This window comes from Pimephales promelas, chromosome 19 (genome assembly GCF_988280905.1).
Source record: "Pimephales promelas chromosome 19, fPimPro1.hap1.1, whole genome shotgun sequence".
Classification (NCBI taxonomy): Eukaryota; Metazoa; Chordata; class Actinopteri; order Cypriniformes; family Leuciscidae; genus Pimephales; species Pimephales promelas.
Window position 1 is genome coordinate 15,185,991 of NC_142787.1, and position 55,734 is coordinate 15,241,724.

The following is a 55,734-nucleotide window of genomic DNA, read 5'->3' on the forward strand; positions in this document are numbered from 1 at the left end:
TTAGCCTACATTGCAGTTATACGTAATTTTTGTCAGTGTCATAAAATGTCTTAAAAGTAACAATATCTTTGCATATAAATAAATTATTGCATATTGTTAATAGTGTTTTTTTGCATACAATATTGCCAAAGTATAAATATGCACACAAAGCAACAGAAAAAAATATAATGTGCCCATAATATAAACAAATACACTTTTATTTACTTTATAGGCCTACTTCTATTTAACAGTTTTATCAAGCTATCTAGTATTATGATAGTTTGCTGTGTTTAGTAATTAATTACTACCATTTACATCTTCAACAGTGTAATTAGATTACGGTACTAATTCTTTCTAAAGGGTATTGCATAATTTATAACTTTATAAATCCCAATCGACCGGTTGAACAAATACAAGGACACGAAACTGCCATATTAATTCTTTCAAATGAACAACATAAATTATTCTTGAACTGACCAAAGTGTGTAAAGGGAGGTAACATTAAAAACAAAACATACATTTTAACATTAGGTTTTTATGTTAAATCATTTATTGTTTATATATAGAATTGTTGTAGTCTATACAGTATGCAATTACATCAGAAGTAACTAACTCAATTACAGCAAAATTAAGAGTAAATCCCTTACTTTATCTTTTCAAGGCAGAGAGTAATTAAATTACAGTTATGTTGGAAAGTTCATGTTAACTCGAGACAGAATCATTTCAAAGAGTCGGTTCAAATGAACGATTCACGAATCGAACACAGCTAGTGACACACACTCAATACGGCCAAAGGTTACACTCAGAGGCGCTCTCGGGTGGATAACCCACGCCTGGTTCATAAACCTCCGGTTCTGGTTGACATCCCCCTCGTTCGCGTGATATTACGTAAACGACTAGCAGGAGGATCGGTAAAGTTGCTCAAGTGTGCGACCTGGACGTGGTGTCTGATGTAGACTCGGTTCTGAGTTGGTCTCGTACGGTCTTCCCTCCGCTCCACACCGCTGGCCTTGTATCATTTCTCGACAGCCGGGAAAGAGGCGCTGGTCGCGGGTATGGACGCCGTGTGGATGCTGCCTGTGCTGCTGGTGTTCCCGCTTCTTTTATGGACCAGCAGCACGTTCGTTTACTATTTCAAGAAGTGCTTCTATGTGGCGTACATGATGCTGCTGGCCGTTGCCACCATACCGATGTGCATTCTGAAAAGCGGCGGCAGAGACATTGAGAATATGAGGTGAGTTGTGAACAACGCAAGTCACACAATGTTTCCATTCTACACTCGTGCATTGATTCAGGACACTGGGCTCAGGCTGCCATTATATGCGGTTATTGGAAATTACACCGAAAATCTGTCTATCATAATATAGATTCAATTGTATTTTAAGACTGGAACATATTGCTTTGCTATAACTGTTATTGTACACATGCAGTCACCTTTTTTTTTAATCGGTCAACTTGCTTGTTTATTTACCCACGTATGCTTTTTATGACTGAAATGTGAATGCAATGCATTTGTAAAGGAATGCATTGCATCAGTTTTCCCCGGACAGATGTTCGCATGGATCGCGGTAGTGAATGTTTAGCCAGCTCGCTAGGAACACATGTAACATTAGAGAACAGGCCTAAGTATCGTATATTTAACTCTAAATAAGAAAGAATTATGCTTGGTGTGTTTTATTTACACAAGATAATGTAAATGTGCGGTTAGCGAGCGTGCATATTCTACTTGTATGTGTTTAACGCTATCTGGTTTAGCGTCTCGTGCAAGCCAGAGATGGCGACTAAAACGTGTGTTTGTTTTCTGCTGATGAAGTGGAGAGGTGTGAAACGGTTGTGGGTTGCTTTACTAGTTAACATGCTCTAGTTCGTCAGATACACGACTTCCTAGTTGAATTAATGAGGCCATGATGGATTGGTTTCATGGCTCAGCTGGTGCAGAGTTCATCCTGGTCGATGGTGCTAGATTAAACCAACAGTCCCACGTTTCACACAGTGGACAGTTGATCGATGGAATTGCGGATTCCATGCCATCAGTTTAGAATCAATGTTCGCGCCGAAAATAATTTTTGAATGATTTCCGGAACGATCTAGATTAATGTCGCTGCCATGGTAACGCACGTTCTATCTAGAACATCGGATGTCTACACAGAATCTCCCTAGGTCATCCTGTCAAAGACAAGACTTAAACTGAGAAGCAGAAACTAAGACTGTCAGTACATTAAAGTGTTATTAGTTAACCCAAAAAGGAAATTTATCCCATAATTTACTCAACCCCTAAATGTATATGACTTTCTTCTTTCAGACAAACACCATCTGAGGTATATTAAAAATATCTTGGCTCTGTTAAGCTTTATAATGGGAGTGAATGGTACCTGAGATTTTGAAGAGAAATATCCATAATTATTAATGATATAACTTTATAAACTGTAATCACTGGTTTTCGGTATTGTTCCGGGCCGGTGTATGATGTGGGATTTAGGCTTATCGTAAACTTAGGTGTGAGTAGATGCCTGTCATGGTTCCATAAAGCTTGGAGAAGCTAGTGTATTTTTTTAATGTAACTGATTGGCTGAAAGAAGAAAGTCATACAGATACACCTGTGGCTTGAGGGTGAGTAATGGCGCTTTCCCACTGCGTGGTACGGCTCGGCACGGCTCGGTTCTCTTTAGCTTGGTTGTTTTTCCACTGACCAATCAGTAATCTGCAGTGTTTCACGTCACAATTTTAGTACCGGTACGGTATGCTTGGAACCTCAACAGACCAGGTACCATTTAAAGCGAGCCGCAACGTACCGTACCATGCAGTGGAAAAGCGCCAAAGCGTGCTGTACCGAACCAAACCGTACCATACCATGCAGTAGAAAAGCTCCATAAATATCGGATCAGTTTAATTTTTAAGGGGAACTAACCCTTTAAAATTAATTGTGATTGTGTGATTATGTGTGTGTAGTTTTTTTCAATGAAATAGAATAAAGCAAGTACCTAAAAAGGTTTTTTAGTTTAGTGGTTTTCTTAGGGATTAAGTGGCCACCGAAGTAATTTTGAGCTATTTTACTTGATTTAATTGTATTAATAATTATTTCACTATAGCATGTCCACCCTATTTGGGAGCCACTGTTCTAGAATGCAACTGTGGAATGTAAATAGGAATAATGTACTAGTAGTAACTCTCATTTACATCTCATTGAATATTTTGGTTAGTTATTTTTGGCCTCCCATAGACATTATTCACTGCTGCGTCATCTTAGGTTTTTTAACGGGTATGAAAAGCGAAGCTGTTAGGGATAGTCATTACATCTCTTCAGTGGGTTGTACTATTATTTAATGTGCTTTCAGATTGTTCTGCTGACGAAACACTGCAAGAATATATTTCCAAGAGATTTCAGTAGACAAAAAAAATATCAGACAACATGAGCTGTGCAAAATTATAAGTGATCTGAGAGCTTTATACTGCTTTTCAACTTTCCAGAATGCCTTGTCCTGTAGACTTCCATTGTAAGTTACAAACTGGGGTGTGAGTCAAAATGATTTTCTTAACCCAGAACTGAAACTGGAACATTCATTTAAATAGGACATTTTGTCCTTTATTAAAGAATGTTTACAAGTTGGGGGCCTTGACAGAAGTAAGTTTGTAGACTTTTTTTCTGCCCTTACAAATATAGCTAAATTATTGTGTATAATAAATATCAAGATGCTAAATTACAATTGATATGAATGTTTTCAGGAAATTGCATATAAACCTCCATGAGTGTGATCTTTTTAAAAGTAAAAATATTAAATGTCTCTATTAGGAGGCCATAAAATCTGCATGGATGCCAATGATTAAAAATAATAGCAAAAAGCTGTTTTAAATGGAGTATGTCTTGTCACACATGAAGTTTATGTCAACTGCACACATAGTTACGTCACCTTTATTTATATAGTAATATACTTTCAGTAAATACTGAAATACAGTATTCAGTAAATATAAATACATGTGTTTTATTTATACAATAGCAGATTGTTCCAAAGCAGTTTTACAGTGATAAACAGGAAAATCAATATGCAAACAGAATTCAACTCTGCTGTAAAGCAGCTCTATAAAGACAAGAGTGTTGTTGTTCAGCTGAGGTCAATTCAGTCAGTGTTAATTCTCTTCAATAACTGTGTAAAGACTAAAGAGCATCATAAAAAAGACAAATTATTTAAATTCAGCTAAAAAGCAGCTCTGTAGAAAACAGTGATGTCATCATCATGCTCAGTTCAGTTCTCATCCGATAGTGTCGGTGCAGTCAAATCTGTAAAATCGCTGAATATTAAGTGTCCCCAACTAAGCAAGCCAAACTGGCACAGACAGGATCTCTTGTGTGATATGAAAAGCATCCTTGTGTTTGTGGCCTTCACTAATAGTGTGCATGGGATATGAAAATAAGAGACCTGATGTCCGACTGCACATGCACAAAAGTTCCCGTCAGCGCCGTTCCCGATGTTCTGCAGATTTACAATATGTTTGAAAGAGACTATTTCACATGTTTACTAAAAACTATTTCTGCTCTTCTTCATAACAGTCGGTTCATTCACACGCAGGGTACAATGACCCTGACACTGGGTGCCATAGAAAAACAGACATCCGTTTATTGCGGTCATGCAATCATCTTTCCCAAGTGGAAGTTCACTGATATTTTATTCTGCTTTTTTAGTGATTCAAGTGCCATGTGTAGGGTTTGTAGTTCCCAGGTGAAACGGTTCATATGAGCAGGTCTATTCAGGACACTGTTTGAATGTGGGGATGTGACGTTACCCGGTAATTACGCCAGGAGAGGGTGAGCTGTTGTGTCAAGGCTGGTGTTGACTTACCGTACCTAAACTATTGAGTGTTGCCGTGTTGTCATGCGTGCAAACCACTGTACTTACTAGAATCTGATATGTGGAAACTAATTTATGCAAGTTTAAAGGGATAGTTCACTTTGAAATTCAGTTTTGGTTTATTTATGTTTTAGCTTACCTCAAGGGCATCCAAGATGTAGGTGTCTTTGTTTCCACAGTAGTTTAAATTTTGATATTTTTAGTGAAGTGATTTGGTCATGGCAATTACAGGTTTAACTGGATGACTTAACACCCTTTCTCTCTCTCACTCTTTATCAGTGTGATTGGAAAGAGTGATTGAGCCACATGTGGAGATGATGCAAGGATTCTGAACTTATTGGGTGAAAGGGGAGAGCTGATGAGGCTAATAAAGAGAGAGAGTCAGTAGAGCAGTTTCCCAACCACTGTGATAGGTGTTCAGGTGTGCCGTGGAGAAGTGTTCAGGTGTGTCCGGAAAAATATAAATTAAAATAAATGCTACAAATAAGAATATATTGTCGCTGTGAGGCAGAAACTTTGTATCTCATATTCCGCCATTTTTTATTTATTTTTAGAATTAGGGCTGTGAAACGATTAATCGCTTCCAAAATAAAAGTTTGTGTTTACATAATATATATATATATATATATATATATTTATACAAAATTAATATTATACATAAATATAAATATTTTATATATTAACACATTTTTCTTAAATATATACATGCATATGTGTGTATTTATATATACAAAATAATTATACACTCTACACACACATATATTATGTAAACACAAACTTTTATTTTGGATGCGATTAATCGTTTCACAGCTCTATTTAGAATCAATGCTACTGGTCATCCTTTTCCTCTGTATGTGGGTTTTACAACCAATGAAAAGTATTAAAATGAGCTTGTGAATAAACGAAGTAGGCTAACTCCATTGGATCCTCAAACTGTCAGTCAAACCACATAACTCCACCCACATCTGTCATGATTGAAGTGCTGCACGCAGGTTGGAGATAGAACGCTTCTTGTTTGCAATGCAAAGGGAAACAGAACTGATGTTTGAAAATGAAACAGTGTTTTATTTACTTAAGAAACTGTTTTTTTTGTTTTGTTTTGTTTTTTTAAGAATGGAGAAGTCTGGTATTTGCTTGCATAGCGGTTCAACTTTTATATCATGATATTTTGTCCAAAGTATTCCACAAGAAAAACTGACTGCCCACATATCAACAATAAACATTATAACCTGTCCTGTAGTTGATGAAAACCTAATGTGATGCATACTGCCTCAAATAATGATGGACGAAACCCATATATCCGTCATTCGCTGGTCAAAAACCTCATAACTCTGTTTGTTCTTGATTTAATATTATAATAACAAGTGCAAGTGTCTGGCCATATATAAAGCGACAAAACCAACTTTGTCAACACAGTGTTTAAATATTAAATAATACAAGGTTTTCCGCCCCCTTCAACGACAATACAAAAATATGTTGTTTGTTATATCAACACCAGGAACACCATCTAGAGACAATCAGTTTATTCTTTACATGTGCTTACAGTAAATGAGGATTGGAGATTAAAAACTTCAAAATGGACACACAAAAATGATGTTCCAAGTTTTATCAAGTCATTAGGAACAATTTTTATTTTAATGCACTTATTATTTCCCCCTATAGTGAGTGGTTAAACACTGCGACCAGATCGTTTTATTACTTTTTATTGAATTTATTTTAGTAATTTTGTCGTGTTTTTATCACTTTAATTAGTTTTAGTTATTTTAGTAGAGTAGTTAAACTAAATGAAAATGATAAATGTTGCAGCTATTTGATATGTTTAAAGGGTTTTTATATTTTAGCTAACATATATTTTATTTCAAACAAGATGATTTTTATGGTTTTAGTTAACTGTAATAACCCTGGCCAGTGTGTTATTCAGAATGTCCCCTTTAATGTTTTACAATAGAAATGAAGTAATACAGGTTTGAAATAACATGAGGGTAAATGAAGACAAAATAAGCCTCTCAAAAAGACTAGTAACCTACTATCGGAGTTGTGTGTTCTTGATAAGCTATAATGAAGTTTAACATCTATGATAACAGCAGCTTGGCAGGCAGGGTTTAAAATCGTGTTCCTTTGTGCTTGTGTACTAGGGTAACATGTCAGAGCACAGGTTGACATTTATGATAACAGAGTGCATTTAAGATGTGTGTAGTAACAAATAAAATATGTGTGCCATAATAGAGTGTGGGGTTGATCATGTGAGTGCAGGGATGATGTATTTTTGTAGACCAAAACCTAGAAACAAGTAAGCATTTTAGCACTTCCTGTTCTATCGTCTTAAAGTCAGTGTGTTTTGTTCAAATACACCCTGTAATCGGTGATACAGCTTCCAGTGATCTGCCCCAAAAATCCTGATCGTAGCACTCCTAGTTTTTGGAATGGGTTTTTGGTTAAATGCTTGAAATAAAGTCTGTGGCGTAAGTTCGAACGCTATTGGGAAAAAATAACATTGCGATATTTAGTTTTTCTGTGATATATATTGTGGTAGTGGTATGGAAACAGTTTCAGCACTTTTCAATTTGAATAGTGCTAGCTTCCCTGTCTTTGTTTTGAAACCTTCACTTTTATATCCATTTTCATCTTTCTTTACGATGGTCACAAATAACTGTCACAAGCCCCTAGCGGTTAGAGATACTTCACCTATGGAAAGATGAATGTGAATGTAAAATGGGTCATTTATGTAGAAGAAATGTGAATTTGGAGCTTTCTAGACTGAGAAAAGCCAGAAAAGGTTTTTTGGCTTATGTGGATGAAAGACAACAACTCCCAGAATGCACTTGCTTCGCTGCCCTAAGAGGCCACGCCTACTGGTAACAGAGCACAGTAGTTAAACAACAAGTCTAGGCTACTAGTAACTCTCTGTGATGAGTCTGCCCGAAAATGTGTTTCGAGAATGCCCAAAATGTCCGGGTTTCAGCTTTTGAGTTTTACAGTCGCCATTCATTACGTTTACTGTGGCAAGAAGGACGAGGCTCGGGCTGCGGGAGAACGGACATGTCTGGGAAAAAGAGGACGGTCGGTAACCCCTAAAGTTACTACTCCGTTAAATCCACAGAACAAGAGCCTGCTAGCTTAGCTTCCAAAAAAAGATGTGTAAATTCTGTGATTAAGATCTCACCCTCTATGGGCGGGTTGAATACATGGGGGACAGCCCCTACTACTGACTGTCGTCTTTAGCCTATGGCCAAAAAAATCCAAAACAGGATTTTTTCCATGCAAAAAATACGTAAATCTCTCGTCTCAGGGGGATATGACTATGAGGGTGGAAAGCATGGTAATTTGAAAATAATACAGGTTTTCTACTAATACAAAGCTTAATGCTAAATCCTGAAGTATCCTTTTAATATCCCACTGTGACACAAAAATAAAGTGTAGTAAGTAGTTCTCCAAGTGCAACCATTTGACGTCATCGACGCAGCATGCACTGCGCACCTAAAATGGTGCCCCACATTGTCCAAAATATGTATAAAACGAATGTTAAAATAACGTTAATCTTTCATGGGTTTTCTACTAAATAAGTAGAAACATCATTACGTTAAGTAAGAGACAGCATTTACGTTATATTAAGCCATACAAGTCTTAATACCCGGTATTTCCTTTAATTGCATTCGTTTTTTCTTTCTTCGTTTAGGGGTAAAACAAAATCCGAAATGCGTGACCAGGGATACACTTGTTACTGAACATCTGACACCAACCACACTGCTTGAGAGCGAAGTTTAGATGAATATGTAAATATGTGCCAATACCATATCTATATGGCATGATGTTACTAGCATGATAGTACCATAGTACAGTACTTTCCTTTTTGTTAGAGTACATTCTTGTTGTTTGTGTAAGAATGCATAATGCACAGTGGTGGTACGGTGAAAGTATTAGATGCAAATGCATTTTGATAAAAAAATTATTGTAATGATGATTGATTATCATATTCAAATACTATGCTATTTACATGGTACGCTACTATTCAAAACTGATTGGCATCAGTAAGATCTTTTAAGAAATGAATACGTTTATTCAGCAAGGATGGATTAAATTGATAAAAAGTGAATGTTTATAATGTTTATTACAAAAAAAAATCGATTTCAAGCTAATACTGTTAGGGTGGAAATTCAGCTTTGTCTTCATATGAATAAATAACATTTTAACATGTATATTAAAATAGATATTAAATATTTCACAATTATCCTGTTTTTTTATCAAATAAATGCAACCTGAGTGAGCAGAACAGACTCAAAAACTTTTAAAATATGTTTAAATTGAAGAAATGTAATTCTTTTTTCTTCTTGTTCTTTATACAGTCACATTTATACAGTTCCTATGACAGAAATTTTCAATATATATATATATATTTTAAATTCTGTGTAATGATGAGGTAGATTGTTTAGCTAAATGAATTAAAATCAACTTACGGTAAAAATAGCCGTCCAGATTCATTGCAGAACAGGTTCGGATTCTACAAACGCACATGCAGTGACTGCTAAGAGCGAGATCTGTGTGCAGGGAGCTGTTGTTTACAATTCACAACATGTCAAATCTCAAACCCTCGGGGTAATTCTCAACATTACTATTGAGGAAACGTGTAATGGGCACAAAGATTCATGTCAAAGCATTGCTGAAACTAATGCTTGTGTAAACTCAGGAAATTGCATTATTGAACCAGAGCTAAATAAAATCAAATGTACAGTAAAGGTTTATGATCATGCATCGCTTTACTATTGCTCATACATGGTACTTATTACTTGGTGGAGTGTTGTGTTAATGTGTTTGAACACGATTCATTGTATCTTCTTTCAGGATCCTGAAATGTTTGAATGAATGAGTTTTGTTGACTCTCTTCAGCTGCGGTGTTGCATAACCACAGATGTCTTTTGCCCACATTTGCTCCACTTATTCACATTACAGATATGAAGCTCGTATGTGTTCAAAGGTCTCACAGATACTGTATCTGTGATCTCTCAACAGCACTATATACGTCTAATAACTACCCAGTAAATAATACTATTTAGAATTTAGAAATTACATCGATATTTATTTTATTTTTTTATTTTTTCTTGATTTCTTTAAAGGGATAGTTCACCCAAAAATGAAAATTCTGTCAGTATTTACTCACCCTCATGTTGTTCCAACCCCGTAAGACCTTCGTTCATCTTTGGAACACAAATTAAGATATTTTTGATTAAATCTGAGAGCTGGATCACGCATGCATACTAGTCCATAGGCTTCTTGAGGAATTGAAACTTGCCGGCCTCAAAGTTATTAAAGACATCGTTAAAATAGTCCAAGTGACTACAGTGGCTCAATCTTCAACTTAAGCGACGAGAATACTTTTTGTGCGAGAAAACAAACAAAAATAACGACTTTATTTCAACTATTCATTTATTTCCCTCTCTGGCTCGAGTCAGGTTACTAGTTTAATAGCGTAAGCTTCTGTTATTGTACGTCACACGCATCACACACATGACCAGCGTCGGCCAATAGTGAGCCTACGTGTGACGTAGCTTTACGCAATCACACTACGTTAACTGACTAGAGGCTCATAGAGAAGGAAGTGAATAATTGGAATAAAGTCGTTATTTTTGTTTGTTTTTGCGCACAAATAGTGTTCTCGTCGTTTGATAAAGTTAAGATTGAGCCACTGAAGTCACTCGGACTTTTTTAACGATGTCTTTAATAACTTTTCGAGGCCGGCAAGTTTCAATTCCTCAAAAAGCCTATGGACTAGTATGGAGGAGTGATCCAGCTCTCAGAATTCATCAAAAATATCTTAATTTGTGTTCCGAAGATGAACGAAGGTCTTACGGGGTTTGAACAACATGAGGGTGAGTAAATACTGACAGAATTTAGATTTTTGGGTGAACTAACCCTTTAATTTTTGATGGGCTTTTCTCTTTTATTTGTATTTTTTTTTAAATATTACTATTTAGGTTTAATTTACTGTTTTACTTTACATTTGTATTGATGTGCAGTTAGTCATTTTAGTTCTTCAATGTCAACTCAACATAATTTCAGTTAGTTGCCAAGGTGACACTTAATTTTCATTTAAAGTTTTTCATCTTATATTTTATTTAAATGAACAAAACAGTTTTAGTTGAAGTTAACTATAAGAACCTTGTCTTTTACATACATACAAGTGCATTGTTACATGTTAGCTTGGATAATTATTGCACTGATAAACAAAATCTTTTTCACTTTTGTTTGTCTACAGATATTATGACAGATATGATTAGTGTTGCAGTTTTCTTGATGCTTGTATTTGATGCTAGTGGTTCAAAAAACGTACGGACATGATTAATATGTCAAAATGTGCGTTTTTGATGGGCTGTTACGATTAAAATCGGGAAAACAATATTTCTTTACACACCCCTACTAAAACGTTTGTTTTGTGTGTGGTGAATGATAAAACGGTGGGGAAATTCCTTGCATTGAAAGAGATATAGAAGCCATATTTGTAAAAAAATGTATTGATTGACTGCTATCAGTTGTGCTCTGGATTGTAATGTCTGTTTACTTCCTGCAGGGTAATCCGGTTCATGGTTCGTCATGTGAAGTATTTCCTGGGTCTGCGCTATCAGGTCAGCGGTTGGGAGCATCTACAGACAGAAGGACCCTACGTCATCATCTCCAACCACCAATCATCACTCGACGTGCTAGGTGAATTAGCTTCTTTCTACATGCACACCCAGAGGTCACATGATCGTGCTTGTGTAACCAGTCTTTCTGTTCTGGTTCTCTCCTCATCTCCGCAGGCATGATGGAGATACTGCCGGACCGCTGCACGATGGTAGCTAAGAAGGAGCTGGTGTGGGCCGGGACGGTGGGCATGATTTGCTGGCTGGGTGGAATCGTCTTCATCAACCGGCAAAAGACCAGAGACGCCAAGAACGTCATGAGTGAAGCTGCTAAAACCATGATAGCCGACCAGGTCTGTCTATACTAAGTCTCCCTGACAATTCAGTCAACTCAAAGCATGTTTATTGATGATATTTGCATTTACATGTTGTCATTATCATTTGACCTACCAGAATCAGTTGCGTCGCTTAATATCCATATTGAATAAAAATAAAAATCCATATTGAGAAAATGAATAGGAAAAATACTTCTGTTGATTTCTGAATGCCGAACATTCTAACATCAGCAATGACGTCACTGTAATAGTTTGCATACTAAATTGTGGTTTAGTACTTTGTTGCATATATTTATCCATCTATATTGCTAGTCATTTTCAGTGGGTGCTGCAAAGAATCTAATTTTGTGTTTCAAACTTTCTGTAGATCCGATTGTGGGTGTTTCCAGAAGGCACACGGAATCAGAACGGTGGGCTTCTTCCGTTTAAAAAGGGAGCGTTTCATCTGGCCATTCAAGCACAGGTGAGAGTTACTCAAAATCAAGTTTTTAATGTTGTTTATATGTCTGTTTGGTGTTTTAAAATATACTTTTAAGACAAACCATGTGTAAATTCTCCAGTCAACAACACCATTGCTGAGTATTTTCTCCTTAAACACTGCAGTGAACCAAAAGACAGTCTCATAAACTCGGTTTGAAAGGTCCCTGTTTCCTGCAGTTACAAACATGTAACCAATCCCGTCAATGTGAGGGGTGGGGCTTTTCTCCACCGATCGATGATGTTCAAAGTGTTTCTAAGGATGCTGATTTTTAGAAGGGATCGGTCTAACTCTGAGATGGTGAACAGGAGCATGCTTTGTGCAACACACTATTAGACGTTTGATAACATGGGCAAGGCAAAGGCTAATCAAATGAATTTTTGTTATGTGTTAGTCTGGGTTTCCCCATGCTGCCTTTGCGCATCGCTATTTTATTCATGCTGAAAGGCGGTATGGATACCATGGTCCAGATTTTCGCCTCATTTAGGGAACCAATCACTGAACGGGAAGGGAGCAGCAAGACGATGACGACATCTATGATGCACCGAAGCAGTTTGTTTATTTTAATGGGAGATTTTAATGAGCTGTTACATCAATTATTTGAGTGCATGCTATTTAAGAAGCTGAAACGGTTGAATAGACAATTAAACGTATGATACCTGGGTTGTGGTTTTCCTGGTGGAGCTGTCACGTGGACTCGGTGGGTTTGGGCAGGTCTTTTTCAAAGCCCTCTGGGTTTTTGATGGTTTAACTAGGCTCGTGTTGCCTTTTGGCTGTTGCTGTCTGTGATTCGGAACTCTTCTTCCCATTGCCTGAATGTAGGCAAGTCTTTTTCTAGCCTGGAAATTCGGTTTGAGCAACGCTGGCAGGATCTTTGCGATTTCCCCTGACTCCGGTGCGACTGTCACCCCTAATAATGCTAACCTCTCGGATAAACTTGGTGTTTTTTTTTTAATAAAAACATGTCCGTGGAGTACCTTCGACCCTCATGTTTATCTTGCACAAACGGCAATAGTCGCTGAACGTCATTGTTTACACAAAAATATCTGACCCATCATCTTCTTCCTTGGAATTCACTTCCTTGGAAGAGGAATTCACTTTTCCTCTTCTTCTGAATAAGTTTCTGGTTCAAACGTATATGGCTGAATTAAACCAGTATTTCCACTTGCCACTGTTTAACTTTTATCACAGTGGATCAGGTATTCTGAGCTGGCGTGAGTGTGTGGAGGCGGGGCTAATTGGCATATTCATTTTTCCAGGTATACTAAATGAGGCAATGGTGTAGAGTAGTTGTTTTCACTGGAAAATACTTTTTAAATATGTAATTTTACCTGACGTGTAGTTGCAAAGTACAAAGATTAAGTAATTCACCTGCCACAACCTGAACCCGCTTGAGCTCAAAGGGCCCTCATAAACACATGACACCTGTGTCACCGCATGGGTTAGAGGTCGTAAGGGAGACTGACTTTACCCTTGTAGTGTTGTGTGTTATCTTCACCAACAGAGGGAGCCGTTGTTTTTTACATTCGCTCCTGTTCTAGTGCAGCCATAATGCTGTTGATCTGCACAAACTCATTTCCAAAGCCACATGAAACATTCCTTCATTTCTTCCTTTGTTGAGGCTTGTGAAAAAAGTTGAAGCCTATTGGATTATATTTGTATTGGACGCATGGCGGTTTGGTCACTTTATGGCTTTATTTTGAATGGGGAATGTAGTGTGTGTGTCTGTGTGTGTTCTGTATATTAAGTAATAATTAAGATTTTTAATGTTTTTGGAAAATGTCTCTTACTTGCTAGTTAGCTATGTAGCGCTAAACAGAGGCATCTTATTTGTTAACAATGAATCTGTTATTTGTACAGGTTTTTTTTTTTTTTAATTCCCAGTGAGATACTACTTTATTGACCCCATGAAATGGTGGGCAAAAAATGAAAAGTTTTCTTCCCATTTGTTTTTTTTCTTTCGAAACAGGAAGTTAGGCTAGTCATTTTAACAAAACTTTTGACTTTTTTTGTTTGTAGCTCAACTACAATCTAGAGAGCCTTTGATTGAACCACATTTTTGTTACATGCCTCTAAACACAAGATATGTTCAATATTTTTGGTTATTTTCTCTGAAGCGAAAAACTACATGTTAAATGTACTGTATTTCTGCTAACATGCTATTTTGTCCATTTGTAGGAGTGAACTAGCATGTATATTAGGCTCAATGCTAACAAAGCCTTAAGGCTAATAATAAAACTACATTTGTATGGTTGGTCACAATTAAATATTTTGGATAATTGCTGTAATGTTGAGACAAACCTATCAATAGCGGAATATTTGAGACTGACTTTGAGCTGGAAAGGGTTTTTGTCCGCACTTTCCCCTCAGAGCTGTTGTTGGTGTGAAGAGGTTTTCGAGTGAGCAGGTGGAATGAATTAGAAACGTGAAATTATTCTAAACGCTACAAGTTCATGTGAGGTAACATTAGTTGTGCAAGTAAAAGAATATTTTAGAAAGTGTGTATGTCTATGTGGCTGTGAGTCTGTAGTTGTATTTAATAGTAATTTTACTTTAGTCACTACATGTGTGTGTACATTTGTGTGATGATGCATACTGATATCAAAATGGCAGGCTGACATAATCAAAACCAGATGAGTGTGTGAGTCAAGGCAGGCAGACATCACTTAATCTAGACCAGAGTAATGGAGCCCTGATGGTTCTCATTAGTTAAGGCAAAATATGTGAACAATCTATGCTTTTCTTCTCTTTATCTGTGTTTAGCATCTTGGCATTATGCAGCGACGCCAGGTGTGACCTGACGGAGTTGTATACCTGGTCTAGACATTGAGATGTTTAGTAGAAATGGTTTAATCTGGGGTTTCATCAAAATATTGACATAAATGTGAAATGCATGCAAAATATTAATAACCTTTTAAAAATGCTATTAAATGTTTCATTTATCATTTTATTGTTATTTGACAACATTTTTATACATGGAGTAAAACATTTATTTGCCAATGTGTCGTCTTTTATATTTATTTAGATTTTTTTTTATCAATTAGTTGTTTCATTTTATTTTATTATATGTATATATTTGTAAAATATAAAAATATATGCTAAATATTTTAACCTCTCAAAAATTTATTTATAATTTTTACATTTAGCTTATTGTAAGCATGTATCTTAACATTTCTATGCATTTTTCTTTCATATATATATATATATAATATTTAAGTAAAACATTTGAAAATAACATTTTAAATATTTATTTGTAATTTAATTTGTTTTTTAATATATTTTTTCAATATAATTTTGTAGTTCATTATTTTATCAGACACCCGTTTACACACACTGTCCAGCTGTGTTGTCATGAGAACTGACCACTCCCCTGAGTCTATTATCAGTCTGGGAGGATAGTTGAGTCTGTGTCTGATCATATTTTTGTGTGTGAGAGCATTTCTAATCCCTGCTGATTTACTGCCTACTGCACATCGACCAACCATCTCTCTCTCTCTCTCTCTCTCTCTCTCTCTCTCTCTCTCTCTCTCTCTCTCTCTCTCTCTCTCTCTCTCTCTCTCTCTCTCTCTCTCTCTCTCTCTCTCTCTCTCTCTCTCTCTCTCTCTCTCTCTCTCAGGCTCCCATCATACCCATCGTGTTCTCGTCCTACAGTAACTTCTACCTACGAAAACAAAAAGAGTTCAAATCAGGTAATCCACATAACAAATGTATGTTACAGAGAAACAGCGTTTCTGCATAGTATGGAAAAGTATGTGATCTAAGTCATTTCCAGTTCTGCATAAGTATTTAAAATGATTTGTGTTTCCAGACTATTGCCCCTATTCTGATTTATAAACTCTAAAAATGAAAATTTCTAAAAACAAATGTATTGTACAGGCAGAATGTTTTTCGTGGCATGAGCAGGCACACAAAAGTTTAGTGTTTTTTTTTTTTTTTTTTTTTTTAACATGACTGGATGAATTCAAGATGCATGGGTTCATTAAACATGTTTACTCTGGCATATCTTGCAATCATTTTGAATATAATATTTTCTGAATTAATGTAATCAGTGCTAATATTATTTTAAAACTTATGAGTAATTTAACGTGTTATTAAATGTTTTTATAAATGTTTTATTCAATGGTTTGCAGTCATTGAAAATGTAAATATTATATTATTATTTTTAAAATACTATTTTATAACTTGAATGAATTTACAATATTAAATTTGAAATAAATGAAGTGAATCATGTATTTTAGCATTGTGATATTCTGCCAGTTATCTGGAACAATATTCCACCAATTATTTGGCAATGTAATAGAATACATTTTCTGAATGTAACATATCCATTAGCAGTTGGATTTTAAAACCATTTATCAGATGATAAATATAGTCTAAAAATTTGAGTTAAAGTATGGAATTTTGAAATGAAAAAACCCTGGAAACAGTAAGCTCTTTTTGTAAATGAAAGAAATAGTTCACTAAAAAATAATTGACTCCTCTTCCTGTCGTTCTAAACATGTATGCTCATGACAAAGCATAAAAATAGTGGTCCATATGACTGGGTGCACTTTATTCCACTTCTTCTGAAAGATTATATATCAATTGTAGTTATTATTATTCAGTGAATTATTATTTTAAGAACTAGTCCTTGAAATGCGTTGTGGGACGTGTTTATGAGTGATGATGATGATGCCGATTATGGCTGACATTTAGAAATGACTTAATTTAGGGTTTCAGCAAATTATTTCTAAAATATTTATTTAAATATGTGAAATGTAGAAATATATACCAACTATTTGTAACCTTTCAAAATGCTTTTTTAGCCATTGCTTATATGGCCTTTATTTGGATTAGTAGTTGATTATTTCAAATTATTTTTTTTAATAAAAAAATAATTATTATTATATTATAAATAAAAATTATAATACACATACAAAGAAATATATGTGTGTGTGTATACATATGAAGAGTTCAGATGCAAAAGCCTCTAAATGCCATTTGAAATTTTCTTCTAAAATGATCATTTTTATCAAGCTTGTATATTTAAGTTCAGTAATTTCACTTAAATGGCAATGAAGATTACCTATTAATTGTCAATTAAGTGAAATTACTGAACTTAAATATACAAGCTTGATAAAAATGACCATTCTAGAAGAAAATTTCAAATGGCATTTAGAGGCTTTTGCATCTGAACTCTTCATATATTAAAGTGTAAACATTAAAGTATTAAAAGGTTACGATTACTTTGCATATATTTCACATATTTAAATATTTAGCTGAAACTCCAAATTAAGCAATTTCTACATTTTAAAACATAAATTAAAACATTTTGGCAATTAATGAACATTTCCACATTGTTTCTAACAGGAACCATCACTCTGAAAATCCTTCCAAAGATCGAGACAAAGGGACTGACGGCAGATGATGTCACGGCTCTCTCCGACCAATCATTCGGCGTCATGCATTCGGCCTTCCTGGAGATTTCCAGCCAAGCCCCCCAGTGCAACGGGCCGTCCAGCCACTGAGCGCTGCCATCGCGCCCTATCTTTCGCTCCGACAACAAGGATGGCTCAAGACTACGTCGTTGCCGTGGTGACGGTAACCGCGACAACCAGGCGTATCCTCTCCGACGGCCCCGTGAAGCAGGAACACATGTCCATTCAAACTAAAACACACAAGCATTCACGTTGACTACATACAGATGTCATTTTAGCCAAGTTTCGATATCCCGTTGGACTCCAGGGGGCGCTAAGCAGCGGAACAGTGTTTTTTTTTTTTTTTTCACCTGGCCTGGTGCGACGCTTTGTCCCATGTCCCTTTCGACGTTGGACTGCTTTTGTCTGCGACGTGTTGAGTTTCGGAGTGATGCTCTGAGAACGTCGTGGATGTGCGTTCGACATGCATGCCTTTTTGACTTTCAATGTTCTCTTCCTTTCACTGATCTACAAGGACTCGATTCATTGGTTCGTGTAGGTCGCTTTTTCTCAAGGTACTCTGTTTGCATTATGGGAAATCTGTGACAAATATCTGTTCGTTGTTTTTTTTTTGTTGTTTTTTTTTCGTATTCATTATTAGTTGCCAGAGTATTTTTGAAGGGTGAGCGCTCAAAGATGCCCTTTATTGTTTTAGATAATTGCTGACCAAAAAGTGAATTGGGAAATGTCCAATACACTCCAGAGTAAAGCTTTTTGTGTCGTCACAACCAAGGATTTGGAAAAATGCCAAGAGATAGATCCCCGCTTTCAAGGTTAGTTCATAACGAAGCTTTATCAAGTGCGGCTTCTTCCTGTGCCATGTGTCCAAAGTGTCTCAGCCGGTGGCTGCGTAAAGCTAGAATATTGTGAGAAACACTATTGATTATTGATCTGTGATCAGGATGTTTGATTAGCGTTTAGGGATAGAAATATGTTCCGGTTGACTTTGCTCGTTTCTTTTGTTTTTGTTTATTTTCAGGCTACAAAATATCAGATTTCATTCATACAGATGTATTTAACATTGTTCAGTCCTATTGTTTAATGTAGAAACCATTTACAAGTGAACTGTTATAATAACTGATCGAATAAGTATTATCTAACACATTATATAGACTGGCACAAAGGAGCCAACTTAACTAAAATGTGTTTAAGAGTCATTATTATTCAGACTTTTGATGGATCCGAATTTATTTGACATATGTTAGCAGATGGTAGCATCAAAACCTGGATTGTTCTTCCAACACCTCTTATAATATAATCCCAAGAAATGATTATAATGTAAATCACAGAGGTTTGTAACATTTTAAGTGGATATTGACGTATAGAAAAATGATACCGCTAAATTGCACTCATTCTTAGATCAGATATTAAATTTTAACTTAAACTTTAAGTTTTTACCAAGGAAAAGTCCATATGAAAATATATTTGGAAAAAAGTTCACAATTTAATCTCAAAATGACCAATTATTTAACATCTATTTATTAAACCAGACTGTATCACCAGCTTATGGCAGGATTATAATATAAATATTTGTAATTATTTCAAAGACATTTCTAATCGCGCTGCATTTTTGAATCTTATATTTAATGCTTGATGTTGCGGTTCTTATTGTTTAAGAATGTATAACATCGTTGATATAATATGTACTATGTTATTTAAAAGGACTGAACTGTACGCATTACATTATAATGGCTCACTGAGCTCAAAGATATTTTCAGAACTTGATTTGAACGGATGTTTGAGTTTGTTATTGCAAAATGTCCAAATAAAACCCAGTGATTATTATAATTATTACTACTAGTTGTACGAATCTAAATACTGATGCAATTATTGAACCCTTTTATGTTGTGTATTAGGTCACAGATTTTATAAGGCCTTTTCCTTTTGTTTTCGGTGTAATTTTCGCCCTGATGACTGAAAACCGCGCTGCGTACACAAATCAATGTACGAAAGTGTGTACAAGGTGTTGTGTGATTTTCACCAAAGCTATTAAGGATGTATAACAGGGGAAGCTTGTAAAAGCTCTGATTCTAAGATCCGTTAGACGAACCTGTCAGACATTTCACGGGCAGCCTTGTGTATGTGTGTGTATGTATGAATGTGTGGTCCATTGTGTGTGCTGAATGTGTTTGAATGGTGAGCAGACACACAAATGAGCTATAGCCCATTGTAAAATCTGTAAAGTCATATAAGACGATGATTATATATAAAAATTGTTGATTGTGGTAGAATCTGGATGCGAACTGTGTTAAGAACATCTAGGACAAAGAGTTAATAAAATCTGTTTTTCCAATATAAATTAGGGTTTGTTCTTGATGTCATCTGTCTGTGCATCTTTTTATTTGTTTTCTTTATCGTTCACACACACAGGTTTCAATGTTTTATGGGGACTTTACATAGACATGGTTTTTATATTGTACAATATATATTTTATATATAGAAAATCCTTTTCCAACTGAGGATGTTCCAAAATGCACGTAAAGTATGAAGCTAAAATGGTCTCAAAATTACTGCTTATGCGAAATGTGATTCAAAAAAGTGTAAACTAATTCACGTAAACATGTAAATTGTATTGTGCATGTGAAAACAACAGTTAATGTACTTAGAAAATATGATTTACAAATGCTAAATTCATATTTAAAAAAAAATTATATTTTTTTTCGTATATATATATATATACACACGCATGCGCACATATATTGTGGCGAGCAGGACGAGGCCAAGAGCCGTGAGAGAACGGCGCGAGGGAGGTGGTGTGATTGATAATGAGCGACATGTGCGTTAGTAGCAGTCTCGTCTCTCACAGAGGAGAGGAAGCATAAAGGATAAGCGACGACAGTGAAGAATGAGAGAGGACCAGGCCTGCATTTATGTTTTATTTTATTATGTAACAGCAGTCGTCCTCGGGGGCTGCTGTCTTTTACTTTCATTTTGTATGTGTTCGTTTTATTATTAAACTCTGAATTTTCGCCCGGTTCCCGCCTCCTTCTTCCCACAATGACCTGAACTTTGAACTTTGAATGAACTTTGCTACATATATAACCTAATTGTGTTTTTGAAATACTGTTTGCATATTTTGTACAATTTTGTCATTCATTTTGAGACTATTGTAGCTCCATAGTAAAAAGCAAAAATAAAAAATCCAAATTATATAATTATATAAAAACAAATTGTAAACTTTGTGAACAACAAACTAGAAACATTCAATCTTTAAGCAATTTTATTTTTAAAAAATGCAAACATAAAAATGATATATATATAAAAGAAAATGTAGTTTTTTCCCAATAGAAATACTCCGGAGAAGAACATGGAATTATAAATATATAAATTTACATACCTCCTGACCCAAACCTACACATCTGCACTTACACCAAGATTAAATGAGAGAAATACGTGGAAAAACATTATGAAGCAATCAAAGCACCCGGTCATCCACCATAAAACACGGAGAATTTTTTTGTTTGCCATTGCGCTTCCCTTCATGCTCTTTAAGTGGATACATGTTCACATGGTTCTGACTCTTAAGTTCAGTGCTGCAGTTGTTCATTTAGACATCAGATATTGGTTTCACTTGGATCCAGCCCATCTCTGAGTGATCATCTAGTTTTCCTGGCAGGCACCTGATAAAGACATGCATAAGATGTTTTTGTTATTGTATCTATTGAAACAGTTTGTACAGATAAGTTTCATGCACACATATATGCTTACAGGCTCCGATACGCTCCTCCAGGAACCCGACCTGCTCGCTGAGAGAGTCGATACGGTCTAGTTGCTGCAGAGAATGCGACAGGAAGTTGGTCCTCTCAGACAGGAAGCTGTTACCGTCTCCCACACCATCCAACGGGAAGAGCGTGGTGAAGGGAGCCAGAACCATCTCTAGTTTCTACAGAGAGAGAGAGGAAGGTATTCTTACATTTAAAGACACTGAAGTTGTTGTTTTTTTTTTTAAGTGAGTTCTGAATGCATAGTTCAGTCATGAAACTCTTCCGAGCAGCTGACGACTGCTTTTAAAGCCAATCGATCTGTTTGTTCTATCTACATATTTCCGTCTTCGGCTTCGGCTCAGCTCAGTGCATTGCACTATGGGGATTTCCCTAGCCCTCCTCCTTCCCCAGCTCCACCTGCCTAAATCTGTGAGAGGTTCTCCCTACTTTCCTTGCAGCATCGCGTTCCCTTTTCATTATTCACCCTTCATATTCACAGTATGCATGTTCATGTCTACACTCATTCGTACTGTAGCAGAACTAGCTTTTATTTTATTAAAATATATTATTATAAAATATAATATATAGAAAACTGCTTGTCACCGAATGATGAATATGAAATTTAATATGCAGTTTACTGTACTGTTTTATCCTTACATAATGCATACCCTTCACCACTTATTACATTTAAAGTGAGATTAATGAGTACTAACTTATTTATTAACAGGTTCAATAACTTTAAATTATACATAAACCTTTTGGAAGTGCTGAAAAACAGTTTTTTTGGCAACTAATGTTAATAATGTGACTATGTAATACCTCCTGTCCCTGTGGTATTGACTGAAAAACAAACTATTATCTATTAGAAATATCTGCCAAACACGCTCTTTTCCTGATGAACAAAAAAACCTGTGTCTGTGTTTTATGTTTCTGAACCTGTGATGTGTGAGGTTGACTACTGCTTTTAATTAAACCATTAGCAAGGCTTTGAACCAATAACCTCTCTTGGCAAACGGGCTAGTTTCCTGTCGTTTGAAGTAGGATGTGTCCTGAGGGTGTGTGTGTGTGTGTGTGTGTGTGTGATTCTGACCTGCTCAAGGAGCTCCACTCTGTTTTTAAGCATCTGAACTTCTTCGGTAACGTTCTGCACCAATACAAAACCTCCATCTTTAAGAACAAAAGAAATACAGACATAAATTAGAGACAGACCACACACACACACACACACTGACATTCAGCCTTCATTAAAACCCAAAACGCAGCGCACAACTTTGAACAAAGCTTTGAACATAAATAATGCTTTTATTCAGGCAACATGCAAACACACAAACTGACTTTTGTAAAACTTCCATAAGCATCGTTTTACATTATATTCGTGCATGTTCTCTGATTGCATGAATTAATATCCTAAGTGCTCCCAGAGCAGACCAAAGATCACAGAAGAATAGAAAGACAGACAGAAATAGAAACAGAAAGAGAGAGAATGAGTGTAGGGGGTGACAAAAGGAGGAAAGTTTGAGGTTTGGCAAGAATATGAAGCAAATACTTTGAAATGCACTCGGGTCCAAAAGTCTGAGACATCTAGAGAAAATTAATTTTAATTTAATACTATATATATATATATATATGTGTGTGTGTGTGTGCGTGTGTGTGTGTGTTTCTTCAAATTATATTATATATTATACAGTTTAAGTAAAAGTTTTAAACTAAAAATGTATATGAATTTAAGCATTTTTAAAAATAATTCTTGATTTAATAAATAGATAAACAAATAAATTATGTATTTTATTAATTTGCCATATATTTATTTATTAATTTATTTTATTTACTTATTTCAATTTTTTTTTGCTGTTTGCTGTAAATAATGTATTTTATGTATTATATTATTCATATATACATAAAATATATATATATACATAAAATAATGTATAATATGATCAAATAAATAATATAATAAAATAATGAATATATACATAAAATAATGTATTTTATTTATTATATTATTAATATAAATATAATATATTATTAAATTATTATTTTATTTATTATATTATATATATTATAAATTGTGTTTAATTTATTTGCTGTTTATTTGTTTTTAATAATACAATTATTTCTTTTTATTTATTGAATTATTTTGCTATTTGTGTGTCCCCGTTTGCTTTAATGACAGCAGCACTCAGAGTCAGATCTGATGATCATAATCATAATCTTTCAGTATGATTGTGTCCAAAAGAGCATGAAATCAGGAACATCTGACAGCTTTTGCAAATGGTGTATTCTGACCTAGAAAGAGCTAGAAAGAAAACATTTTTTCATGTTACATTAGATCTCTTTGCTTAAAATTATTTTTTTTAAACTACAACGGTTCAAGTCCAGGTTAAAATTGATGAAATCCCAGTGTTTTGAGACTTTTGCGCTCCACACACGACATGAAATCAGGTCATATTTAATCACAAGCTTCAGTAAGAGATAACTGTGACTGTGATTGGTTGTTTTGTAAATGGACGTGATTGAGACCCAATCATATCAGAGCTCAACCCAGTAAGCCCCGCCCGTTGCCTGTTGTTCTGAATGTTTTAGGTTATGAGCTCTGTCAGTCTTAAAACTAGTCAATGGGTCGCGCACACACATTCTTTTCTCAGCGTTTGATTTGGCTGCTTCCACAGGCGCACACTGAAGTTCAGTCAATCTGTCCCAGATGTGTGTGTTATGAAGACACGTGGGAGAGAGAGCGAGCGAGAGAAGATTTGTGTGTGAGGGAAAACAGTGACCCCCAGCAGTCTGAGTTTGATAGATATGGAATGCGAGCAACGAATTGAGCCAAAACGAAAACGGGAATAGCAGCTACAAATCGTGACCGGCAGTGGCCTCATTAAAAGCAAAATCACCATCATCGTACAGCTAAACATTCAGCTTCCTGTTCTTCTATCTGATGACACTAATGGAGTTTCAGGGACTTTGGTCCCCATAAACTCAACAAAGTATTTGTACAATAGTTGAGGTCTAAATGACATTTAAGAGATTAGGCCTCTCTCGCTCCCCATGTCTGTCTGAAAAAAAAAAAATGCTTACACTTTGAAAGACATCTAAATTGTTATAGTTTAAATAATTAATATTTATCCTTATAATTAATAGCAGTTTAAACCATAAATTATTGGTTTTAAATTATAATAATTAGTTTATATATATATATATATATATATATTTTTTTTTTTTTTTTACAGTAGCAAGGGAGATATTTGGTGTGAACTGTGTTTACTACGGTACCTGTCTGTAAGGGAACTACTCTTGCTGGTCAATGAGGCTGATGACAGGTTTAGAGTAAACTGAGCTTCTGCACCTCGAGTCTCAGGAGACGTCCCATCAGACAGATGTGGCACAGGGTCAAACTCAACAACACTGAGGTCTGACTAGTGTGGGAACAGAGAAACTAGTGTGTGAGGTCACTTAAAGGTTTACTTTGAAATGTGTTTCCTTTGATATCTAAAAATGAATAAGAAACTAAGCATGTTCTAGAAACAAGCTTATCAACATTTAGATTGCCTTGCTATAGCTTTCACCTGCCTGGATTCACATTACTGCTGAGATATTAAAATGTTCTGCTTTCTTGTACTTTCTAGTAAGCAAACTCCAGAAATGCGTGTTTGAGCTCCAGCCAACAGTCAGAACGTGGTGATTATTTTAGCCTGTCGCTAGGAAACAGCGAACATGACTATTTAGGGCCAGAGGAGATTCTGTCCATGCTGTTATTTTTAAATAGTAGACAGATTTGAAATAGTTCAGGGAAAGAAAACAGAGGAGAGGAGTGAGAGGAGCGCTGCCAACAGGCTTAAAGGCACAACATAGTTTTGGCATAATATAGAGACAGAGAAGGGGAGAGTATAATGTTCAGTAGCTTCTCAGGGACTTCAAGAACTCAAACTTTAACAAAGACATTAGATATGCAGTACAAAGACGGTGCACTCTTTAATATGAATAAGAGGATGTGCAACTCGCAATATGGAGGAATAAATCCCGCCTTCAAAATTAAAGAGCCAATCGGCAATTTGTAAAGTTGCATCAGTGGCGCATTGACAGCTCCAGCCAGAAAGTAAAAAATTCTTCTTCTTTTTTTGTCATGATTTGAGCATTTAGAAACCAAATTTATTAGACAATTGTGGTCAGACTTAATTTGTGATTTCAAATATGAAATTTAATCATAAGTTTGAAGAATAGCTTTGGTAATTTTGGCTGTGAGTGAAATGACTTTGACTTTAATTCTCTTATTGCTGGTACAAAAACAGTGTTACATTATAGCATTAAAACTATAAAAAAAATACAAATAAAAAAAATTGTTAGCTGAAAAAGCTAAAGTAAAATAAAATGTAAATATTACATGAAAAACGCGTTTTGTGAAAAAGGGCAACTACTGTAACTAAAAAAAATCAACTAAAAAAACTAAAAATAAGATGGGTAATATTTAAAAAGCCTCAAAATAAATAACAATGACAAAAGCACAATATCAAAATGACTCAACTTTAAACTTAAATGAAAAGTGAAATATATAAAATGAAAGCTAATCCATGAATATTAAAAAGAAAAACAATAATAGTAAATTAATCATACAAAAATAACACTACAAGAAAGTCACTAGGTTGGAAATTATAAGCAAATCAGCAATGTTTCGTTTATAAATAAACCAGTTTAGTAGTCATACAGTTACATTATATTTTTTGAATAATAATTATAATTTCATAATAAATCAAAAATTATTTTTTTATTTTATTAAAATATTTATAATTCATTAAAACTAAAAATATAAATGACAATTAAAATATATATATTATTTATAAAAAAAGATAGTTAAAATCAGAAAATTGTCAATATCTGTCAAAGAAACAAAAGACGACATATCTTTGGAGTGATATTACGCTCTTAACATAGAAAGTCAATGAGAGCTGCAGCCAGAGCCTGTATTGTGAAGAAGCTGGCTGTTCAGGTGTTCTGTTCCTGCTGTTTGGAGGCAGACGGATGTGCTCCAGGTGTGCTGTGGTCACCAGTCACAGTGCACTATTACTCACGGTACGAGTTGAGAGTGGCATAGCGCGTACCAAAAGTAATAATGAACCGTGAGGCTGGTCAGGGTTCCACCTGCAGGGGGCGCTAGAGAGGAAACACACCTATACACTGGCCCACACTTACCCATTATGACATATTTTCACACACTGTAATTGCATTACCACTTAAGCCCATTACTTGTTTTGTTTTCAAAATGCTACTATACTTCCTAAACAGTATGCGAGTTTAGAATAAATGTGTATTTCTCCAAGCATTGTGCCAAAAGCGCTGGGTTTTTCTAGTGGATTTGTGAAGTATGCATCTGTGCATGCTTTTTTGGTTAATATGCCCACAACCCCTTGTGCAATGGAAATGGGGAATCTGAGACCGTTCTCTTCCCACATTTTCAGTTGCAGAAAAGTGGACAGGAATGTGAGACCAAAACTGCCACAGCAGTTTATAAATGTATGAACTTATAATTAATAATGAATTTAGATGGATGTGAACAGGGATCTGTGGCATTGCAAAGCAATTTTAAGATATAGTAGTGCGTTCCAATGCTTCTATACTCAAAAGTGTGCGGTTTGGTCCTTGTATCTTGAGTGCTGATGATGAATATCTATCAGTAAGTCTGCGGCTGATTATAATGTATATATGTCTTACCAGCATCGCTACTGGATGAGCGATCGTCGGGTTTCGGAGGAGCGGTGGGCGGGGGGGAGGGGGGACGACTTCTTGAACACGTTATTTCATCTTCAGCCAGACTGAATCCCTCCTGACACACACACCGATAACTCCCCAGCGTATTCACACACTTCTGTGAGCAGCGATGACCTTCCTTACACTCATCCACATCTGAGAGAAAAAGATGTCTTTTAAAAGAACCACTTTTTTCCCCTAAAGCCCATTTATATTGTTAGTAAAGCTGCAGCGCACCAATAACATTCAAATTAAGTAAGATCACTTTCCACCCTTAAACAATTTTCCTTTAAAAATAAGTGTTCCACCCGTAATTATCAGGGCTGTCAAACGATTAATCGCATCCAAAATAAAAGTTTGTGTTTACATAATAAATGTGGGTGCACTGTGTATAATTATTTGATATATATATATAAATACACACACATGCTTGTATATATTTAAGAAATATTTTTATATGCTGTATATAGATTTATATATAATTTATATTATATATAAATATAAATATTTTATATATAAATTATTTTCTTAAATATATATATATATATACATGTATATATACACAAAATAATTATACACAGTGCACCCACATATATTATGTAAACTCAAACTTTTATTTTGGATGCGATTAATCGCGATTAATAGTTTGACAGCCCAAGTAATTATTTTTATATTTATAGAAAAACAGGAAAACAGGACTTTCCTTGCTCTCTATTAATATATATATATATATATATATATATATATATATATATATAAAACACACATACGGTACACACACACATGTATATGTATGCACACATACTGTATATAAACCCTTAGGAGTTATCTGTATATACGGCTCACAATTTGGGATGTACCGATTTAAAAATGTCGGCCGATACCGATAATTTGTTATATTTGAAAGCCAATAACCAATATATTGGCCGATAATCTAAATCCAAATTTTTATGTAATTTTTCAGAGCCTCATTACAAAATAAGAGTCTCGCCATTAAAAGCAAGCATGTCTCTAGCACACAATTATATTTTTCTCGATATAATTTTATGTAGCCTTTATGACAGAGTTGCACATGTTGCTCTTAACTGTATTTTCCTTTTTATGAAGTGATTCCAATTATAATTCCAGCATTTCAAAACCATCATGGCGAACAGTGCGCATCTAAAATGTCTCAGCTGAAGGAAATAATCCATTATTTATCAGTTTTAATACACTGACGAAATCAGTCCGATAACAATCGACATTAAAAACGACCGATACCGATATTGGTGGTGGACATATATATTGTGCATCCCTACTCACAAAGCATGCCATTCTTTGTGCATGCAACTCATTTTATAAAGCATGCACCATAAACATAACAGTAAATGAATGTTAGTGTGTGTTTGTGAGTACCTATTTGACAGTATCGTCCCGTCCATCCTCTCGGACATGAACAGTGATTAGGCCTTATACATGACCCTCCGTTTACACACGTCTTCTCACACACCGCTACGGAGAGAGACATGGAAATACACACACATATGCACATATGAATTCAAACGTGAAAACCTATTCAGAGCTAACGTTAACCAATAATGACTTTTTTGGACCTCCGGTTACCTTGGTTACAGTTGTGTGAATGTATGCGTCGCCACCCCGGACAGCATTCTGGGAAAATGTGTACATTTGGAGCCGCTCTGCTCACCTGTCTGTACGAAACCCTGTAGATTGTCCTGTGAAACACATAGTCTAGTGAAATGCTGATACTTTATGCAGTGTAATATACATTTCTTGTGTTGTGTGATCTTACTTGTATGTGCTACACATGCGCTGGTTTTGGCACATGGTGATGTAGGGTTTGTGTACAGGCTGAAGGAACGACTCTGTGCTGTAGGACACACGACGACTCCAAGGGTCTCCAACGCACACTCTCCTTCTGAAACACACACAGTTATAAACAAACACACTCCTACACACAAATATTGCTTTAATTTACTGTTCAAAAGTTTGGGCTCGGTAAGATTTTTGAACTCTTTTTAATAAGAAGTCTCTTCTGCTCACCAAGGCTACATTTATTTGATCAAAATAGAGAATAAAAAATATATATATAGTTTATATTACAATTTAAAATCCAGTCATCAGTGTTACATGATCCTTCAGAAATCATTCAAATATGCTGATTTGCTGAAACATTTATTATCAATATTATCAATGTTGAAAATAGTTGGTCTGCTTAATAGTTTTGTGGAAACTGATACATCTTTAGCAAAACAAATTTTAATAAATATACTGTCAAATATATGAGTACTTGCTGAATAGAAATATTAATATATTATATTAATATATTATATATTATATTAATAAAATAATATTATATTATATTATATTAATTTAGGCATTTAAAAGTGTGTGTTAAATATAATGCTTGGAAAGACATTACATTGTGTATCAAAAGCTTGCTGTCCATCAGTTCTAACAGGACCTGGCTGATTGATGTAATTAGCTGCTATTATATGCGTTGACCTTTAACCTTATAGTGACCCATGACCCCATGAGGCCCAAGAGCATGTGAATTGACACTTCCTGACACTACCGCTGCATGTGAGTTGGTATGTACAACATTTGTATTTGAATTTACTCCACGACCGTTAAAAAAGTATCTTAAAGTTCTATATAGTATGAATATGGCTAGTATGAATGGAATTCGCACGAACTAACTGTCATGTGACCTACCAGCGTCAGTTATGATACTTCACTGCCATTCATAAATCATGTCTCATGGCCTCATGGGATAGAAAACTGTCAGCGAATACACACTTCGGAATCTCGGCAGAAGAAGTAAGGTCATCCGAGCACTTTTCACCTACTCTTTTTTTAAGTACTACACTTTTTGCGTACTGTTTTTCGCATACTATATACAATTTCGGATGAAGCGTACAGGAACTACTGCGTGTGTATTTATGTGAGCCATTACCCGTGGTGACCATGAATCTGAGACGTGCAGGTCACATGCAGGAGAAACAGAGAAGAGGAGAGCAGGACCGCTGGGTACATCTCTCTCTCTCTCTCTCCTTCTCTCCGTCTATGTCACTCTCTCTCTCTCAGTTGTGTCTGACAGCAGGAAGAGAAACTTTCGGGAGTGTCTGTCCCCCTCAGGTACACCCAGGTCAATCAGCTACCTGAGAGAGAGAGAAAACAGAGTCTTATACATCTATAAACCAATCTATAATAATACATTTAAAATAATATACTGCATAATAATAGCAATAGTATATGATGATCTATACAGGGGTAACAGTATTTATCACAAAACTTTCTCTTGAAAACACATCCGATTCTTTTATATTGAAGGTATAAATGGCAAACCTTCTCACTTTTGCAATTGCTAATGTTTATTGGACTGAATTCTGGGTTGGTGGAAAACAATGTAGGCACGATAATTGGTGTTGACATTTTAAAAGAAGCTGTATATAATGTATATAATTAATGTGTTATTTATTTTTCCCGTGGCATTTCCGTGGTTGTTGTGTTTGGATGGGAATCTGGGTAGAAAAAAAGTCAAAAGGAATGCCTTTAGAAGTGTTTTTGCTATTGAATACCTTCTATGTACCTTGTTCTGATTATTTAAAAAAAAAAAATATTCCGTTAAGTTGAAAATGTCCACATCAGAGTAGTACTACCATCTCTCTCTCTCTCTGCCCTGAGCACTGAACTAGTCTTTATGAAATGTTATTTTTGCTATACTTCCTTACCGAACAGCTGGATCCCATCATACTGTACAGACAACACACAGAACAGACATTAAGAATAAAAAATAAAAAAAACATGCAATTTGTAACCATTTCCCAAAAGCACACAGATATGACCTGTTTCATGTTTAAACATGAGAGAGCTAGTGCACTTTTAAAGGCAGAAAACTAGTGAAAATTAATCATTATTAAGAAGTGCATTTGTTACAAACTACAGCTGATTGAATCAAACATGGGTCTAAGAAATGTGTATTTTCATAACACACACACACACACACACACACACATTCGCATGCTTTATAACAGTGCTGATGATTTAAAGTCAGATCATAACTCATAACGCAGCTAAAGTGGTTTCATTTTCATCTGGGTGTAATGAAGATACATTTCTGTTTTCATCTGTAACATAGAGATTTCAGGTTATACAGGTTTTAAATATAACTTTAATAAGAACATGTTATTAAAAACATGGCTTTGATTACTGAAACAGCATTTAGCATGTCGTCCCGCCACACACATGCATGAACAAACCTCTGCTTCATGAAAACGAGACTATGCAAAGTCAACTATATTAAAAGTCATTTTTCTTCTTGAAGTTCATTTTAACTTGTATGCACATGTACACACACACACACACACGTGTGTGTTCTCTCATCTTGAACAGCTTACAGTAATCATTAGGTTATGGCTGGTTTAATGAGTTCAGGTTTAAAGCACAGTGTAAAACAGGTCTCAGTGTTCCCTAGAGAGCATTTGACAACAGCTATTATACCACACCTGTGTGTGTGCGTGTGTGTGTATGGCTATAAATGAGTGAGCCAAATTTTCTCACTTACATAGTGAAACATTATGACAATCTCTGGACATTTTACTGGTCCTCACTAGTTAAAAAAGGCTTAGAAATCAGCCAAAACATGTTTTTATTGAAATCTAGGGGGGAGGGTTTTTAGGCCATAGGAAATATCATCATTAACCTGCTATTAAATCAGTGGATGTCTATGCTCATTAACAGTCCCCATCCTACAATGTGAAAAAATATTTTCATGATTTGTAATCACAACATTATTTCCTTTGTCAAATCAACTTAAATAATTTATGTAGTTCAGATAAGATAATATTTGAAGTTTCTGATTATTAAATCAATCACATTCATTGTATTAACTCAATTTTTCCATTTCAATGAACTTAAATTTTTAAGGCAGCAAGGTTACTTCATTTTTTAAGTTAAACCAAAGAATATTTTATGACATTCTTCTTTCAGACTTCCAAGCTTTATAATGGGAGTGAAGTGGAAGTCTATCAAAGCGCATCCATTCCTGATAAAAGTGCTCCACGCGGCTCTGGGGGTTAATAAAGGCCTTCTAAAGTGAAGCGATACGTTTGTGTAACAAAAATATTCATATTTAAAACTTTATCGACTAAAATAACTCGCTTCCAGCAAACGGCCGTACGCATCGACTTTTTTAATATATTTTTTCCTGGACATTTTTTAATATGACTCTGATAATATTCGTCTGAAACAAGAATGTCATACCTACACTCTCAGAAAAAAGGTACAAAAAACTGTCACTGGGGCTGTACCTTTTCAAAAGGTAAACTTTTGTCCATTTTAGGTGGTAATATGTACATTTTCGGTGCTAATAGCCTACATTTCAGGAAATAATATGTAGTAGCTACATTTTAGGTGCTAATATGTACATTTCAGGTGCTAATATGTACATTTCAGGTGTTAATATGTACATTTTAGGTGCTAATATGTACATTTCAAGTGCTAATATGTACATTTCAAGAGCTAATACGTACATTTCAAGTGCTAATATGTACATTTCAAGAGCTAATATGTACATTTCAGGTGCTAATATGTACATTTTAGGAGCTAATATGTACATTTTAGGTGCTAATATGTACATTTCAAGAGGTAATATGTACATTTCAAGTGCTAATCTGTACATTTCAGGAGCTAATATGTACATTTCAGGTGCTAATATATGTACATTTTAGGAGCTAATATGTACATTTCAGGTGCTAATATGTAGGCTACCACTAAGGTACCAATATGCAGCCTTTGGGTACAAAAGTGTACCTTTTGAAAAGGTACAGCTGCCCCAGTGACAGCTTTTATACCTTTTTTCTGAGTGTAGGATGGCTTGAGGGTGAGTAAATCACGGGCTAATTTTCATTTTTGGGTGAACTATCCTTTTAAGTCCTTCTTATATGCCAAAAAAACATTCTTAAGTTCAAACTAATTGCATTTAATCTCTTCCAAATGACAGTAGTTATGGTGTGAACACAGCATAAGCTGGTTGTTTTGGTTCAGGAGGAACTGTAAAAGAACTGCGTCTCCTGTTTCGGTTGCTCTGCTTTGTGACTGATGTCTGTTTAACTCTGCATAGCATGAAACGCGCTAGTGACGCGTGATGTCTACGCGAGACATGCGCTGACAGGCAGGTAGGACATCGGATTATTGCATTCGGACCGAATGCAATGATTGGGGGAACATTTAATGGTCCCACGCCTTCCACAGACGATATATATAAAATACATTTAGACCATAACTTGGTGATTGCTATCAGTATGTGGACACTTCCAACAAACAAATCATACCCTGCATTTAATGCTTGTTTGAGCATTTTAGTGTTAGCTTAGCAACATTCTCACAGAAATTCAGCTGAAATGATTGATGTTCCTGCCAGTACTGAGGTGAGCGCAGCTGGCTATCATGTGCGATTCCATGTGTGTTACTGTTACTGTTGTTACTTTGTTTGGTTGTTAAAATGGGATTTGTTAAGATAACAACACTTTCCACAGCGCTGAGCGCCTCTACAGCAGCTGGTGAGCTTTGAAATCTCCACATAAGGATTGTGGGTCAGATAGTGTTTTCACATGTCTGCAGTTTGAATCGGACGACCCACCGCAGAACGTCTGACACCACAATGAGGCAGTAAAGTGGTTTAAGACTTCTGGATGACTTTCACACTGATCTCCTGCCAAACACGTAATGGTTTCTACAGGTCCATACCTGCAGGCTGTATGAGTTACAGAAACTGTATATGTGTGTGTCTCTCACAATTCATCAGATTGCCGTCATATGTAAACACTTGCCACGTGTCTTACATAGGCCTAAACGCTGCCAGATCTCGGACTCACAGGTCTCTGAGCAGCCGTGTGCGTAACACATCATAAAATAAACTTTAGTTTACTTGCTAGTGATGTTGCATTAAGATAATTATCCATATGGTTAAGGATGAGGAAAAGAATAAGAGAAAGGATATTACTGTTGCAATCTTTCAGCACTTTCTGCCTAACTATAATCATTAAATCACAATTACATTTATACACAAATGCTGAACCACAAAAAAACCCCAACATGAATATAAAACTCTGTAGCTATATAAGCACACGGATATTTAGATCCACATCACCGCATATAATCACAAATAATGGCACTAATTAGAAACGGAAGCAGTTAAGACTAATGGAGGGCCAGCCTTTAGAGTGTGTGTGTGTGTGTTTGTGTTTATATTTGGAATGGAATGCTAGCTTACTGCTTAGTGTGCAGTATATACTGCATACGACTGCTTAAAAGTAGTATGTTAAACAATGTGCAATATATCATGCAATACACAATGCATTTATAAAAGTAGTTGGCTACATAGTCATTACTACAATGAAATTACAATGAAATTGATAATAAATTTGGCATATTTACTACTTACTTTAAAACTGTGGGGGGGGGGGGGGGGGGGGGGTTAAGGGTTGGCGCTTCAAAAAAACGTACTGAGCAGTATTCAGTAGCCTAACTAGTAGGCCTATTCCATTTCCTAAAAAAGCAATTACCTTCGCTTCATCACACTTATCAAGCATTTTAGATAAGTAGGTTATCCGAGTATTTTATGCACATTATGCACGTTATGCATGCTAAATAATTCAGATTTAGTATGCTATTCTGAGCATTAGTGTACTAAGTTTGCAGTCTGACAGCTTTAACGATAAACAACCAGCAGGCGGCGCTGTTTTCATACATTATTTGCGACCATTCACAGATCCCAGTGTTGATCCAGTTCAGTCTAATCTAATGATAATTTTAGTATTACACACACACACACACACACACACACACATAATGACCAGTACCACATTTTTGCATGTGCAAATAGATAATAATGAAATGCATGATGCATGCATGAAATTACAAAAAATACATTTAAAATATTTGTTTAATGACTCACTGTTGGATTACTCCTGTTCACGAGATTAACCGCTCGTGCGTGGATGCAAAAGAGGAAAGAAAGAGAGTGGTCCCCCAGCGGTTCCCGAAAACAAAACAAAAAAGTTTCCTACCAAACTCTGAGGACAAACGTGGAATAATTTTATAAATAGTCCAAAAACACACGTGCCCAAATTTTCACTGGCACGAAAATCCTGCGCGCGCTTCCCGTAGCTCTCCGTGTTTAGGAGACTTTTTTTTTTTTTTGCACACTCAGTTGAGTTCCCTCACAACTGTCAAAGCGTGCAGGGGGGTAACCACACCACTGCCCCTCCTTCACCGGGACGTCCCGAGAGAAACACTCACTCAAGCTCCGCGTGACGTCATCGATGCAGGAATTCACGCGCAGCAACTTTTACCGGGTCACACATAATGAAATAAAGGGAAAGATGTAAGAACGGGGGGAATAGAAATTCTATGAAGCTAAATCCTGTCTGTTTAACGCGCAGTAGTTATAGATCCAAATATTTGCTGTCAATAAATCATAGCCTACATACTCCCAGTAAAAAAGGCTGGAAACAAACACTTGATCATTTTTTCGTGAATGTAAACATTATTTAGGCTATATACAATTATATATTATAAAAATTTTCCCAGAAATACAGAACACACTGCACCTTAATTTTTCCCCTCATTTTTATTTATTTATTTTACATGGTCCATTATGTCAAGCATTTTTGAGTGAAAAACTCTGTAATGTTTAATGGCTTATTACTGAAGTATAACCAAAGAAAATCGCCATGCCAATGTAAGTAATGTCCTCACACTCACCAGTAAATAAAATCACGTGATCTCGCACTGAGCTCGAGGCCATTCGATCCACCTGTCGCGCGCTCTGACGCGCTTTTCCATCGCCAGCATTTCTTATAAACTCTTCTTCTCCCTGATAAAGAGCGGCGTGTGGTCAACGTCTCCATGCTCCCCGTGAACCGACTGATGAGGAATGAGATGCTTCTGGGCGTTTTTCTCCTGCTTTTTATTCTGCGCTTCCTGTGGAACTCAGGAATTGGACGGACAATCCCAAACCGGAAATCCTGCAAGTGTTTGAAGCTGATAAACCTCTTCTGGCCTGCACAAACACTCCCCTCTTGCCCCTCAAGTCCCAATACGGGTAATCACGTCTCTATCTAGGACCGCAAACACACTGGGATGAACTAGAAACAGAGAGTTTGGTCTTGTGATTTCAACTAGGCTAGCCTGCCCTACTGTAGGCCTAATATTAAAAATATATAGGCTTTGGGGTTATTTAACGAAAACTGGAAAGTGAAACGGAGCATATGTTCCCTTAAAGGGATAGTTCACCCAAAAATGATAATTCTGTCATCATTTAGCCTACTCACCCTCATGTCCTTCCAACTCCTGAGAGCTTTCTGTCCCTCCATTGACAGCTACGCAACTACCACTTTGACGCTTCAAAACGTTCATAAAGAGATCATACAGCTAATCCATATGAATTGAGTGGTTTAGTCCAAATTGTCTGGAGAGGCTCAATCGCTTTGGGTGATGATGAACAGACACAGCTTTCCAAAAATCTTCGCTTCTTACACAAAGTTATATTGTAAGGCTTCAGAGAATAAACTACAAGTCTTTTAGACTCTTTTATGATATGCTATTTTGTCTTCTTTTTTTCTTGACCACATTATGCCCCGCAAAGTCCCCATGATTCTGCTCAATTTGTTCTTTTGTGTTCCAAAGACGAAAGAAAGTCATACCGACCTGAAGGAGTGAGTAATCGATGACAGCATTTCCATTTTTAGGCGAGCTATTCTTTTCAGGCTGGTTTAATGGCTGTGGGTGGGGGTTATGAGTTATGGGTTGGTGATTTGAACCATCAGATTAAATCAGACCAGAAAAGAGGTCTAGTAGACATTGCATTCATGCTTCCATTGCAATGTTTGTGAAATGTGTGTTTTGATTCACACACAGAAAATACTAATTTATACAACATTAATAGTCTGTATTAAGGATTTCAGCTTTTATTTGATCCACATTGTGTGTGAGTAAGTGCGTGTTGGAGAACGAAAGACTGATTGTGAATACATTAGTCCAAATAAGTTGAGGAAATGGCTCTGCACAGCACTTCCTGTGAAGCAGGAAGCAGGAAGTGTGTGGAAGAGGAAGATTGTGCTTTGGGTCACAGGGAACAATGAGAGTAAGAACTTAAAGGAAAGAGTCATGCGTCAACGTGAGAGCGGGGCGGGAAAGTGGCGGACGGGGATTTAGAGAGTGAGAGCTCAAGAGAAAGATTTCGTATGCGTGATCAGATGCTGTTCATTTTACATGTTCTTTTACTGTAATTGATAATAGCTCGTTTTTTTTTTTGTTTTTTTTTGTCAGAATGCCTTTTTTGTTTTCAGTGATTTACTTGTATGCCACAATGACCAGTGATTTTCATTTGAGGTCTTCTCTTAGCAAGTTTAAATATATACTGTAATATTCAAATTAATTTTATTAAAATAATCAGAGTACTATTAATGAAATATAATTATTTCATCAAATACATTCTTTCAATCTACACTACCGTTGTTTTTAAAGTATTTAATACTTTTATTTAGCAAGGATGCAAAAATGTATCAAAAGTGACTGCAAAGAAATTAATAATGTTACAAAACATTTATATTTCACATAAATGATGTAAAAAATATTAAGAAGCACAAATGTTTTCGACATTGATTTTAGAGTGATTTCTGAAGGATCATGTGACAGTGAAGAGGAATGATGCGGTAAATTCAGCTTTGTTCACAGGAATAAATTACATTTTGAAATATATTCAAATCGACAACCGTTGTTTTAAATTGTATTAAAATTTCACAATATTACCGTTTTTTACTGTATTTCTGATCAAATAAAAACAGCCTGCATAAGAGACTTCAAAAATATTTTTATAAAACCTTACCGACCCCAATAGTTTATAAATGATGTTTATAGATCTTGGACTGCATTCAGATATAATTAAGATCTTGTTTAGTGAATCATTATTGTCTGACTGTTTAAACTCCTTACATATCCTCCAGGATTTTTAGTTTTACACAATCCCGTGAAAAAGAAAAAAAACAGGAACTTGCTGTTACGTGTCTCCCCTGGAAAAGGGAAATCTGTGTGTGTGTGTGTGTGTGTGTGTGTGATGGCACATATGGTTTTACATGTGTAAGTGTGTTTGTGGAAAGATGTCAAATTGGCTCATTCATTGTAGCAACACAAATTCCTCAGTGCTGAGGGAAGCGGTGGAACAGCAGCCACACACACACACACACACTTATAATACTTCACAGTCATCTGGGCTGATACCCCCAGATTATGACCTGAAAATCTGTCTCAGTTTTGATTTTCAGAGAGGAATAGAGAACTTTCCTCAACGTCATCTGAGTAATGATCCTCTAGGAGAGAACGGTAGAAAATGACAGATGGAGAAAAGAGATAGCGAGACGAGAGAGACAAACTATGTTAAATAAAGTAGAACATGCGCCAGCTATTCCTGAACTTATATTGACTCCTGGACTTTAGAGACATTGAATATTGTTTAGACACTGACCTTCAAAAACAAGGACAGACACACAATTTTTCCATCAGTGACGAGTGTTTTTGCATTGTTTCTGTATACGAGCATATTTACTGTACTTTATTCTACATTGTGGCTATATATGCTGCATACTATTTAAAACAGTAATTTACTACTTTGTATAGATGTTTTTTGAAAGTATGCTGAATTGTTGTCACATGATCTCACATGTTTAGTTCAGTTTTCGTCCCTTGGGTCTAGGAGTGGCCAAAAGGTATATCTGGAGTGGGGTATTTGTTTACATTTTCGATTAAACCATCAAAATATGAGGACATTTGATATGAGGACATTTTTTTTGTATATTTGAAAAAAATATAAAAGGCAAACTACAGATACAGGTTTATTTTACTATGCAAAATAAATGCATAGAAAAACAAAACGTGCACAGGAAAAGCATATGATATCAGTTATTAATATTTTGTTGGTTCTCTCTTTTTGCATCTATTCTGGGCAAAAAATATATCAGCACTATAATTATGTTTTATTGTGTTATCACAAAGAAAACAATTGACTTTAAGCACAACTCCACAATACATTACAAAATCAATTCGTATTTTTCGAGCAATGGGCTCACATAAAAAATATGAGATAAAGTCAATGCTTTTGCGTTTACTCGCAAATGTTTTCACTCCATAAGTAATATATACTTCACGTTGCTTTTAAAATTGCTTTTAAATACAATTGGTAATGTCATTCCAGACATATGTTTTGTGTTCAGCTGCTCAGTTTTCATTCATGCCTGTTACTGCAGCTCAGGTGCCGACACAGCCAATCAGAGGCCAGGCATTTCAGCTTAATAGCAACTCTGGCAGCAGGTTATTGGCTGACTGCGCTGTTTTGAGTTCTGTAATGAACCAATCATCAGTGTTCTTATGCAAATATCTGCTTGACTCGACTTGTAAGTTGTAATGGCATTCATTTTATTCAGTTAAACAACTGATATTAACATTTGTGTATTTGCGTTTGCAATGTATGCTATGTATTACCATAATTAACCCCAGGTGTGAGTGCACACGTGTTATTTTTGTTAATAGTTCTGCTGACAGAAAGTCACTCATGGTGACAGCTCTGACACGTTTTTAATGAACCTCGCACACTGGATGTGACTTCACGAGGTGCACAGTGTGTGAATGTGTTTTTCATGGTCATTTTATATTGGTTTCAGTTTGTGCTGCCTTTGAGTTTATTACATCAGTCCAACTGTATGAAGAAACAAAGCAAATAACATGTAGTATATGCAGTTTTAACAAGTTAGATCATGCTAGGGGAATGCATACTTATTTATCGTTCACCCTTCTGGTGTTTTTTTGTTTGTTTGTTTTGTGTGACAGAATTAATAAACCCTTTTTTTTAAACAAAGTTGCATTAAAAAATATTGTTGGTTTAACTTTTTTTAAATTAAGAAACCTGGTTGCCTTAAAATTTTAAGTTGATTGAACTGGAAAAAGTGAGTTAATACAATGAAGGAGATTGATTTAATCATCAGAAACTCAAAATAATAAGTTATCTCAACTAAATAAATTATTTAAGTTGATTTGAAAAAGAAAAAAAATTGTAATAACAAATCTTGAACATTTTTTTTACAGTGTATATCAGTTAGCAAACTAACAATGAAAAATATTAATTACAATATAGTAATACATACAAGATATATTATTAAAAATGTTAAAAGTTGTATTTGTTAATAGTATTTAATGGTTAACAAATACAACTACAACATGAACAAACTAATGTTAACAGAGAATAATAAGTATGGGACCTTATTGTTTTTTAATCATACATTGGTTGAACCCGAGCTGTAAACTCTCACATAAACCTGTTCATATCAGTACATTTAAAGCAGCATATTAGTTGACCAATTTCAGATTTTTTTTTTTTTTTTTTGCCTTTTGGTACTAAATTGACTTCTTTTTCTTGGCTTATTGCACATATACAGTCAAATGCACGCATAATAATGTAAAAAAAAAAATGCAGATCTTGTCTATGCTATCTCACGACCAATTCATACGAATTGTGATTCAAAAGTGGCAAATTCGTACAAATTCATACGATTTGTCTAAACCCACGTGACGGTTATGTTTAGGGGCGGGGTCAGGGGTTGGTCATTCGCATGAATTCATATGAATTGGCTAATTCGTAAAATATGTACGATTTAGCAAAATCTTACTAATTCGTACGAGTGAGGTAGTACGAATTGTTACGAATTAGCCACCTCGTAAAATTTGTACGAATTCCCATGAGATCGGGTTGGGTCTTGTTGAGTATTTATGCAAACACAGTCAGTTATGTTTTAAGTGAACATAAACAGTTGAGAAAGAATACACATGTAACAGTATAATGGATCTGTGTCAAGTCTTAAAGTGACAGCAGCCTAATATACCTGCTTCCAAATTATGAGATAATATTTAAAATGTCTAGTTAGCCATTTTTCACCATGGTATCAATGTCAAAATTGTGGCCAGTGAAAATGCTGAGGGGCTTGTAAATTTGTAAAACGGTTAAACACAGTGACTGGTGAGAAAAAAAGTTAATGTGAAGCCCTGTACATACACATAAAGATTTTCATACGGTAGTGTACAGACATATTCTGTTCCCTAATCCTAACCCTATCCCCATTACTCTCCGTCACAGAAAACTTTCTGCATTTTCATGCATATTGTCCTCTTGTGGGGACATTTTATCCTCCTAATGTAGGGTTTACCAGGAGCAAACACACACACACACACACACACACATACATACACACACAGTGATTTTGATGTTGGGTGGAAAATGTGCAGTAACCCACAAATCCCTTCACTGCTGACAGAAGTTTCCCCTACTGAGAAAGAACCAACAAACACACACACAGACACACACACATGCAGACAATTTCAAACATCATATTTCATTTACATGACAAATGTATGATTTGAATGAGGTAGACAAGAATGAAACAAGATGTTCATAGAGTTTAGACTCTGTTCTGGGTCTTCACATCCAGTCTCTGAGGAATTACATTCCAAAACCTGAAAATAATGTCAGGAACAAAGATGGGAAGTGATGTCAGCATTACTGCTCCCCTGCCTGGCCTACAACGCTGCACCCTCAAGCCACGCCCACACTGATCTGCGGCCAATCGCTTTCTAGTCCACTTTATCAGTTTAAGACAAGGAATTTGTTGTTTGACTAAAACTAAAAAAGCTTGACTGTGTCGATGAATACGGTTCTCCTACTGCTCAAAACATTTAATATTAGGAGTAAGAGATCAACTCTATGGAAAGGATCTCAAGCTGCCTGAATGTTACTAGGTCTACGCATTCATAAACACGCATGAATCAATGCCATGTAGAATTAAGGCAGTTCTGAAGGCGAAAGGGCATAAAACACAGTATTAGGATGTTGTTCCTAATAATCCTTTAGGTGAGTGTATGTTCAATAAAATACCTTACTCATCTCCGTGTCTCTTTTACAACTTTTCAAATCCCTCAGTTCTCGCCATCTGCGAAAAGCCAAGCCAATGGATTTTTTTCTTTATAGAATACAGATTGTTTCAAAGCTTTACAGGAATAAACAGGAAATTAATGATTCAATGATGTAAACAGAATTCAACTCTGCTGTTCTAAAAAGACAAGAGTGTCATTGTTCAGCTGAGGTCAGTTCAGTCAGTGTTGATTCTGTTCAATGACTGTATAAAAGAGCATCAAATATGAGTTCAGTTCAGCTGTAAAGCAGCTCTGTAGAAAACAGTGATGTCATATTCACAGTGTCTGTGCAGTCAAATCTGTCAAATCGCTGAATATGAAGTGTCCCCGACCACGCCAGACAGCAATGAGGCGTAGAGGAAGAAGCTGAAGGCAGTTTATTTGAAGAAGTAATATGGAGCCGGGTGAACGGGATAGAGTTTCAGCCGGGACGGCAAAACACAGCTAACGTTACACAAAAAGTAAACGACTGTACACACTGCGGTCAAACACACAGAAAGATGGTGATGTCATAGTAGAGAAAACGAATCAGATCTAAAAATGTGCTTCATATTGTACTGTGTGTGTGTGAATTAAATTGCTCAAATGCAGCTGCTCTCTTTATAACTTAATTTGTCTTCATCATTTGAGCTTAAAGTCTTTGAATCGGCTGGTGTTTTGGTGATTCATGTTGTATGATGTCATCTTTCCTCAGATTCACACAGGTGAACGGCATTTCAATTTTTTAATACCTTTAAACATCATTAAGTTCTTTTTTTGTGTGAAGTCACTCAATTCAGAACCTTAAAAGCTTCTGTCAGTCACATCATAAAAACACTTTTTGGGGTCCCATCATTGGATCATTAATGGTTTTATTTTTTGATCAAGTTTCTTTTAATTCACTTTTAATATGAAATAGATTTTAGCAGTTAGTAAATATATTATATCACTAGAATCTTTTCATATCCTTTTAAACATTGAAGTATTATCAATGCTAGGTTGTAACTGATTACATGTAATCTGGATTAGATAATAAATGATGTATTTCTAATGAAATTATTTTTTAAAATACTTTTTAATTGATTGCATGACTACATATTATTCACATAATGACAGTAAATCATATTGATTCTCCCTAATTCTAACTTTTATGTTTTATTTGTAACTTGACAAAGCATATCACTTATATATTATAAACTCTGCAAGTTTTGTGAAATTTTACACAAAGACCAGCCATTGGGAGGCTTTTGTCTTTAAAACAGATTTATTATAATTTTGTATTATTTTAAGATTATGCAATTACATTTTTATGATTTATTTATTTATTTATTTATTTAGCTTGCCATTAAACTCACACACCCCCATGTTGCTTCACAAATCCTAATGTTTAATGAACTTTATTGTTTCTTTCTCTGTGCTTTTTTATATCAGTATAGTATTATTAATGTGGAATACTATCATCAATTATCAACTATTCAATGTGATAAACGAGTTAGGTCAAAAGTAATCAAAAAGTCTGATTAGTAACGTGTATGTAATGGTTCTACATTTTGTTGTCATGTAATTTGGAATCAGTAACAGACTACAAAAGTAATTTACCAATTAAGTCCCTGTGTGGTGAAATTAAATCAAGCTTTTAATGTTGTTTGGTGTTTTTAGTATGAATTTACATATGGTTTGTCTTAAAGCAAAAGTCAACAGTATTTTCCCCTTAAAACTGCAGTGTTTCTGACGTCACAAACTATCTCGAAACCAATCAGATCAACGTGTGATCGTCAACGAGTGGATCTCTGAGCTGGAGTGAGTGAGTGGAGGTGGAGCTCATTTGCATATACTAAATTAGGTGTAGAGTTACATTCAAGCTATTTTAAGGCATGAAGAATTTGGAAAAAAACGTTTTAAATATGTCATTTTGGTGATTAAAGATGAGTTTTAAGGGATACAATTATTGACTACAGAGGGACTTTTCCGATTCCTTTTGGCATAAAGGATTAAAATTTAGTCAAGAATTGGGTTTATAAACCCACATTTTTTTGTTCTAATAGTGTACTGTACTTGTGCAATATTTATTTGAAATGAAATGCCACATGGTCAGATATTTTGTGTCTAATGCAATGACATTCAGACATGCATAAGTGTCCAAATACTTGTTGGGGCCACTGTACGCATCACAACCACCCCAAACCCTCCGTCCTGGGTGAATGACCTCTGTTCCCGTACAGTGTGCTTGTGTTTGTGTGGGAGTGGGTTGATTTACTCTGTGTGTGACAGTAGCACAAAAACAGACCTGGACTTGCAGGAGTGTGTGTTCATGTTCTCATGTGACTCTGTGTTGTCAGGTGTATGTCGTAGTTTCCAGTCTCAGCTCCACCTGTGATTTATTTATTAGTCTTTCCCTCCCTCCTGCTGTTTTTCTTTTCACTCGTTATTTTGGGCCGCCTTTCCTTGTCCTTCCTTCTCTTGGCCTTTTGTTCCTGCTCTCAGCATGTGGACCCAGATGGCAAAGACCTTAAAACAGACATATTCCCACAGACACACACTCTCTCTCGCTGACTCTGAACCCAATCCATGTGCTTTATTAGCTAATAATGTGCGACTGAGAAAATATTTAACTGATGTCAGTCGTCCCAAAATCACCTCGATGATGTACAGTACATTTACAGTGTAGCGACTCTTGCGCAACTGTCGACTGATTTATCGACTCATGTTACTGTGAAAGATTTTATATTGAAAGATTATATTAATATTTATTTTAAATATGTAAAATAAGTATAAATATAATAAAATATATATATATATATATATATGTGTGTGTGTGTGTGTGTGTGTGTGTGTGTGTGTGTGTGTGTGTGTGTGTGTGTGTGTGTGTGTGTGTGTGTGTGTGTGTGTGTGTGTGTGTGTGTGTGTTAAGCAGACGTTTATTTATTCATTTAGAAGATGCTTTTATCCAAAACGATTTAATAATAATAAATAATACCTAATTTATGTTATTTTCATTTGTACATTATGTAACATTTCTTTCTTTCTTTCTTTCTTTCTTTCTTTCTTTCTTCTCTTGCATTACATAATGGTGGAATGATTTATATTATTTATATTTAGATTTATACATTTTTTTTATTTTATAAAACAAGTATACTATCTATAAAAATATTATTGTATATTAATTATATATACACTTTTATTTATTTTACAGTTTTATTTACATTTACATGTATAAATTTCTTTCTTAGCCTTTAATGCAAATTTGCTTTCAAAACTGTTCATTATATTTTCATATTATATTGAATAACAAAATTTAACAGATGTCAATAATATTTATTATTGCAAGCTATTATACACATTCAAATTAAAATAAAATCATTAAAAAATGGTTATATTAACAACTGTATTACATATATATTTATTATTATATGAACACATATTAAGGAAACAAACATTCATTAAAACATAATTTTATTAAGCAAATATAAAGAATGAAATTTCTGTTAGACGATTGTATGATAAGCATGTGAACATGAACACAAGCTCTTTCACTTATTGCCTATCAAAGTTCATAGCTAGTAAACATGCAGATTCAGCTTTGGAAAGATATGAACCTGAACGATCAGCTTTTTTAATGTTTACCAGTTTGAATTTTTAATACAAAGTCTTTCTTTCTTGTTCCCTATAGTTTCCTGCTGCTTGCTTTGGAGTTTCTTTCGACACATTGTCACATCCATCTTCATTTTCTTCTACTTTTAAGCCTGCGGGGTTCAAATCATCTAACCGTGACTGAGGGTTTTAATATCAGCCTGTCATTCAATATCTATATGGACTTTCAGCTGATTTTGAAAAGCGGCAACAGAGAAGAGAGATCATGAGGGAAAAGAGACTCCTAATGCATTCTTAAGATCTACAGGGCTGTGAAATCCTGTCTGATGGCCCTCAGGATGTAAAACTAATCACACACACACTCACACACACTCTCTCTTGACCCTGAGATTGTGTGGTCATGAGGCCTGGATGAGCACGACATCTACAGAGAGAGAAAGGAGGCCGCTGGAGGTCACGTAAAGGTCATGTGTGCTGGGTGGTTCTTTCCTGTCCAGGGTAAAAGAGCCGCGAGACAGGAGAGGATGCAGGCCATGAGGTCACTTCCTGCTGAGGTGTAAACTTAGCCAGTGGCTGTTGATGATGTTAGTTATTGGTTGGCATCTCCCTAATGTTTCCTCTGGCTTTCCTCAGGAGCATCTGTGCAGGCTTACTCGCATCCTGTGCACCGTACATCATTTCCCTGCTGCATTCTGGGATGTATTTTTATGAGCGAGTTTGTATGCGCATGCATTTCGTTTTTGTCCGTGGCAACAATGGATGTTGTCAGCCGGAAGTGCGACTCCTTCCTGTAACATCATCGTTCCGAAGTCATCCATCAGCCATGAACAGTGACGAGGGCTTCATTAATGATTTTGCATGTTTTAGACTAAAGTATTTTTTTAAGAAATTATATACTAATATCACCTCTCTCGGTTAATGATGCACTCTCAGAAAAAAGGTACAAAAGCTGTCACTGGGGCTGTAAAAAAAAGGTAAATATTTGAAAGGTAAACTTTTGTCCATTTCAGGTGCTAAGTATGTATATTTCAGGTACTAATATGTACATTTTAGGTGCCAAAAAGTACATTATAGGTGTTAAAATGTACATTTTAGGTGCTAATATGTACATTGGGTGTTAATATGTACATTTTATGTGCTAATAAGTACATTGTAAGTGTTAATATGTACATTTCAGGAGCTAATATGTACATTTTAGGTGCTAATCTGTAGTACATTTTAGGTGTTTATATTTACATTTTAGTTGCTAATATGTACATTTCAGGTGCTAATATGTTCATTTTGTGTGCTAATATGTACATTTTAGGTGCTAATATGTACATTTTATGTGCTAATATGTACATTTCAGGTGCTAATATGTAGTACATTTTAGGTGGTAATATGTACATTTCAGGTGCTAATATGTACCACCAAGGTACCAATATGCAGCCTTTGGGTACATAAGTGTACCTTTTGAAAAGGTACAGCCCCAGTGACAGCTTTTGTACCTTTTTTTCTGAGAGTGTGTGAACTACATTTTCTGGGGGAAATGTGCTAATCGGTCAAAAATGCAATATATTCAGTGCCAAATCAGAAATCAAAATTGACACATTTTTCATAGAATATTGCAGTATTTATTATGAATGATTTATCTGTGCAAACCATTCATTTTTTTTTATTAATTTGCCCTGCCCTCACCTATCTCTTCTCTGATGATGTGTTAATGGGTGAGAGGGCGGAGCAACCTATCAATCACATGAGATCCACCAATAGCAAACCACAACCATCCAAGCAATTCCCAATGGACAAAATCAAGTCCATCCCTACATTTATTCTTGTTCGAGAAGCCGTTTCACTCGTACGTCACTATAGAGAAGAAAAGGCTATCGCAGATTCCATTTCATGCTGATTTTATTGGACTGTTAGCAGTCAGAATTAAAAAAAGAGTGAATTGTTCAAAATATCAAAAGAGATATGTATAAAACAAGTTCACCGCTGTACACAAGTGTAAAGTTTGCAATGAAGTGAACTTGATTCTCTCACGATTGAGCTGAAATAGTGCGAAGAGCTATTTCCAAAATTAATTTATAAAAATGCATTATATGAATTCACAACATTAATCCAGCCCTGCATCTCTCTCCCTGTTCTGTGAATTATCCGTTTAATTGAACTCTGTGTTTACTTGATGGTTTCTTTTTGATCAAGAGCCCACCTCCAAGTCTCTCTTTCAATGTTGATTTAATGAACTATTCTGATACTTGGATTAGCACTTCATGTCTAATGTGAAATTGGTCCTGAAGCAAAACCAGTAGAGAACCACCGTTTTAAACAAACCGGTTATGTTTCAGTTTGTCCAAACTTTCTCCCAGTCTTTGACTCCTTTTTTTTTTTTTCAGGGCAGATCTTCATGATGTTGTCTATGTGTTTCTGTGCATATGTCCAACAGGTGTGTGAGGTTATCTGTAGCGAATGTCCACTTCCGACAGTCAGGGCTTCATTTATCATCAGGACACACTGATTCATGTGTGTCTTGAAGTCTTCATGTGCTGTGAACTCCCTTTCATTGTGTTCCACTTATGGTAAAACAACTGAGTCCCCCCCCCCCCCTCCCTCTCTCTCTCTCTGTGTGTGTGTGTGTGGTGTAGATAAGAAATCTGGCTCACTGACGTTACCTGACCCTCAGTGTGTTTACAAACACAGCAGTCGACCCCAATAAATCAGTGTCAGTGTGTCTGTGTGTGTGTGTGTGTGTGTGTGTGTGTGTGAGTGAGAGAGAGAGAGAGAGAGAGAGAGAGAGGGAGGACAGGTGCATGTAGAGCCCAAAGGAAAATCCTTTTTCCCAAAGGAGCAGATTTAAGATCAAAAATGCTGTTATTTCTAAACTCAACACACTTATTTCATTGACACTATGTTTGTTTTAAACCTGTGCAAATCTATTTGAATCTCCTTGAGATTGAAGGATACATTTTCCCCTCGTAGAGTTTTAAAGGGATAGTTCAACCAAAAATCAAAATGCTGTCATCATTTACTTACCCTCATGTTGTTCCAAACCTGTATGAGTTTCTCTCTTGAACACAAAAGAAGATATTTTGTAGAATTTTTCAGTGTCTGGTCCCCATTGACTTCCTTAGTAAATTTTTATGAAGTTAGTGGGGACCAAAAACTGTTTAGTTACCAATATTTCTTTAAAAATATATATATATTTTTTGTGTAACAGAATAAAAAGCTCATACAGGTTTAGAATAACGTGAGGTTGAGTAAATGATGACAGAATTGTCATTTTTGATGGAACTACCCCATTAATTCTTATATAATTAAATTAATTACTCCCCCTGTTGGTAGGAATGGAAATATACAGTACAGAGTCTTCAAAAATAGATAACTATGAGCCATCAACTATAACATAATGAAATCCAAAAACATTTATTACATATGTTGGAACATTTTTTACAGTCTATGGTTAAAACTACCATTTTTAATGGAAAAAAAACAAGCTTGAAAAGGAATCTGCCATATCTATTCTAGATACCAATACAGCAATAAATAAAATAAAAAAACCTGGCCAAATATATTTAATATACGTAGCCTATATGCTAAATGTATGTTGTTTGATTTATTTCATTTGAAATGCGAAAAAGGGGAAGAAAATATATTTCCTTTCTCAAAATACTTGAGTATCTTTTTCCCTCAATATTTTGGACTATATAAATTTGTTTAGACATTTTTATATTAGATATATTAAATATATTTTTACATACAAATTCCCAAACATAAGAAGCTAAAACTTATTGAATTCGTGTAAATACATTTGAATATTAGTAATATTTTTGACCATTATATGTATATAATTGAAATACTGAAAATGATATATTTTTTGGCATAAAGTGGTTTATTTTAGTGTGCATCGGGCAAGTGTGCAGCAAGATCATTGTTATTATTGCCGCTAACGTGGCGTGTGTTGCGAAGTGTTTTGTTTGCAGTTGAAGTATAGGCTATGCTGTTTGTTTTGTGTATTAAAAATTAGTGTGCATAATGAAGTGTTCACAGTGTGATTTTTAGCACTGGAGGTTGACTGCTGAAGAATAAATGAACTGACGGGACAATCTTGAGATTCCCCAGAGGAAGAGAGGGAGGACAGAGGTCAGAGGGACAGAGGGACAGATAAAGAGTTAATGCTGAGGTCTCGCTCTCTTTTCTCCACATCTCTGAGCAGGAATTCATCAACATTCAGCTGCTAATCACTGTTTAAACACACTTCAGCGCACTCAAGCTCACAATACCAGCCCTCAAACACACACACACACACACACACACACAGACACATTTAATTCCTACATCCAACGTCTAAATCAAGTGGTTCTCAAATACAACTTTTAAATAAAACATCAAATTAAAAACTGAATCAGCAATATGATATCACAGAGCACAAACTGCTTGTCAGTCATTTTGCATGTTTGGTTTTAGTGCACCAGACAACAAAATGAACATTTTCCTGGGATTAAGAGGTGAACATTATCTTGCTGAATATTCGAGGTTCTTCATTTCTTTGACAACAGGAAACCATCTTTCACGTGTTTTCTAGAAACCCCCTGCTGAAGGAAAGAGAGAAGAAAAGAAAATGTCCAATGTGTTTTTGTGTAGCACTGCTGAAGTCTGATCGCTGTGGCACAAACTGGCTGGCGTGAACTGGAATATCAGGAAATGGACTCTCAGTTTCCTGCTTGTTTCAGAGGAAAAACTGGAACCCCATCCCCTCCTCTCTCTTTCATTCTCGTATTTCTTTATCTACCTTTCTATCTCGTCTATTCAAGGAGCATGTCGATTCAATATTATTGCATATCAGAAATATGGGTTTAGAGGTGTGATTATAATATAGAAACACTTCCTGTTACAGTTTGTAAAAGGTTTCTTTATTTCAAACGTAAAGAAAATATCTTAAAGATGTTTAACTTTTTGACTCAGTTGTATATTTTCTGTTGGTTTTATACCAACGTTTATGTAGTGTTAAAAAACTTAAACAGTGCTTCTGGACCAGTGTTGTTTACATCTCGCAAAATGGTCTATATATATATATTGTTTGTACAGTATAAAAATCATGTCTATGAAAAGTTCCCATAAAACATAGAAACCCTGTGAGTGTGTGTGTGTTCAGGTTTTTCTATCCCGGTGGGGACTTAAAGGGATTTTGATATTCTTCTGCTTGAATCCGATGTTCGAGGCTATCTTTACGAGTCGCAGTATAGTGAAGAGCAGCTGAGGCTGATGGAAGAACCGGAGGCGGCTGCCTGTCGCGGTCGAGGAGCCCGGACTGGCTCGAGCTGAGGCGGACTGCTGTGCATGTTCTCTCGCTGTGAACTACGAACACAGATAGAGTCCGTCTGCTGCAGAGAATTTCAACGATGGCAATTTCTCCTGGACGAAATCTCTAAATCAGATAAGCCTACGCTATCTCACGACCAATTCGTACGAATTCGTACGAGTGATTAAAATGTAATTCGTACTAGTTGATACGACCTCACTCGTACGAATTCGTAAGATTTGTCCAAACCCACGTGATGGGTAGGTTTAGGGGTGGGGTCAGGGGTAGGTCATTCGTACGAATTCATACGAATTGGCCAATTCGTAAAATATGTACGATTTAGCAAAAACGTACTAATTCGTACCAGTGAGGTCGTACGAAGTGTTACGAATTAGCCACCTCGTAAAATTCGTACGAATTCTCGTGAGATAGGTTTGGATGAGCACATGGACGTTTGTGTTGTGATGTGAACCATCATAGTTTCGCCTGACTGAACATCCAGGTATCATGCAGTAATTCACCATATATAAATAAATAAAAACGAGGAGTAAGTCACTAATGCCAATGTAACGTTAACGGGGTTTGTTGTTGTGGGAAGAAGGAGGCGGGAACCCGCGACCATTTAAACATTTTAATAGTAAAATGAACAAATACAAAACGAAAGTATAAGCCAACAGTCCCTCATTGACGACTGCTGTAACGTTACACACAACAGAAACAAAACACAACGTAAAATCAGGCCTGTGTCTCTCTCGATCTGCCGTCGTCACTCCTCATTTAATGCTTTCGCTCCTCCGTGAGAGACGCGAGACCGGCGCGCGCCTCACAGGTGTCTTTCATTATCACTCACGCCACCGGCCTCATGCCGTCCTCTTACGTCCCTCGCCCTTGATCGTCCTGCTCGCCACAGCCAACTAACTAAATTTTGTGTGAAATGAATTTCAAACACTGGTGACAGCTAACGTTAGCTTTGACGAAAGAGTGATTTCTCTGATGTGTGCGCAGTTCCGGATTAGTGGGTGTGGCTTGCGGAGCTGTGCAATGTGGTGCATTGTGGGAGTTGTTGTCTTACATACAAATGCGCTCCTTGGTTATTTTCTGTCTTTTCTCAGTCAAGAGGGCAACAAATTCAAAAATTATATTACATTTCGACTACATATATGATCCACTTTCAATAAAGATTAATGTTGAAATGGGTAAAATGCTCAACCTGAATGCACATAGACTCATAGGGACTCGTGTCACTGTGGGGACCTAATATGAGGTCCCCATGGGTAAACACGCCTATAAATCATACAGAATAATTATTTTTTTAAATGTAAAAATGCTTCCTATGATGGGTAGGTTTAGGGGTAGGGTTAGTGTAAGGGGACAGATAATAGTGTGTACAGTATAAAAACTCTATGTGTGTGTGTGTGTGTGTGTGTGTGTGAACACTTAAAACTCTAATATTTTACAGCCATGAGTGTTCATTTTGAGGTCATCTATGATGTCATGATGCCCCCCTCTCTGAACCTGAAGGCTTGATGTAAGGCTCGATGATGTCTTCCCTCAAGCACTGTAAATGTGGCTGTTAACTGACCCTGAGACTGTTCGACCTCTAGCCTCCTGCTCTATAAACATTACAAGAAAAAGAAGAAACATCCCCCAAACCAGCCTTACCTGAGTCAGATATTCTGAGGCACAGACACAGAGCTTTAAACATATGCCTTTACAATGACCCGGTCAACAATGATCTGATTACTCTGGTTTAAAGAGTAACTCTTGACTTCTCTAAAAGCTTTACAATGTAATGGTGAGCGTAGGGTCAAACATGTGGAAGCGAGGAGAAATGTAAGAAGTGAAGTAAAGAAAAAAAGTGGGATTGCATAACCAGGTGAGGGTTGTGTATGAAAGCCCAATTCTGCCACACAAGAAGAAGAAATCATTGCTGAAAAACAAATGTTTTGGTAAATCATAATTTTGGCATAAAAGAGATCATTCAAAATTATGACATACTAAATCAACATTATGACTTAAGTCACAATTATGACATTAAGAAGTCAACATAAAAATTGAAAATCTGACTTAAAAAGTCAACATAAAAAGTGAGATAAGGTCGAAATTATGACAGTAATAATTATGAGATAAAACATTGAAATGATGACTTTCTAAGATTTGACTTTTCCCCCCGGTTTCAGGGACAAGGCTTAGGTTTTAACTGAAAGCAACTTGCACTGAGATATCTTAAAATATTTCAGTGCCATTGTTTTGTCTTTTTTTTTTTTTCCTAAGGAAAGCTATACTTAAATGTCTTAATTGAACTAAGGCTAATCCTGGCTTAATCTAAACTCTGTCTGTAATACCGGGCCCTTATGTCATAATTTTGACTCGTTATAGCCTATATTAATTATGACTTTTTAAGCAATTTTTTACTTTTTATGTCAATTGTCTTAGTATGTCATGTGTCATATCTTCGACTTTTTATATCATAATTATAATTTCATTTATGACATACTATCTTAAGTATTTACCAAAGAAAAATTAGCCTATTGTTTCTCGTATATTATGGCAGACATGGGCTTCTATAATTTTGTCTACTTGCTGAAAGTAAAGTTACAAAGTCAAGTTTTGGGCCACTTGTGTTGTGTTGACGGAGAAGGAGTTCTCTTTAAAAAAATTTTAATTTACTCACCCCCATGTCATCCAAGATGTCCATGTCTTTCTTTCTTCAGTCAAAAATAAATTAAAGATTTTGATGAAAACATTCCAGCATTTTTCTAACGGACTTCAATGGGAACCAAACGATTCAAGGTTCAAATGAAAGTTTCAGTGCAGCTTCAAAGGGCTTTAAACGACACCAGAAGATGAATAAGGGTCTTGAAACAATGGGTCATTTTTAAAAAAAAGTTTTATAAGCACAAATGCTCACCTTGCTCTGTTCTGTGTGACTCTCCTGTTCGAACTCGTGCATCAAAATGAACGAATCTTTTTTTCGAGGTATTTCGTTCATTTTGTTCGTTTAATGATATTACTTGAAAAAATATTTGTTCATTTTGATGAGCGCGTTCGAACAGGAGAGTTACGAACGTGCATCACAGAACAGAGCAAGGTGAGCATTAAAACTTAAACTTTGTTATTTATTTTTTAAATTACCGTGGGGTGAGTAAATTATCAGCAAAAGTTTTTTTTAAAAAGTGAACTACTAACAAGCATAGCTTACATTGACTTTCAGACATGCTTTCAGATGAGCAGCAGTACATGACGAATCTGGACGCTTTAATCAGGATGTGTCTCCCTCTGCTGGTTGTCTGAGCATCAAGTCAAATCACCTTTATTTATTCACAGCAAGTAATATTTCAAAACCAATAATGGTAATTGGGGTTTTGTTTATTAATGAAGCTTCAGCCTTCAAAAAAAAATGCCATTACATCTGCATTGAAAAAAATTAGGTCTAATGAAAAGTCACTGGCTACAGAAACCTCAAATTACACAAATTTGTAATTGTAAAACATTAGGCTATCAGGGATCTCCAACCTTTTTGTGTGATATCAGCGCTGCTTCATCAGGGTTTTGAAGTAGCTGAAATCACAAAGTCATCCGTGGGTTTATAATAGAGATAGAGAATTGTGTGCAGAATTGAACTGCTTGTCCGTTGCTCGCGCAGCTCTGGGTAATAACGTCCGCGTAAACCGAGATCAGCCGCACACGCGCACAGGCACAGCTTCTCTGTCCGCGATGAGATGGTCCTCACTGCGGAACATGAAATCCATGGGGAGGAGTCGGATCCAGATCCAACTCCTCCCACCTTACATACACCTAAACCTAACCAACTCCGCCCCCTGATCCCTAAACCCAACCCTAATCCTATCTCCACCCCTTGGATCGTGATCCGACTCCTCCCCGTGGATCTCATGTTCTGCATTGAGGTGCTACTGTTTTTTTTTACTTTTTTTTACACGTTGCCCATATTAGTGCCCCTGATGTTGGCTATTGACATTGCTTTATTAGACTATTTTTTTTTTTTTTTTTTTTGGACGGCCGTTCTGGACTTTTCGCGAACGCACAGATCGTTAGATTGTTTTGAGATTGTCCCTGTTTATATGCTTATACTGATTGTTTCAAAGCAGCTTTATAGTGATAATAAGAAAATGATGCATCACTATACGGGTATTACCGAAACGTTGAATGAGCTGCACTATATAGGCCTATATTATAGTTTCTGGATATTATCTTACTTAATTATATATCTCTCTGCACTGGAGCGTGTTAACGCAAATGTGTAAGTTTCACGGTTAAACCGTGACATCTACACATTTTCCAAAGTGGACTATTTAGGCTGCTTCATTAAAAACGTGACATTTAGACGTTTTCTTCGGCTTGGATCCAGGCAAATGAATCCTTTTCACCTTGAAAATAATATATATATATATATATATATATATATATATATATATATATATTGCATTTTAAATAATAGCCTAGAACATTTCTCAGTGATCGTAAATAAAACAAAATTCCATTTTTCTCGGTTTAATTAAAACCTGACATCTACACATTTTCCAAAGTGGACTATTTAGGCTGCTTCATTAAAAATGTGACATTTAGACGTTTTCTTCAGCGTGGATCCAGGCAAATGAATCCTTTTCACCTTGAAAATAATAATTTTTTTTTTTTTTTCATTTTAAATAATAGACCATTTCTCAGTGATCGTCAATAAAACAAAATTCCATTTTT

General features: G+C 35.8%; 2 protein-coding genes across 3 annotated transcripts; one reads left to right on the forward strand and one right to left on the reverse strand.

The window, feature by feature from the left end:
• The first annotated feature begins 751 nt into the window (after positions 1 to 751).
• Positions 752 to 20,005, forward strand: agpat2 (1-acylglycerol-3-phosphate O-acyltransferase 2 (lysophosphatidic acid acyltransferase, beta)). Its single transcript, XM_039681903.2, has 6 exons — positions 752 to 1,213; positions 11,386 to 11,519; positions 11,615 to 11,790; positions 12,140 to 12,235; positions 15,867 to 15,939; positions 17,600 to 20,005. Exons 1-6 carry the CDS (start codon positions 1,035 to 1,037, stop codon positions 17,755 to 17,757), a joined length of 816 nt encoding a protein of 271 aa, XP_039537837.2. The 5' UTR covers positions 752 to 1,034; the 3' UTR covers positions 17,758 to 20,005.
• Positions 20,006 to 21,043: 1,038 nt separating this feature from the next.
• On the reverse strand, positions 21,044 to 36,810 carry egfl7 (EGF like domain multiple 7). Of its 2 annotated transcripts, none has more exons than XM_039681902.2 (10): positions 36,488 to 36,810; positions 35,919 to 36,301; positions 30,106 to 30,310; positions 28,942 to 29,064; positions 28,752 to 28,864; positions 28,545 to 28,640; positions 27,114 to 27,305; positions 22,501 to 22,577; positions 21,415 to 21,589; positions 21,044 to 21,326 (listed from the first exon to the last, which is right to left on the reverse strand). In XM_039681902.2, the coding sequence occupies exons 3-10, from the start codon at positions 30,183 to 30,185 to the stop codon at positions 21,307 to 21,309; spliced, it is 876 nt and encodes a 291-aa protein (XP_039537836.1). In that variant the 5' UTR covers positions 30,186 to 30,310; positions 35,919 to 36,301; positions 36,488 to 36,810; the 3' UTR covers positions 21,044 to 21,306. The 2 variants fall into 2 exon arrangements, with proteins under 2 accessions (XP_039537836.1, XP_039537834.1); XM_039681900.2 differs by having other exon boundaries at positions 28,942 to 29,067; positions 36,488 to 36,808.
• Positions 36,811 to 55,734: the final 18,924 nt, after the last annotated feature.

Excerpts from the sequence above, each read along its gene's own strand:
- agpat2 (XM_039681903.2), top strand. The coding sequence starts at position 1,035 with ATGGACGCCGTGTGGATGCTGCCTGTGCTGCTGGTGTTCCCGCTTCTT. Across the intron at positions 11,520-11,614 it reads ATCATCACTCGACGTGCTAG|GCATGATGGAGATACTGCCG; the intron begins GTGAATTAGCTT and ends TCATCTCCGCAG. Across the intron at positions 11,791-12,139 it reads AAACCATGATAGCCGACCAG|ATCCGATTGTGGGTGTTTCC; the intron begins GTCTGTCTATAC and ends AACTTTCTGTAG.
- egfl7 (XM_039681900.2), bottom strand. The coding sequence starts at position 30,185 with ATGTACCCAGCGGTCCTGCTCTCCTCTTCTCTGTTTCTCCTGCATGTG. Across the intron at positions 27,306-28,544 it reads GGGACGATACTGTCAAATAG|ATGTGGATGAGTGTAAGGAA; the intron begins GTACTCACAAAC and ends TTTTTCTCTCAG. Across the intron at positions 21,590-22,500 it reads GAGTGGAGCTCCTTGAGCAG|AAACTAGAGATGGTTCTGGC; the intron begins GTCAGAATCACA and ends CTCTCTCTGTAG.